At 31.8% G+C, this 72,089-nt stretch overlaps 1 protein-coding gene and 1 pseudogene across 3 annotated transcripts; one reads left to right on the top strand and one right to left on the bottom strand.

Moving 5' to 3' along the window:
• Nucleotides 1-32,958: 32,958 nt before the first annotated feature.
• RERGL (RERG like) lies at nucleotides 32,959-64,989 on the bottom strand. 3 transcript variants are annotated; one of them, XM_039882577.1, is made up of 6 exons: nucleotides 64,849-64,989; nucleotides 44,821-45,003; nucleotides 43,122-43,178; nucleotides 39,317-39,390; nucleotides 38,221-38,369; nucleotides 32,959-35,782 (listed from the first exon to the last, which is right to left on the bottom strand). In XM_039882577.1, the coding sequence occupies exons 2-6, from the start codon at nucleotides 44,855-44,857 to the stop codon at nucleotides 35,500-35,502; spliced, it is 600 nt and encodes a 199-aa protein (XP_039738511.1). In that variant the 5' UTR covers nucleotides 44,858-45,003; nucleotides 64,849-64,989; the 3' UTR covers nucleotides 32,959-35,499. The 3 variants fall into 3 exon arrangements, with proteins under 3 accessions (XP_039738511.1, XP_039738512.1, XP_039738510.1); XM_039882578.1 differs by lacking the exon at nucleotides 64,849-64,989 and having other exon boundaries at nucleotides 44,821-45,837; XM_039882576.1 differs by lacking the exons at nucleotides 44,821-45,003; nucleotides 64,849-64,989 and adding an exon at nucleotides 44,248-44,578.
• Nucleotides 47,535-47,653, top strand: LOC120618620 (uncharacterized; annotated as a pseudogene).
• Nucleotides 64,990-72,089: the final 7,100 nt, after the last annotated feature.

Raw genomic sequence — 72,089 nt, 5'->3', positions numbered from 1 at the left:
GTCACACAGGCCTTCTGGCACTTACTCAGATGTTTTCTGCTCCTATAGCCAAAGTATCTTTGCACATATTTTCTCTGCCTGGGATCTGCCCTACTTGTCTTCAAATTAATAAATTCTGCTCATTAATCAGACCAATTCAAATGGTGCTCCTTCACAGAGCCTACTCTGACAATATTTCTCTGTTTATGTTCTCAATGTTTCCATCACATAGGTTCATTTACGTATGTAATTTTGTGATTAATGTCTATCTCTCCATTATACTTTAAATGTAAGTGATCAGAGACAGTGTTCTTTATTGTTCACTACCACATTACCCTTAATCTGAAAATGTCTGGTCACAATAAGCATAAAATCACATTTTAACACTTAAAAGATAAGTAAAGGAATAAAGTCCATTTTAGAGTGACATAACTTAGAAGAATCAAACATTATTCAAAGGAAAAATTAGCAAAATATTAACTTTGTAAGACTATTAACAAAAAGAGTGAGGTCCTGGTCATTTAATTTATCCTCGAATTGATGTGTTTTTGACTATAAATACAAATTACTTTTCTCTATCTAACCAAAGTGAAAACCATTATATTATAATGAAAAGAGATCTAGACCAAAGAAGAAAAAAAAATTGTGTGTGTGTGTGTGTGTGTGTGTGTGTGTGTGTGTGTGTAGGAAAATGAGTTCTTGTCTTGACTTTTGCCAAAAGAATCACACATAGAGCTGTTCACAACTCTGATAATCTAAAAAGAGGCTCTTCTGGAACATAATTCTTGTCTCAGGAACAGTTTCTCATTAACCTACAACAAATTATTTCAAATAATTAAATATATTTTCTTTATTTGGGTTGGATTAGAAGCACTTTCAGAAATAAGAATTTGGTAGTAAGATTATTTGGGAAGTAAACCTAGGTAACACCTATAGGAAACTGTGGAAGCAAAATGGGAAATCTAGGAATCGATGTAGATTATGTACTGCAGAATTATGTCTCCCACAGATTAAGGGACCTGGAGTATTTGTTCATTAATATCCTTTAGTCGTTGGCTGACAATTACTCCTGGGGTGGATGTTAATTCCTAGTACTTCTGCCCTGCCCAGCAGTTGGACAAAGTGGAAGTGGAGTCTAATCACGAGGAAATTTCAATAGTTGAAAGATAGACCAGTGTATACTTGCCTGGGAAAGCCCAAAGAGATATGGGTGAAATATCAAAATTGTCTACTACAGTCTACTCCTTTTGCTGCAAAGATTCACTCATGTCTCATAAAAAGATATTCTTATAGCTCCCATACTGTTCATTCAACATGTACTTCATCTTTGGCCAGCACTTCCATTTTCTTGAGTTTATCCCTCAGTGGAGTAACTCAGACTTTAATTTCCAAGAGAATGACTATTGCTTATTATTCTCTTTTCAAGCCATTTTGCTGTAATTACCCATTACTGAGCATAGACTAAGAAACCATAGTGAATTCCCCCATTTCCAGATATACTCTTACTTGTCCCTGTTATGTAGCATCAACCCTATCTCTTATGATAATAAGAGTAATTTTTCCTGCCAGTATAGTATGCCAGGAGTGTATTTCTTTACTTGCCTCCCTGTCTCCTATAAAACACTTTCTGTATCTCTTAGTAGATGCATGTGTATGTGTCTCTATAAAGTTGCATGCCGGAAGCTGGGTTTTGAATGATAAATAGTTCTTTGCTACAGAAAATCTGGTCTTAAGCCAGCAACATAAGATCTCTGCTACTAGATTATTGGACTTTTCCTTGGAACTTGCCAGAAATGACACTTAGTGTTCTTATTTTATCACATATTTGTCCCAAAGAATGAGTCTGTGCAGAACTCTCTTTTGCTCTTTACCCTATTCTATACCAGTGATCTTCTGAGTCACTAAGTGTGTTATTAAATCATCAATATCCTAAGAAGCTCACCTAATATCTTTCTTAGAGATAAGGGTTACAAGAAGCAATAACTTGTTCTTTATCTTAGATGGAATATATTAGATCATGTACTTCTATGATATTCACTAATAATGTAGTCCCCTGTACCTCTGTTGGGTTTATTTTATACCCTATGGTGCTCATGTCTCTTACTTTGCCATAGTTCTTTCTATTATGTCTTTCCCAGATATGATTAAAATAATATAATCAATATAAGAGAACAAATTGAGGTTCAATAAAATATCCGATGATCAAGTTTTCTATGAACTATATTGTGACAAAGAGTAAGAAAATATAGTTATATCATAAAACAATGAAGATGTATTACTGTCCATTCCAAAGAAATACAAATTGTTCTGTTCCTCTTTCTCCATGGGGACAAGAAGAACACATTTTCACAGATCAATAGCTGCATATAAGTGCCAGAAGCTTTCCTGATTTGTTTTAGTACCAAATCCATATCCAGCATATCAGCAATGATTGGAGCTATCACTTGGTTACCCTAACAGAGCATTCTACCATTTGCTAATCCAGAGATTATTTTGATGAGTTAAACAGTGGTGTGATAAGATTACCACACCTAATTCCTTTAAGTCTTTGAGAATAGCACCAATTGCTGCCATTCGACTTAAGATTTATTGCTTCTGATTTTCTATTTGGACCAAAGATTTGTGTACAGTTTCAAAAGCTGTCACTTGGCCTTTCCTACAGTGAAATCTTAGTTCTTATTTCAGAGAAAGCCAATGTGAAGATTCTGCCAGCTACTGAGGGTTTATCCTTATTAAGAACCCATGACTAGAAAAATGGCCACCAATTGGTGTTCTTACACATTGGCAAACTTAGGGCAGAAATGCATTTACCATCTGACTGGTGTGTCATCTCTCTCTAACAAAGGTCTATACATTCTTTTAGGTTCTTGACATATCTAATAACCCTTGGAAGATCTATCGCAGGTCAAGAAACTGGATTATGATTCTCCTCAGTGGTGGCTAACATCAGCCTTCTGCTCACTAGCTGTTTATTGTTTCTAATGTTTAGTCAAATAATGACCTCATTGCTTGCCCATCTCTTGACCCCTAATAACATAATGGTTTATTTGCCTTCATTATATATGCCTATGTGTCACTGGCCCCCTGCTGGCCATTCCAATCTTACTCTTTCTTACAGTAATTGCATCCACCTTGCCATTGACAATTATATACTGCCGTTTTGCTTCTGCTATTCTTGAATCCAATTATCCCCACTGTCTCTATAGTTCATATTGCTATATCTGTCTGGAATGACCTCTTTTCAACTCCTGCCCTTTTCTCCCCTGAAAGCCATTCTAAGCACCTATCCTTCTAGGTCCACATTAAATTCACTTCTTTGTCATAAAGTACACACATTACACGATTATTTAATATGCCAATCAATTTGTAAATAAGAATATATGACTGTGCATTAATAAAATTCTCAGAATATATATAAAAACACATTTACATCATTTGAATCATTGGCATGGCCTATGGTAATTTATAGAACTAAAAACTAGATTTGAATCAAATTTCCCAGCCAAATTGGGTCACTTTTATGCTTTCCTCATTTTTAATTTGTACTAGATCTTTGCATCTCAGGGTCTGTATTATAGACAGGGTTGTATTTCACTATAATATAAGATCCCTAAGCACAGAAACTTTGTCCAGTTTACCAATTATCTCCTGAAGCTCTCTTTCTTCCTAAGAGTCTGTCCTTCTTTTTGGAATAAAGTCATATAAATAAAATTAAGTCATATAAATAAAATAATTTGAGAAAATAAAAGGTGTATAGTACAAAAATTATGGATGTTTATATATTTTAATAATTACTATTGGTTAATATGTAAATATTAGAAATTGATCAATAGAACAATAGGGTAGTGATTCTCTAGATCCACATAAGGCAGGTGCTCAGATATATTCTGTAAGAGTGTATCGTATATGAAAATCTTATCCTTAAAGAATTGCAGGTAAATGAAAGTTTATTCATTTTAATGGAGCAATTGATATATATTACATCAAAATCCTTCTACATACAGTATATTACATTTTCCAGTAATTAATTTAAATAAAGTAACATGGATGAAGTACTTGTAATGATATACATGAAGGATCAGAGGAAGAAATATAACAGTTGTGATTTCTTTATGTTAGCAATTCTGTGATAGTTTACTTTATCTAAAGATCTCCAAAGCTTTACACACATTAACATCTCCCTCTTATCCAGTGAGATAAGTATCATTATCCAAGTTTTATAGTGAAGTGATGGAGGCACAAAGAGATTAAGTGACTTTTTTTCAAGGTTACTGTCAGTTGTGACAAAGAAAAGGATAGCAGTTAGATTTATGAATCTCAGCCTTATACTTTAACTATCCTTGAGCTCTGTATATTTGTCACTCAAAATAGGTTTAAAATTGAAAATACAGTAAACAAAGACCATATAAGTAAAAAGCAAGTATTTGGATATTTGACACCATATTGATTAAGTAGGTAAAAGCATTAAACACAGATTATGAAAGCTAGTTTTATTGAAAATAAAGTGGTCCATAGTTTGTAATTAAATAAGGATGGAAACGATTATTTAATATGCCAATCAATTTGTAAATAAGAATATATGACTGTGCATTAATAAAATTCTCAGAATATATATAAAAACACATTTACATCATTTGAATCATTGGCATGGCCTATGGTAATTTATAGAACTAAAAACTAGATTTGAATAAAATATTTTCTTTGTTCTTTGTTTTAACAATTCATCTTGTCAGATTGTAAAGGATTAAAATCACTTTCCAAGTGACCTCTTCATAAAGCATGAATTCTACTGTGAAAGCAGAACAGAATTTATTCTTTATTCTGGTAAACAGACAAACAAAAATTATTGTTGTACAGATTGCCCAAGTAATCATTAATCTGCACCTGCAATATATATTTGTCTATCTAATAATTATTTATAAGAAATAAAATTGATCCTGGGGAACTACTACAAAGTTCTGGGCTTTCTTTTTAAACAATGTACTTCTGAGTCTTTTGAAGACAATCCAGTGTTGGCAGTAAATAAGAGTCATCTAAAGTTTCTTCACTATGAGCCAAGCTTCCACTTTTGCAAATGGAAGATGTCTACAGGCCCCTGATATCTGCAGTAAGAGTTCTTCTATATCCCCAAATTTGCTGTCTTCCAACTAATATACCAATGCCCTTATCGATTCATAGTCATATGTGAAAGGACAATAAAAAGGAGAAAGTCATTTGCACTATGGCTCATGGATTACCCAATCTCTGATGGGCTGCTGTTTTTCTTCAATCCTTTTGACCCATAGCCCTCTTCAGGTGACATAATACACTGCACATATTTAAGGTGTACATTTTGATAAGTTTTGACATGTATTTATACCCTTGAAACGATTAACACTGTCAAGATAATGTAAATGTCCATCATCGTGAAATTTGCCTTGTTATAATTCCCCCATCCCACTCCCTTATTTCCTCCTACCTCCAACTTCCATCCTCGAGCAACTACACATCTGTTTTCTGTCACCGTAGTCTAGTTTAAATTTTTTAGAATTTGCCATAAATAGAATATACAACACATACTCTTTCTCATGACTTATTTTACTCAACATTATTTTTCTATTCACTATATATCGTATATAAACAGACCATTTTTATTACTGTATAGTAGTCCATTGTGTGGGTATATCACATTTTAAAAAATTCATTCATCTGCTGATGATCATTTGTGTTGTTTTCAGTTTCTAACTATTAAAAATATAGCTTCTACAAACATTTGTATAAAAGTATTTGTACGTACACTCATTTTCATTTTTCTAGGTAAATACCTCATAGCGAAAAGTCCACACCTTATGGTAGTGTGTGTTCAATAGTTTTAAGAAACTATCAAACTATTTTCCAAAGTGGCTGTACAATTTTACATTTTATAACGATATACAAGAGCTCCAGTTTCTCTTCATGCCAACTCTTGGTATGAAGTTTATTTTTTAATTTTAGACATTAAGATAGATGTGTAGCAATATCTCATTGTAATTTTAATTTATAATCTCCTAATGACTAATCATACTCAGCATCTTTTCATGTGCCATCCATATAGTTCATACTGCCATCCATGTATTCTTTAGTTAAATTTCTGATCAAAATTTTGCTCATTTCCTTTTTGTTTGTTTGTTTTTGGTAAATTAACATCCATACTAAACAAATCTGAAAGATACTACAACTGAAATCTGCTTGAATGTTGTGAGTTCAGATTTTTGAAACATGATGTGCTTACAGTACATTTACACTATGTAATCATTTTGCAATCATGATGTACAAACCAATTGTTTGGTATAAACAAATAGATGATTCTCTACATTTTTATTGCACTTATTGTATTAGCTAGTTACCTTGGTCTTATAGAAAAAAATATACTATTATTTCTAATATACTATTAGTGCTCCTTCAATGCAGTAATCAACAGCCCTGTATATTTGTTCTTCCATCAACTGAGAGAAGAGTTGGCATATTTTTTAAATAAGAAAATATCTTATTTTTATGTAAATAAAAGATAATTGACTAAATAAAATTTAAAAAGACTTGTGATCACCAGCTATTTACAAAGTATTGCTTTTTGTTATGATAAAAATAGAAATAAATATATATTATATGGATGAGAATCCAGTTCACAAAAGCCATATTTCTAAATATTTATGTATCAATCAAAAGTATTTCTAGTAACTTTTTCTTAATGTTTTCAAAATGCCATCTTTGTTGCAATTCATGTCAAAAGTTTAGTGAATTATTTTTGGATAGACATTTTTGCGTGTATTTTTTATTTTAAGAGTTGTGCATGTCAAAAACATCAAAGGTTTTGTAAACGGTAGTGAATAATTTTCTTTTAACACATTTTAAATCATCTCTGTCTTTCTTGTTGAGTGATTCTGAAAATTCCTAATAAATTGATAAAACTTATTGCTATCTATTTGTTTATAGTATATAAATCCTGCAGTTTTAAAAGAAATAACAATTACCATCTGTATGTTAAAGTGCCAGTGATGTGTAATTTGTACTGGTTCAAAAAAAATTATAACACAGAGAAAAATAAAAACATGTTTTGTAACTCAGATATTTAAACATATAATATGCTTACTATTTTATAAGCACAATACAGTTTAAATTATCTTAAACATATGAATAATTAAGTGCAGATTGAACTTCCAACTGGTATATTGATAAGCCAACTTTGGTTTTAATATACAAGAATCCAAGTGTGTATGTTTTTCTCTGTGCATAAATGCCTCTGATGGATACAAAAAGACGTGGGGAAAAAACTGCATCCACTACCTGCAACTCTTCTCCTTCTTCTATCTCCTAAGAGAGGAAATGTAGTACATCTGAAATTCACAATTTCCAACAAGATTTTGGTGAAACAGGAATTCCTCACACTGAAATTTTTAAGTTGTTATTTTTAAAAAAACAAATTGCTCTTGAGGAGGAGAGGGCATTATTATTAAGTAATCTTCAGAAACTTGACGTAGAATAAAATCTGAATAGTGTAACCTCATTGAAGACTAGGGTTGATTCCAATGAAATGTAAGTCCTTTTCATCCTTTTAGTAAATAAAACACACATAGATTGATGTCACCCTCTGTTTACTCCACCTACCAAACTCCTACTCAACCTCAAGGTAAGGTCCAGATTCCACTTATTTTCTTAAACCTTCCTTGATTTCTTTAGAGTATGTTCTCTATTAATACATAATGAATTATTATTTATCCAATAGACTATAAATTTCCTGACTTCAAGTACTGCATCCTTTTAGATAATTATCACATATGTATCCATAAATACTACTAAGTTGTTATTCTAAGTTTGCAACAATGAAAAATAAAGTCACTTGAGGAGATGGGAAACTCAAAGATTAGCATAAAAGATAGAAAAAATAATTAAACAGCAATATAATATATATTCTGGCAGACATATATACATGATAATCTGGAGATCATCTGTTTTCAGAAATGACTATTTACAGATCTATGGTCAAGGAATATTACACATAATGAATTGACAGATGAAGGAGAAATAAAGACAATAAATAAGAATATAAGCTATAAAAGAGTTAATATAATTAGTATTCACAAAAGAGTAGTTATTTTAAAATTTTGTTAATAAGATTTAAGCAAATAGTTACTATATAATTCTGAGATTTTATAAGTAACATAATTAATATGTCATTAAGGCCCATTGTTAGTTTCACTGGGAAATTGCCTTTTCATTGCATCTGTCCAGGCTGGATACAATTCATTTTATTGTTGTCATAACTCACTTCTTATGGTTTTATGAAAGCGTATGTAGTAGTTTCACCTCTGGCTCTACCCTGTGTAATACTACATCACAAACTCATTTAAATAGTTATATTAATGATTTTAGAAATCACTACAAATGTTTGGCAACATCATTGTCGTTAATGTCTCAAGGGAGCCATACAAGAGAGTTTTATCAGCTTGAGGCTGAGGTATTTGATGAAGTAATAACAAACTAGCTCTGAATTGTCTTTCATTACCCTTTATCTCTCCTAGAGAGAATATAATCTTATTCAAATTATAATAGCCTCTGTTATCAATGAGCTTTACTATTTATTTACTTGCATCCAGACATGCAAATGAACACACATTCTGCTTTTTTCGACCTACCTGTAATGAAATTTCTTCACTATCAGAATCATGTACAATCACAAATTACAAACTAGTTACTAGTATAATTTGCTTAGGGTAAAAAAAAAAAATACCCTGCTTATTCTTTAATATACTATCTTGATTAAAGGAGTAAAATCCAATCATTCGGGTTGAAATACAGTTATACTAAACAACTTTTAAAACAAGATGACTTTTTCAATTTGAGAGTAGTTTTGTTTTGTTTTTCTCTTAAGCAAAATCTGAAGTTAAATTGTGCTAAGTCTAACCTAGGTTAAGTAGAAAATTGTTAGACTGTGATACTCCTGCTCAGCATAGAACACTCAATGTCTAAGTATTTACTTTTTTGTTTTAGCTTAATTATCTTTATTTATAATAATATTCTTTATTTTTGTATGAGCTAGTTAATTTCAAAGAACTTTAATTCTTTTTGTCATTTTTATCCCCTTAACCAATCTGGAAAGTGAGGCGAGCAGGTATAATTATGTATAGTTAACAGAGAAATTATAATTCAGAGATGTACTTTGATGTCATGTAAAGAGAATCATAGACGATGAAGATATTGTAATAATTAAAAATTTTGCTTACCTTGTTTCTGTCGTCGATTCATATGGAGACTATAGCCAAGAAGTTAAGAGAAAATTAGGATTTGGAAGGGCAGCAATGGAAGAATTAGTAAAGATTACGAAGAGCAAAGATATATCATTAGAGACCAAGGCTAAGATCATCAACACCCTTATGTCCCAATTACTAGGTACAGGTGTGAAAGTTGGATAGTTAAAAAGGCTGATAGGAAAAAAATTAATTCATTCAAAATATGGTGTTGGAGGACAGCTCTCTGGATACCCTGGACTGCTGGAAAAATGAACAAGTGGGACCTATAGCAAATTAAGCCTGAAATATCACTTGAGCAGGGTGGGAAGGGAAATGACAAAACTGAAGCCGTCCTATTTGGGGCACATTACGAGAAGACAGAGTTCTTTAGAAAACAGAATAATGCTGAAAAAAATAAAAGACAGGAAAAGAGGAAAACCAAATATGAGACGGATTGACTCAATAAAGAACCAAGTCATGAGTCTACAGGAGCTGAGCAGGGCTGTTGAAATCAGGACACATTCATCAATTTGTTGTGCTAATGAATGAATAATAGCTACTAAGTCATCTCACAACTCTAAATATATTCTAACCATCAGTAAGAGAAAGCATTTGGAATTAATAAAACTAATATTCATTATATCAGGTTCTTTTCTTGGTATTAAATGATTTAAATACCATACTATTATCATTTTTCAGAAAAAAATGAGGCACAGAGAAAGAGCATTTCTAAGAGTTAATAATTCTCAATACCAAGATTGAGTACATAGTCTTAAACACTTCACTCTATGAAATTTCTCTTGACACTATTTCAAGAGATTATGAATATTTTCTTTGGATTATTATAATTATGATTATTATAATCACGAGATTTCCTTTGAAAGAGTATAACTATTTCTAACACATGAACATAGAAAATAATATGGATAAATTCCCTTGGGTTGGGCGACATGAAGTTCATTATTTTACTTGGAATACCTTGAACAACTTATATTCTCCTCCTAATTCTACTATCTGCTGTTCTTTCTGACTGGTAAGTAGTTAAATACTTGTCCACATACTCTGTCATTTTTTTGTTTACCACGAGAAAACATACTAGTAAAGCATAAATACAGGAAAAAAATAAATATCTTAATTCTGCAATGTTTATATTTAGTATGCTTTGGAAAGCTTGTATTTATACTTAGAAGAAGGAGGAAGTCCCATCAAAATTATACGACGAACACCAGTGATAGTTGCTAATAAAATTAGAAAAGTTTCTAAGATATACATTTTCCTATGTTTTAAAATTAATAATTTGAAGCTAATATTTTGACATCATAAATATTAGTTATCAAAAAAGTTGGATATTGGGTAGGAAAAGAGGAAGACTTATACAAGACTTTTTCACATACTATAACGGTGAGCTCTTCTTTGCCTTTAGGTAAGAGGAAAGATATGAGATAGCAAAACCATGTCATTAACTTGCAAGCCTCATGAGGATAGGATGTATGAACGCCATGAAGTTCTGGACCCTGCATCCAGTATGCAATATTTGGGAAATAGTGGAAGTAATAATTCTTCTACTATTTGATCTATATCAGAATCATTTAAAGTACATTCTGCAGAGCACATAAGTAAACTCTTAAGAAATGTTATACAAAGCAAGATTTCTATGTCAGATACATTTAGGAAATGCTTAAATAAAGTTAATCAAGTGTTATTTTTGAAAAACTTCTCGGAACTTTTAGTATATTAATGAGAGTTGTAAGTATTCGAAAGTCAGTTATATGTTACTGTGTTTCCCAAGTTAACTTGAATTCAAAATTACATTTTCATGAAAAAGAATGATGTGCCTTGAACTTTACTTGGGATTACTGATTATTCTGGTAAATAATAATAGGAAAAGCAAATTGGTTTATCTCATTCACCAGTTAATAATGTAAAAGGAGTATTATTGTGGTTGTGATGGGTGGAAGATAGATGGAGAGAACTGATTTGGCAGGCTTTTGATATAAGAAACTAACAGTTTCTACAGGTAAGATTCTCTATATTCAAATATAGGTTATGTAAAATTACTATTACCTTAGAAAAAGAATTAGGGTAGATTAAGCTGTATTTGAGGATATCAAGACAGTTTCTAAAAATATATTTTAAAAGAGACTTTTTATACCTAGATTACATATTCCTTTTAATCCTGTTTTAAATTAATGATTGTTTTTGTGTATCATTAAAAAGATTTGTAAAAAATCATTTTTGATTGTGAAAAGGATGTGTATTCTTATAAGCTCTCTTTTTCACCTAAATGACAAATTTAGCTTTAGACCTGAGATAATTCTAAGAATAGATACCATTTTATCAAGTAGCAGTTTTTCTCAAATGTAGACACTGGTACTTAGGAAGAAGTAGCTTTGCAAATTCAATCTATAAAGTAGTAGAACAGACTAAAATTCACTAGGTAGGTCTCTTCCTGTCTCTGTGATATGTGACAAATAATATACAAAAGAGACAAGTACAAAACTTATTTTATAGAATTTTTTGTCTTGGAAATGAAGAAAATGATTCCAAATAAATGAAAGATCAAATCACAAATAAATAAAAGATCAAATAAATGAAAGATCAAATGAGAACACTGTTACCTCACACTTCTCACCTTGCCTACAAGCAAGCCCATAAGCTTCCTTAATCTAATGCCCAGAGCAAATATCTTAAGGGACACTTCCTTAGAATATTGGACATGACCTCAAAAGTGATTAAAGATGTATGGCAATGCCTGGCAGAATATTAGAGGAGTTAATATTCTGTATAGTATAATAAGGTAGGAAGAAAAATATATAAAGGAAAGAAAAGGGAATCCATAGAGTTTGACAAATTAGTTAATATAAATGTAGTGTTTGGTAAAATTTTTGGAGCATCTAAAGAAAAGAACTCTAAAAATATATGTATATTATTGAAGTATAACACAGAGTGTATAAATCATTCGTATGCAGTGAAATCAATCATCAAAAAGAAAATATAGCCATATCACATGAAAATAATTTCTCATGCATTTGGGAAGTATAACTATAATATAGAAAGTGATTTCCATGATTCCCATGTATGAAATAGCATGAAATAGCTAGAGCAGTGATAGTTATAGAATTTCTTTTGTTTCTTGGTCTTTGGATCATGGAATCTTTTGATAATCTGGAGATCAACTACATTAGAAGATCACTCACTTAAAAAATTTCCATATTTAAATACACAAGGTTTTGCATTTAATTTCTCCTTAGAGATCACTAAGGAAATTCACAAATCTATAAAAAACATTAAATTTAGAGTCATATTTTTACAAACATTTCTTTACAAAACAAAGAAAGACTGTTTAGAAAAAAATGTTCTCATTCTTTTGTAAAGAGGAAAGCATAGTCTTTTTGATATCTTTTAAAACATAAAGAGACAGTTTGCTTTTCTGGGTAACTGAAATTAAGCCGCCAAGGCTGAATTAGTCTTCCCTTTGAGCAGCCTCAGATTAATCTCCTAAATCATTTCAAATTCTTTTTTTTATTCTAGTCCCCAGATGCAGCATATTGGGCTCCTCTCTCTCTTCTCTCTTCTCTCTCTCTCTCTCTCTCTCTCTCTCTCTCTCTCTCTCTCTCTCTCTCTCTCTCTCTCTCTCTCTCTCTCTCTCTCTCTCTCTCTCTCCTTCTTTCTTCCTCTCTCATTCTTGGGTTTTTCTCATTTTATCACTGAATAATACTGTGATAAAACACCAATTTCAGTCGTCGGGATCCAGTTGAAGCTAAAAGAAACTGCTCTAGCTTAAAAGAAAAACTCTTTGGCTGACAGAAAATTTTAAGACATTTCCCTGTCAAATTGACTTTTATCCATTTAAGCCTTGTTAATAGGAGATAACACTAATTGATATATGACCTCACTTAACATTGTATTCTACCCAGAAAAACTAGGAAAAGATGCCATTTTAGACAATGTAAAACTACACGTGTATAGGCATTGTTAAAGCAAGATTATAGACAATAGTATAACAAAGATAAAAAACGGGGAGGTGTAATGGAAATTAAACATTTCTGGATCCTCAACAGTTAAAATATAATATCTCTGTGTTTCTCAAAATTGCTAAAAGAAAGGTTTATCTTCATCTCTACCCTTGCTCCTCTCCACTCTGAACTTCAGTAATTATTCAACTTCCAGCAAGTTATAAGATACCCACAGTAGCAGACATCACCCAGTAAGGCTTTCAGGTGAGTGCTCCTGATGCCACCTCTGGCAATTTCTAGTCTGCCCATTTCTGCTTGCCCATTTCTGGCCTGTCTCACACTGAGAATCTTTGACGTGTGTGTGTGTGTGTGTGTGTGTGTGTGTGTGTGTGTGTGTGTGTGTGATGTGCAATGTGCGATGCGTGGAAGAAAGAATGTCAGGGAGCAGTGGGAATAAGAAAATCTCTTTCATTCCAGTGTTCTCATTATCTTCCCACTATTATTATTAGAAAATAACAACAAGTCCTATTAGGGAGTAAGACCATAAGCCTGGGTTGAAATTTTGGTTCTAATGCTTTCTAATCTATCATCTGGAATTAAGCACAGCATTTCTGAGCATCGGAAAATCTGTTTATCCTGAAATATAAAAGTCCTACATTCAAAGCTATTGTAAGAATTAGATAATTGCATATACCATATCTAAAAATGCTAAGCCTCAAGGTCCACAGAAAGTAGACTCAATACGAGTTAGTTCCCTTCCTTCTTTCCCCAGCTCTCACAAAACTGTATTTACTCTCCCCCTAGTGCAGACCTCCCGCACTTATTTGCATAAATTCTCTCAAACTCTTTTTACTTCCAACAATCTGCCCAAAAGGTCAAAAAAATGAGACAATATTATATCTAAATTAAATACTATGGAGACAAACAAAATACAGACCTTATATAAATAAAAAGAATACAAATAAAAATGGAATACTTCAATTCGCCAGAAAAGAATATAAAAAAGAGAAAATAAACAGCATAATTACAGAGAAAGAACATGAGCTGCTTGCCCAGCCTAGATATAATTTGGGTTCTGGTTGTCACGTTAAGTAGCATTATGTTGTTCATGCTTAATTTACTTTTGAGTTGTTTAAAAGGACCGGCTTTCTGTGTGTTTGTTTTGTGTAGACACATCTGTTGACACTGTCTCCATCTCATAGTTGAACTGCAAAAGATGGTGATGATTACAGATTCGATCATCTGCTTAGAAATAAGACTGTTCTCGAAGAAAAATTAGATTTTATGTTGCAAAAATCTCTTCTGTAATTTCAAACATTATAAATCACGTTATTATAGGCAGATTTGTTTATTTTAATGTACTTTATTTTCGGTCAGGTTCTAAGGGATAGACACAGGGTGACTTTTTTGTTCTTATTATAAACAAGGTGAACAGTGTTGTCTAGCCATTCACCTATGCTTTTTATTTTTATTTGGCAAACACACCAAAAGCAAAACTTTCAGAATTACTAGTGAGTACAAATGGATTAAAATTTCCATGTACTTGTACTTAAAAGTTGAATTCTATTAAAGAGAGTAAATTTTTAGCTGAATATATTTTTGAGAGCTAGACTTTTATAGCACCTTTCATTTCTGCATTCAAATATCTCTTAAATACCCTGAAATTTTCATATTGATTAATTGAACTAATGTTTATGAAATAAAGCTTTCTTGAAAAAAATTCCTAGGAGATAATTAATGTTGGACTTACAGAATTAGCTATTTGGTAGTGACTTTATTCCCATTTTCCTCCTTTTAACTTTGGTTATCTTCATTTGTTGTCTTTTACAGATAAGAAGCATTCAGGTCAGCAACATCAATAGGTTTTATTACAAAAAAAAGCAGATGTTATCATCACCTAGTCTATCAGTTTAATTAGAAATATTGAAATGTGCTATATTCCTGTTAAGCTTAAGACTGTGGAAAAGAGCCTGTTTTCCAAGTTCTTCAAATCCTTATACAGCTACTATGTCAAAAAAAAAAATGAATCCTTTTTCACATATTAATGGGATCAGAGAAGAAGTGCAATTTTGGCATTTTCATTTTAAAACAAATAATCTACAGTGTTTTAGTAAGGTCTGATCACATTTAACATTGGTTTTAATTCTACAGATTACGGTACAATATTAGAGGCATAAACCACCCCCCCCTTTTTTTTTGCCAACAAAATAGGCCAATAAGCACACAGTATGTTACAATACCAAGTGGACTGCAAAATTACAGGTAGTTAAAAAACAAAGGGTTATTTTCTTTCTTAAGTAATACTTCAGGGCAGTGGTCTCCTCCATATGGTTGTTCAGGGACCATGTCTAATGCCTTGCTTTCATTTTTAATACTTGACTTCCAAGGTCCCCTGTCCATCACCATTAAAGACAACCAGAAAGGGGGAGAAAGCATTAGACCTGCTAGTGGTATAGCGTTTCCACTAGAAATGAGCCAAAACTCAGTCCCATGGCCACAGCTATCTGTATATGAGAAACAGGGAAATATAGGCTAGTTATAAGCTTGTGCAGAAAAAAAATATGGTGAACAGCTAATGTTTAATGCCATAGCCTGACCTCTAGTAATCAAATATCCATTCTTATATTTCTTTCCATACATGGAACATGCTGATTCTCCTTTCAAAGAGAAAATCTGCATTCCTGTCGAGACCAAGATGAGTTGCACCTTCTTCGACAGGCAATAGTTGAGCCTTCTATTCTTGGAGAAGGTTGCTTGATTAGACCTGAGTTGGCTCTCTGGTAGACTTTTCCAGAGGCCTGGCTCCTCTGGCTCAGAAGCTCTTTGTTGTCTTTTTACTTCTTAGCCACATCTGAAGAGGGTATTTAGAGGTATGCCTGCTTTTGTGGTTGCTCAGATTTTGCAGTCTGATTCTAAATTACAGAAATTTGGAAGCATGTGTTGGTTTTAAGTCTTAAAAATCTAAAGTTGTTTTAAAACACAACAGTGGTTTCCTTGGCTTGACTGGTGCCTTCCTCTAACATCAATTATACTTTCAATCTATTTGTATTCAGTAACTTTCACATATACAAATCATAGAAAAATATTCTTCCCAAACAATTTCCAACTGGGCTTGTTTTATTCTCTCTTCAATGACCCTATCCTTTAAATTAATGGCAGCTACTCAGCAACATTGAGTTATCTAGAGATAGGCTTAGATGGGAAAATACTTTTATACATAGATTTGTGACTTTTTTTGATATATTTGAAAGATTTTTTTCCTTGAAATTTTGATTGTCAGCTATGTTTTGAATTAGTGAAGCTGTTAAATAGAAAAAATTCGAATGATTTAAATGCCATGGAGAAAGTGCTGTTCAAATAGGCAAAGAATTGTGCATTTATATGTGTATACAGAATAATTATTTTATAGATATTTAGATATAAGTGCACATACACAATAATTCTAGGACATTCATTAATATTCTCTCTAATTAAAGTTCAATCTTGCTCAGAAGGAATATGTATTTCACCATATGTACTGATGCGCACTTATATGTGAGGCTAGATCCAAGGTGGAGGAGACCATCACATTTCTGTTTTAAATATTATCTAATTCTCTGTTTCTGTCTTAAATTGGAAAACAAGTAATTTAATAGAATGAGTCCACCGAAGCTACAGGAGTGATCGAGAACCAACTGGTAAATAAGAAAAGAGTATCAAATAAGGTATTTTTGTTATTATTGTTATTGTTATTATTGCTTTCCTTCTGGGATCATTTTTATGTTTCATATATGTATATCCTTTGAATGATGAATATTAATCAGAGCTAATTAATTCAGTCTTCTGCTGTGTGACTGCATAAGTTTCCAGGTGCTATTCTGTTTGATTTTGAAGTTTTACAATTAATGGATAACTGTAAAAAATATTAATGAATGCAAGCTCCCAAAGATAACTTTAGAATTTAAAAAGTCATGTTCAAAAGTATATACGGTAGTATTTGTTTATTTCTTCTGTCTGAGAGCTTTGGTGTTACTTTGCAACTCTGAGACTCCGTGAAATTAAAAATCTAATTTCTTCTCATCTTTTTGTGAAACCAAAGCTAATGATGCTGCTCTTTAAAGTGCTGCCTAATCCATGTTAATAGAGCACAAATTATTATTTAAGCTATAATAATCACAGAGAAATTCATAATGACTTTAATCAGTGTCTGCCTTGTTAATTGTAAAGGTTTTACTATAAAAAATTATTTAACAATTGGATTTAACTAGTTATAAAGTTTTACTAGAAATAGAGATTAATAGTTCCTATTGTATCTAATGCAGGATATTAAACATCATTATATTTATGTTAAAACTATGATATTCAGATGTTGATAACTATAGCCAGGTAAAGATTTGGAACTCATAATGTTTAATTTTTCTTCCACGTTTTATGTACTTAAATTATTGTATCGACAAAAATATAGTGAAAGAATCTTTGTGACTAATAGAACCAAATATTTAAATATTATCATCTCCAAACAATAAGACACTAAAAAACATTTATCTCAATTCTACCAGCTCATACATTTTAGAATCCTCTTTAATTAAATTAATTAAAATAATTAATCGAATTAAAATATTTGGTATTTTACAATGATATACGAAGCTTAAAACTTGAATGCCCTGAGAATAAGCAATTCACTGACAAAACTTCTCCCTTTTGTGTAAACTCCTGATATTAGACCCTTTTAGGAAAATTTATTCTAATAAAGAAAAGTAAGTGAGGAGATAGAAATATTTATTGACTGGTTTTTGTCTGCTATACAGTACATCAATTGCTTTAAGAATGCTATCTGACTTAATGCTTCCAAGTCTATGAAATCAACATTCTTATTTTCGTTTTCAAGTTGTGACAACTGAAACAAAGAAAGGTTAGTAACTTGCCACAAATCTTGCAGCTAGTAAGTGTGAAGCTTTAATTTGAAAAGCAAATATGCTCAAATTTTTCCAACCCAGTAGGCATTAAATATAGAAGTAACAGAGACAAACAGAAGGTTTTAAAGGACAAGAAGAGAATGAATGTCTAAGAACAGGTTCATTGTCTTCACAAATTTCTGGTAGGGTAGCTCTGTAGATCCCAGAAATCCAATGACCATTTGTTTATTTGTTCATGTCTTCTCCTTCTGTTTTTTGTATAACTCATTTTTCTGTTTAGAAGTATCCATTAGGAACTAAGAGGAAGTACATGTTTGTATGTGTGCATGCACACATGTGCACATGCTTTTGTCTTATTTGGTGGGGTTCATATAACTACAATATTTACCATCAGCCCAATTAATACTAAAAGTTAACTTCAGTCCTTCTTGATGACTTTGCATTCTGTAACTAGATAAGGTCCAAAGGGTTGACACATGCAGATAATATAGAGAGCATTTTGGGCTACAGTAAAGATTATTAACATTAAGAGTAAAGAGACTGCTGTAAGAATTGCCAAGGAACATTTCACTTCTGTGAAAACTTCCTTGATTTACACAAGGAAAAAAAAATAAAGAAAATAGAACTTAATGAAAAGAGAAAAGGAAAAGGGGAAAAAAAGAAATCAAAGGAAAACAAAGAAAAGGAAAGGAAAACAAATCAAAGCAAACTACTCTAGTCCCGAGGCACTTTTACACCACTAGTGTGACTGGACAAACAGCAATTTTTTCTCTTAATTCTGTTGTTTAAGGAGGTTTCTAGCTGAAACCCTCGCTTGTGATAATGGATGAAGAAGTTACTAAGTCAAGAAGCAGTTATATATATAAAATAACACAAAAGAAAGAGAAGATAATATTACCAAGTTGGAATTAGTGTTTTAAGAGAGAAATGACTTTATTTTGTATAGTATCAGAAAGATTGGTAGTGGGAGGACTTCTATGATAATTAGGACTTAGGGGAGATTTTCAAAAGTAAGTGGCTTTTAGGGTATTTGTCTCAGTGATATGTGATATAATTTCTTTTGCCACTTATTTGAGAAGTTTTAGTAAAGATACAAATTGCTTTTTTGGTGCTTCAAATTAGTGTCTCTTTTGAAAGTAACTTGATGCTGAAATGGGCCTCGAGACAGCCCAGCAGTTATAGCAGCAATAATAGATATTATATTACAATTAGTTGTACATGTTTCCACTAATAGTGACTTTCTCGATGTCAGATGCGGTGGTGCCTATTTTATTAATCCTTCCTCTTCGATCCTATAGGTGACACGATTCTCTCTTGCAGGCTCAGGTATAGCCATGCATAGGTCCCAACTATGACCTTATTCAACAGGAATTTAAAAGACCACCAAGAGTTTCTTATTACTATGTGAGGGAACTGCGTACAAGCATGCAATCTGTTCTTTATCTAGAATTTGCAGTTGCTTATGTAACTCGTTATGTCTTCCTCCTTGTGCAGCTAATGACCTTTATGTCAAGGTAGTATTCTTCTAAGGAACTAGTGAAACTCTTAGTTCCTAGTATATATGAAGCCATAAACTAGGAAATATACATACAATAGGTACCAAAAAGTAGCTATTTTATAAGTAGTATATAAGATTTTAATTAAAACTCATTGAATATACAGATTAAATGACTTCTAGAGTATCTGTTCTATTCTTTAATTCCAAGCTCTCAATTCTTAAAGAAATATATATTACATTAATAACAAAACCATTCTTATTTCAAGTCTGCAGTTAAATTGTTAGTTGATATAGTTTATTTTGTGGCAACCATACTAGTTGTTCATCTCTTTTATGGTTGTGTTCTCTGAGTAGTTTTATATAAGTATTCTACTTGATCTAAGAGTCTTGTAACTTTAATATTACTATATAAGAGTGAGGTCCCTCTTTCAGTTTGAGAGGTGAAAGAACAATATTCAGTGTCTAGAAAAAGTAAACAGTTCACTCTAAATACCTAGAGAATTAGTCTTTCCAAGATGAGACAGCCACATACTTGCCCATAGCTTGTCATCCTCACTTATCATAGTGGTGAGTACTTCTTTCTTACTTTTGTATAGCATATTATGCCATTCAAAATATGCTCTCATCACTTCTGTCCTTAAGGCCCCCAAAACCCTTGAGATAATAAAGAAAACTTATAAAAATGACTGGCTTTTCCAAGATAAACAAGTTGTAAAGATCTGCTGTACAACATTGTACTATAGTTAATAATACTGTACGGAACACTTAAAGTTTATTAAAAGATAGATCATATGTTATATATTTTTTTAACCACAATTTTTTAAATGAGGGACTTATTCAAAATCATGTATTAGTGATATAATTAGAATGTAGTACTCTGATTCATAGAAATACATTCCTTCCTTCTCTCCATTCTCCCCTTCCTCATTTCCTTCCTTGTTTCCTTCTTCATTCCTTTCCTCCAAATATATCATTATACTGACCATATTTCTCGCTACCACTATATTTTGTCTTTATTTTACTTTTTAGTTCTAAAATCTACATTAATGTTTATCAATGGAAGAGCCATTACACAGACACACTTCTTTGAAGAACATAACAAAACATAATTATATAACATTACATTTAATAAAATAATATTTAATATTTATTAGATATTCATCAAGTAGCAATCACTTTTTAGTTTTCTTAACTAAAAATTCTATGAGTCTAAGCACCTGTCTTCACAATTTACAGATGAGGACACCTAGGACATTGTATAACCAGTCCACCATTATAAAACTGTACAATAAGGGCAGTTAAGTCCAGGGTCTGAGTTTATAACTACTTTACATATTAAATCTATTATTCTTATCATTACTATAATAATACATGCAACACATAAGAAAACAAACAATAAACAAAAAGTATAAAATACTGATCTTTATTCCCATTATAGACCTCCATTTTATCACCATAGGTAAATACTATGAGCTTTCTTTTGTATTCTTCCAGAAATTTTTCAGGAAAAATACACACACAAATAAACAAACATATAAGATTTTATTAAAAGTATGTGCTGAGTAAACCTATATCTTCTTTTTCTACTTAGAGGCTTATGCTGTGCATGTTTTTATACCTTCTATTTTAAATTCTATATGTTTTTGAGACTTCAAAGTCAGTGTATTTTTTAAATCTCCTGATGGATATTTACATTGTTTAAAATGTTTTGTTCATTTGTGTACTTTTGCAAACTATCGCAGAATAATAACTAAAGTTGAATTACTGGGTGAAACAGCATTTGTGTAAATTTATACATTCTTTAGTATATTTGTATCTGTTTTTCTGCCCTCTGACCAACACTGTGTGTTATTAAAATTCTTCATACAAAGCACTTAAAGATTCTTAAAATGTATCACAAAGCTTTTAAATGTGTAGCTGCGAAAGTAAGAAAGTGTCATGTGGGAAATTATCTTCAAACAAAAGTAGCCTCCACGTTCGCCAGCAGACAAGCTATCCCACAGAGCAGAGAACAGAAAGGCTCACAGAGCAAATTGAATGACTTGAGTCCACTTAAAGTACACAGCACAAGAAAGTGTGTAAGAGATGGACAAATTAACAGACTTCAGATAGGATGCAATTAAATTAAAAGGACACTACTTGATTCTTGGAGTTTGCAATGTTCATATGTTGTCTCTGCCTTCGTCATGGATGCTACGAACCCGAAGACAAAAACTAAGGGTTTGAGTGTTTTTTGTAGAGGACTCATGGGGCCATGATGGGAGTCATCAAATGTTGACTGAATTTTGATTACAAGAATATTGACTGTCTCAAGTATATTTAGTGTGAGTGCATATTTAACACTCCAAGTACCTTATGTATATTTAGTGCCTTGTGAATATTAGGTAGATGTCTGCATTCTTCTAACCTTTCTTATATTCACACATATATGACCAACTTTATCTTTCTAACATGCATTACAGTTTACTAACTTACCTCTGCTTAACTCATGAGTTATCTCATTCATTCACTTTCTTTTCTTTCATAGCAGAATTGAATATTGTCAAATACAGAAAATTCACTTAATAGTAAAAAGAAAAAAAAAAGAAAAGAAAGAAAAATCTCCTGGGGACTACATGCAGAAGATGCTGTAAAACCAAAGAAGCAATGGATAAGCAAATGTACCCTTATATGTATAATAATAACACATGGAATGGCATTATTTATCACAACAAAATTGAAAAAACATAAATGTGTAACTACAGAACATAGATTAAATAAGCTTTACATCCATAAAATAAAATAACAAAACTTAAGATATATATATATTTTTAATACATATAATGTGTGAAAAATAATACTTTCTGGTCAGCTCCTGTGCAAAGGTAGACCTGCTTATTTTACTTCTTTTTTCAATATTTTAAGAATATAATAAACTTTAAATTAGAAGAATGTGTTACAGTTACATTGTAAGATATTTTGTTATTTGAAGTACAGTAAATTCCAATACACAAATACATTTGCTTTCATGAAGTCCATAATTTTAGTCATGATTTCAGTCCTCACAACAAGTTCACAAAGGTAGGAAAAAACACTTAAAGTGTGTTGTCTAGTCCAGCTTTCCCACATTCAAATTTATGTTCTGTATAAGGACAAAACTTCTAAATGTATTTAAATGGTCATTTCAACAGAAATATCATCTTTTTTCTTTAATATTCTTTATTTGTTATGAAAACATACAATAAGGAATTGTGATAAAGATTAGGCAGTCATATCATCTGCTATTTAAAAACTATTTAAATATACATTCACCTTTGGGAAGATTTGTACATATGTCTAACCTATTGCTATTTATTTTTGTGAACACTTATTTCAAAAAGTGGCATTTTTATGATCCTAATTTCAAATTGTAGGTTAAGCTTTATTTCAGTTCAGTAATCTGATATGAACTTGCTGATATGATTTTCTTAAAATTAATGGAGACTTAATATTCTCAAGATCAATAATATCTTTCATTAGAAAAGTAATCTCAGTGCCTGTTAACTCCATTCAATTTCCTATTCTTCCATAAACATTTCCAGCATACTCTAACCAGATGGGCTCCTTTTCCCTTTCTCATTCTCTGTAGTATTAGTGGTTTATTCTTTCCTACATAGCACCTGGACTATGTTATAACTGATTCTTAACACATGAAATATTTCTAGTTCATCATGCTGTTTTATACTTATTGTGGATATAAACATATAAATATTTTAATAAATATTTATATTTAAAAAATCAATCTTCGATACATGCATTTTTGCCCATAATAATATTGTGAAGTCCATAAGGGTGGAGAAAATTAACATGCATAGCCTAAGAACATAGTAAGTACTCAAAAAACATTCATTGAAATTTCAGAATTACTCAAGTAGAGAATAATGCCTTGTGTAAAGTAGATACAGAAATTTTAAGTTGGCCCTTATTACCTAGCCCTCTGGTAGGAAATGATCATCTTGTAGAACAGTGCTTGATATCAAGATGTCCCACTCTTTCCTCTGCATTTGTTGATGTTATTTAGGGGGATCTTCAACATGGACTATACCATCTTGGTAACTGAGTAAATCTTAATAAAGGGATTGATAAATTGACACTGTATTTATAGAAGCATTAGAAATTACCATGTAAAAATACTTCAATTATTAAAACATCTCACAGTGTAACTGTAAGGTATTCTAATTTAATGCCTATCTGCCTCTCATTTTTTTGATTCACCTTAGAAGTCATGGTTTTTTGAAGAAGTAAGATGTTGAGTCATTCTATTCTCATTCTTTCTTATAATTCTATGAAGACAAGCAAACTTCCGATGTTAGTTTGATGTCTTCTACAGATATTTCTATTCAGAAGATAATTCCTCGAGTAATTGAAAGTTACTATATTTTTTAGTCTGTATTTGTACATTGTCACCTTAGTGTATCCATGTCTCATGAGTTTGGTTAGTGTGAACATAACTATCTTAAAAGCCGAACACTACCAGGCAAAGCAATAAAATTGAGATAATGTTTACAAATGAAGAGTAGATCCTGAAATAGAATATACCTTGTAAAGTATTGCCTTAAAAAAAAAAGGCCACAGGTCTCTCTTAGATTTGGCTAATTTTCAACAACATCAGGGATGAAACATGCTCATTTTCTTCCAAATCCAGTGGCTTGGTTACTTTCACAACAATGGCATTTCTGTTTACTGAAATATTCAACCATGTAAGACATAAAACTTAAGAGAATTCATATTAGTTATTGTTATTCTTTTACAAGAGTAATCCCTTGCATATTTTAAATTTTATTTAAAATTTACCTTTTCATCTGTGTGTTTATTTTCTCTCATGTCATAATTAATTTGATAGCCAAGTGTGTGTGCGTGCATGTGTATGTGTGCGTGTGTGTGTGTGTGTGTGTTAGAGAAAGAGAGAATTTGTATGTGTGTAACTTATTTTTTTAAACCCTTCCCAGTAAAATCAGCAAGATTTTGCTTTTTTCTCCCCACGTTTGACAGATATAAACATGAAGATAAGAATCATGATAAGCTGTTGAATAGTTTATCTGTTTGTAGTTTAGCTTCAAATATATGACTCTAAAATTCCAAATAGATACATCACTCGGTGTAGTTCAGATAATTGATTCATAAGTCAGCTACATCAGGCAGGTTTTGATGGTATCTTTATAAATAGGCCGGAGCTTTCAAATGCCTGATGGTATCTCTCATGCTGACATGAAAGGCATTTAGAGGTTGGAATACGTTACCAGTACAACGTGTATTCTAAATACTGTTCATGAGGCCTATTAACTTCCTACAGTACAAGTAACAAAATATCACTGAATGTAATATATTGAATGATAATACAAGAAATGCTTTTATAATTGTGTTTTAAAGAAGCAATGTAAGATATTGGCTTTCGTATTAGATGTTTAGAAATAAAAACACAAGCAATTTTAATATATTTAAGACAAAAATAATAATAATAAGAGGATTAAAAAAATCCAGAGACATATCCACCAGTACATACTGCTAAGATGGGTTCTCATCTATTTGTGAGTCAAATTGAGCCCTGCCTTTACAACATGCACTCACTCAGTCTGTCTTCATAATTTCAGATGCATACACACACATCTTTTATCCTAAAATGAGGTGAAGAATTAGGAGTTTGCATAGTAAGATATTTATCAAACAACTATTAACAGACAAGCTTCTGGGCTAGAAGTAATATCTTAAAGAAATATATTTGGTAATTATAACCAGGTCCCCTATACATTTTGTGAATTTCTTTCTACTTTCTACAACTACTAAGGCCACACATTCTACACTACACATCATTATCCCCTGCATGCTGTTCTATCCTGAGTGCCAGGTCAGTCCTCACATAGAAAGAGGGTTTTTGCACTAATAGATTTGAAATACTTCTTTCCAGGTGCCCTCCTTTCACTCCACTCTGTACAACAAAAATATATACTCAACCTCTATAAACATAGAAGAAATCTATATCCATTAGAAGGAAATCAGAATATATCACCTCAAAATATACCACTTTGTCATATTGATTATTTTGAATTCAAGGCACTTCAGGTGGTGAAAGAAGGACACTCTGACCCTCCCTTTTCTTCCAAAAGTTTTCTCAGCAAACTATATCAAAAAGCTCATAAGAAACAAACTGGGGAGGAGCCCCCGGAGTATCTCAAATGTGGGAAGTGTTACTTTCAGAGGGAGAGCTTTTTGGAGCATGAAGTCAGAAATTGTAGAAACCACTGGGAACAGGTCTCCACGTGCTTCGAGTGTGCCAGCAGACCTTCTGCTAGAGGATTGTGCACATGGTACCTCATACCAGGAAGATGCCCTATAAGTGTTCTTCCTGCTCTCAGCAGTTCGTGAAGAAGAAAGGCTTGCCGAGCAATGGAATCAAGCTACATGGAGGCCCAGACCCCAGGCCTATCCCACCTGTGCCAAGAGAGTCCTTTCCAGATTGAACTTGCTGTGTCCGGCTTTTATGCATGCAGGGAAAAGCTGAAAAGCTGTCTGTGTGCGAGGATTGTGGGCACCAGGCCTTAAGCCAAAATGGCCTTGAAGTTGCAGGTTGAAGCTAAGCGCAGGAATGAGAGGCCCCTGTGAGTTCTGTAGCCACGGCTTTACCCAAAGGCCAATCTCAACATGCATATGAGCACACACATGGGAGAGAAACCCTTCCAGGGCCACCTCTGTAGCAAAACCTCTGCATTTAAGCCAGCCTGGACAGGCACAAGCAACACCCAAACTGGTAAGAAGCCCTTCTGCAGTGAGCTCTGCAAACAGCCCTTCATGGAGAAAGGCACTTGGCCAGCCACCACTAGAGGAGCCGGTCTCATTTCTGTTAGATCCGTGGGAAGACCTTCACAGCGATGGAGCAGCCACGTGTGCTCTTCAGACTGAGCAAGGGGTGAGGAAGTTCGAGTGAGGAAGAGCTGAGGGCGGCTATGAGCTCACCTGGCAGGCCCACCTGTGGAGGCACGCAGAGATCCATCACTGGGTGGAGCACCATCCTTCAGGCAATGTAGGCTCTGGAACCTGGTCACTGGGACCAGAAGATGGTGCTGGTGGTGATGGTGCTCCAACTACCTGCCGGGTATCAGGTGGGCTTGGCCAAGGTTATTGTAAAGTCCCTGGCCGGACACCATCTGCGTCAGAGAGCGTTGTGAGCCTCAGGGGTCATACAGCCTTGCTTATCATTACAGCTGTCATCCTTGAGGACTGTGACACTTAGCCACCTCTGCCCACTTGGCCCCACCTCCCAATAAACAATATGACTTTGGACTCAGAAGAAAAAAAAATGCTTTTCTCTCTTGAAAGCTTCACTCCTGACCTCAGTCAAGTCTTTGCTCAAAAGATTTTCTCAGGAAGTCCATACCTAACTCCATTGAAAATAGCAACCCCTCTTTCTCCCGCCCCTGCACCATGCCCATCCTTCTTGGCTTATTTATTTTTCTCTGTAGCTCTTATGTACTTAACCATTATCTAACATTCTGTATAATTTACGTATTTTGTTTATCATTGTCTCTTCCCATGAAAATGTAAACTTTATGAAGGTATGCAGTTTTATATTTTTTGTTTGCTGCTCTATCCCCAACATTTAGAACAAAGCCTGACACATAACAGATTATTCATAAACATTAATTGTTTTGTTTGTTTGTTAAAAAAATATGTGTTTTATGTTTGTAAGAGCAAAGATGAAAATGAAAGAAACACACCAAACTAATAATACTGAATAATCTGGGAGAGATAATTTGAGAATGGTATAAAAGAACTATCAGCATTTTTGTTCTTTATATTTTTATATTATTTATAAATGTTTTCTACTTATTAATAGCATGGGTTTCTATGATAAAAGAATATAATAAAACTATTAAAGAATAATAACACAGTGTACGCCATATAATACGCATTCAAATATTTCATTCAGTAAGTATTTTATGAGCTTTAACTACGTCCCAGACACTGTGGTAAGGCCCCGAGGAGCTGGTGGTGAACAAGAATCACAAGGACTCCTCTTTCTTGGAGCCTAAAGTAATGTTGTGTGGGTTTATTCATTGCATAAAGATTGCATGTTCTTTCTGTTTATAGTTACATTTATGTTTATGAAAAAAAGTCAAGCTGATTTCCAGATTGCTTGGAAAGGAGCACCAGGGAGGTTTCCAGGATGATGAAAATGTTTTGTATCATGATTTGACAGCAGCTACAAAGGTGAATACATTTGTTGAAATTCATTGAACTGTGCATTTAAAATATGTGCATTAATCAATTAATCAAAAATTCAAAGTACATACCTTTTTTTCTAAATTATAAATATAACACATGCTCTTGGAGAAAATTGGAAAAAATAAATCATCTATAAAATCAAAAATTAATAAATGTGATTAATAAGATTAGAGACTTGATTTAGTTTGAAAAATAAAAATCTATAAGATCTTAATAAAAATAAGCTGTGCATAGATTTTTATGTTTTATATAAAATTTTTTACTATGCAAATCAGCCTAATAGAGTCTTTCAATATTTGTAAATATAAAATATTCTTTAATTTTCATTTAATTTGAAAAGTAATTAATGTTCATTTACAGGAAATTTAGAAAGCACAGAGAAAAAATCATCCCAAAGCTAATAATAATCCTTTGCATATTACTTTGCAATTGTTTTTGTAGACACATTCATACATAAAAGAAGTCACATCTATCTATATTTTTATATTTTGCTTTTATATTTATTATCATAACATGGGCATCTCCCCATAAAATTAAGAACCATTCATAGAAGTGATTTTAAATGTGTATATTATTTTTCAGGAGTATTGAGGGAGTGCAATATGCTCGAGAGTAGTTTAGAGCCATCTTCATTTATTGGTGAATCCCAGCTCAGGCAATAACTGATCTTTGACCTAGCTTAATCTTTTTATCCCTGTTGAGGTGTGTAAATGATATAAGTATGCAAGCTATGTAAAATGAGAGAATATGTTCTTTGTAGGGCATTTTTATATACTTATATAAAATATATTTAAACCATTTATCACTGTACTACACACCTAACATGTATTCAATAAGTAATTACCTAGTATTACCTAAATTTTTCTCTGCTTTAATGAAGTATACTTGAAATAGTGTGTTTTCCTGAGAAGCTATAGCCTAGATTTCTAGAAGTTAATTTAGAGTCACCAGTGATAAATATTACATATATCATTCTATGCATATAATTAGACTTACCACAATTTCTTTTATATTATAGCCTTCTAGTTTCTAAATTCTTAATTTTGATTATTCTCTATTGGGATTGAAACTGATAATCATCTAGTAACACTAATTGAGTATATTTTTGAGAACACTCACGTATCTGAAAATATCTTTTGTCTTCATATCAAAAAGAATTTATCTTCAGTTTTGCAAAGGTTTTACTCAACTCCTTAGACTTTTCACTTTTCTTAACTAACTTGTTGCGAAGAAATTTAAGCCATGCTGAATTTTTTTCCATTGATTTTTATCTGCTTTTTCTTTCTCAAAGAACAGAATATGTTTTGTTTATTTACTTATTTATTTTCTGAAACAATGAATTATATTAGAGATGTAAAATTCTATCTCTTTGCACTACCAAGATAAGGATTGTTGCTTCTTCTATGGATTTCTGAGTTTATATTCCAGGACTATGTATCATTTTAGATTATATTTTAACCTTCATACTTACAATACTTATTTATGTTATGATATACTTTTTAATATTATTCATTTTTTTCTTCATGTTAAAAATCTTTTCTTGCTTTACATCAATGTCATTTACCTGATTTTATGTAATGCCAGTTCAACTCTTTATTGCCTAAAATGCAGATTTTAAAAGTCTGCTATACACTTTCTTCTTTATTTTTTATTTTAAAAATTATTTTTAGACATATACTTTTCCCTTTTAGAATAATACCACTATGTTCTTGTCTTGAGGAATATTTCTTAAATCTATTATTATTATTATTATTATTATTATTATTATTATTATTATTATTATTAATGCATATGTTTTTGGGCTAACTATATGTTTGTTTTGTTTTATATTTCTTCATCCCTATGAAAGGAAAATTGTCTTACAGTCTGGTTTCCCAACATAGGTGCACCTATTTTATCCTTTTCTTCATCACCCTCTTAATCATTATTTTTGAAAGGGGACAGTGTAGCTCCCTTAAGTCTCTGTTGTGAAATGGTGGATTCAGTCCTCCTAACTAGTCAATGTCTCAATTAACGCTCATGATTAAAAAATACATGTTAATATGTGTACAATATTAATAGATATCTTTAATAGTTATCACCTACTGGTCATATATAGAACTAGTGATGTATACCTGTATACACATATACACAAACACACCTATGAGTGTGCTGGTCTTAGTCTATAAACAAATACGCTCAGCTTCAAAAAGATGTCATTTAAAAAGTGAACAGTAATTTAGAATAATCAAACTATTTTTGAGCAGCTTCTGCTCAAGACCTCTGTTATGGAAAATAACAACGTGAGTAAAATATAGAGTTCTTTTACTTTAGGCCTCAAAACCTTCTGATAAAAATCATCCAACAGATTATATTTTATAATTGTTGTTTGAATAAATTAAACATTCTACCTCAAACTCAACCCAAGAATTTTAACCCCCAGATGTGTTTGTATGTAGAAATACCCCCAAATTTTGAAAACCTACTTTATTATCTTGAAAGTAACTTTATATCTGGAAAAAAAAATAGTCTAATTTAATGCATGGTTTGAAATGTCTCTGTGTATCTAGTTGTTAAATATTCATCTTTAGTCCTATAAAATCATCTAAAAATTACAGCAGTTACTCATGGTCATACTTTCATATAATGGGAACTAATTCTATCTCATACTCTTCTTCAATTTTTTGTTTTTCTTAATTCCTTATGCCTTAGTTGTTTTAGTATTACTAAAATGTTCAAATTTCACATTGCAACTGCCACTTTATAGTTTGATAATTCCTTCCCTAGAAGAACTTATATTTCCATTATTAAAAGTAAATTTAAATTATATCGCTATCCAAAAGAAAGCAAATAATCTTTTTGGTGATTTATACATTTAAAAATTGTGATGAACTTCTTTGCTTTGAAAATAATATGTTGTTGCTATAGAGTATATTTTCCATTTATAGTATGTCTTTTTTCCTCTGCGAATTTAAAATACTTTAAATAATTTGGGCTTTGCCTGATTCTCCCAGAATTATAGAGTATGACTGATAACTGCCTTTAGAATTCCTAATAGCTAAATTACAATTATTATGCAAAGTCCTACAATAGACAGTTATATGGATTGTTAAATGACTTTTCCCTTTTTGCAAACTATAATCATTTTCCTTTATTAGCTGAAGGATTTCATAATTTAAAGAAGATGAGAAACCTATAAGTCACGCTTTCAAATAAGGAACATGGATATTGCAAACATTAAATTCCCCCATAAAAATGTTAAGGCATCATTAAACTAGGTTCGGTTTAATACAATTCAGTCAACTCTAGACAGATATCTTCCATAATAAGCTGAAACAATACCTAGTGATCTAAGATGTAAAATATTTTACTACAGCCAATTTATAAACCTATAAAACATACAGGTATCATTCAACCTCTTTATTAATAGTGCATGCCTTGTATTAAATCAAAACCATTTCAAAGGCCCCTCCCTTTTGGCATTCCCTTCCTCAGCTGTTGCTCCTCATTATGTGTTATCTCATTGTAGCTCATCCAAAGTGAACGACAGCATCTTTTTACCAGAAGCAGCATAGGCAATTCTCAGCCGAGTGATACAGCTTAACTATCTCTGAGATTTATAGACACACTTACTATCTTCAACCTATAACATTCTGTGGCCTAATGTTGATGTATTTGTTTATCTGTAAGTAGATGTGGGTTTTATCACTTTGGAAAACTGCAATTTATTATTTTTAGTTATACAAGTTTCTTTATGTGTGAATTATATTTACAAGAAACTGATATTGGGACAACTTCATGTTGTAGACAATTTTGAATCTGTTTGGAAGAATTCTTTTTTTTACCCTGTTTTTGCCCAATAAGAAAACCAAGCATTTCATATTGGCAAAGTCACTGAAAGTTTTTATTTGTTATCTCCGGTTATTTATTGCCACATAACAACCCCAAAACATAATGGTTTACCAACCCCAAAACAACCACAATGTTTATTAGGCTCACAAATCTGCAAGTGGGGCAAAATTCTGTGGGGTAACTCATCTCTTGGCATGAGCTGGGGAGTCCAAGGTTAGAGGATAGAGTCACCTGAAGAAGATTGACACACGTATTTGGCAGTTGTGTGGTCACTAACTCCACGAGTTATCTCAAGCATTGTGCCTGCAGGGTAGCCGAATTCATACATTGACTCATGGCCCCAAAGCAGAGTCCCAAGGAGGCTCTTTCACCAGCCTGGTCTCATAAGTCCTACCCTTTATTTTTACCTTACCCCATTTGCTAAGAGTCAATAAAGATGATCTGTAATCAGGGGGAAGAGAATTAGATTCAATCTTTGATAGCAGAAATGTCAAAAAATATATGAACATATTTTATGACTGTCACATCATAAAAAAGGAAATTAACCCACTACTTTTAAATATCACTCTGAAAAATCAACGATTTCTAAAGTAGCCTCACAGAAACTACTTTTAAAACATAAATTCTGTTTTTAATGTAAAACAGCAGTATTTTTCCAGCTTTAATGAAATATAATTGACAAAATTGTAATATATTTAAAGTGTACAACATAATGTTTTAATATATGTATATACATTGTGAAATGATTACCACAGTTAAGTTAATTAAAATATCCATCACCTTACAGAGTTTTTAATTTTTTTGTTTTTGTTTTTCATCGTTGTTTTGTTTGTTCTGATGAGCACACCTGTTCTTATAACTATGTTCCATAGACTCCATATAATAAGATGTGTCATCTCAGGCCACCTTGTTAAAAAAATCAAAGTATAATAAAATTTTTAAATATATGTAACTATAAGTAGTATCTTTAACAGAAATTTTGAACTTTGACTAACCACAGATATAAATGCATAGATTAAGTAAGCTATGAAAGAATTTTCATACCATTTTTAACAGTAGAGTTCTTATATATAACATGAATAAATATGTTGCTTTTAATGCAAAATTATCCCAAAAAGAATCTTTCTTTAATTGGTAAAATAATTTTAAAGAATGAAGACCAAATCTCTAAAATTAAGATTATCCAGGAAAATAATAAGAGTAAAACAAAACAAAAAACATATTAAAATATAAGTGCTTAAACTGATCTATATGTATATATACATCTAAATATATAATCCATATTAAGTTTATAAATATTAATAAAATCCCAATAGTCAACCAACAAAATCATATCATTGATTTACCACAATAACATTATAGATATTTATTTATCATTTACATAGCTATCTAATCTGAATGTTTCTAGTTGACAAGAAGCTTTCCTCACTTGAGCTTGATGCATTAGTGCCAAAAGAGAGCTGTGCCTCACTTCGGTCCTACACAGAGATACCCATGAAGTTCATTTGCAGAAGGAATTATCCCATTTGCCAGAGCTTCAGGAAGTGCACTTTGTTGTCTACCTTGTATGACAAGAAAGGTGTAATGTGGTACAGATTTCTAGGCAGTGATCATAGTTTTGCCATTGGTCAAAGGTATCTATGAGAGATAACACTGAAAGAACAGTGACAAAGACTGGAGAAAAAGCATGCAAATGTACTTGCAGAGAGCACATAAAATAACAGATCTTTGTGTATCATGTTAATACCCACCAGACAGCATCTACCAATGAGCAGTCATTTTACAACCAGATGGACAGAATAACATGCTCTGCAGATAACCTGCCTCTTTTCTTGACCAGCTTTCTGGTAATATAATGGACCCATGATAACAATGGCCTTGGTGGCAGGGATGGAAGCAATGCATGAGCCCACAATATGGACTTCACCTTAAGACAGCCTATTAAACATGCCACTTCTAAGTTTCCAACCAGCCCTTATCAGAAATGGAGCCTTCAGTTTGGATATGGCACCATTTTTTTGAGGACTGAGTGAGTAAGTAATAGGCAACAAATTAAATGCTGGTATCCAAATTCTGCTGTTCCAAGATTCTATCATCTGCATTGATATTGAGGAGCACAGTTCAATGGCAGCATCCTTACAGTCAACTCTACCTGTACAGCACAGTCACTATCAAGCTTCTCAAAGTTGAAGATGCCCTCTCACCAGTGCATTCCTCACTTCCTTAGTAAGAAGTTCCCTCTGCATCATTCTAGAGAACAGCCAGGATTCTTGGGTCCAACCCACCATACCAATTCTAACCTCCTTATCTTTATAAACATTCTGAATGATTTTGTTTACCACTACACAAGGTTCTGTTATTTCTATTACTTTTACTCTCGCATATCAAGGTTAGACTTCTAAGGAACAGCAAGGCTATGGAAATGAGCTCTAGGTGTCACTCTTAAAATGTTAAATCATGACTCACAGTGAGTAACACCATGTTATAATGAATTCTCTCCTACTCAACCTAATAGTCTATGTCATCCCTCCCCCACTGCATTCTCCCACTCTCTACTCACTATCTTCCACAATATTCTCCAGTTTATCACCAGTACACATGAATCAAGTGTGCAGTAGTATTGCTTGTACTCTTAGTTTAACTTCTCTGTGACCTAACCTTATTTATCAGCGATTTGGCTAAAGTCAGGCCTAGGACCACAGCTTGAAATATAGCAGATGGCAAGCTCTGCAAAGGCAGCAGCTGTGGTACCAAAGTCTGGGAAACAGAAAGTTGACTTCTGAAGGAAATTCGAAGTAATCTGAGAAGGCCCAAAATGTTCGTATCTAGTATAATAATTTTTTCACAGAAATGAGGCCTTCAAGGGTATATATTTCCCAACCACTTTTTTACTTTTTTCTTTCCACATGATCTGTGGATTTATAAATGAATTATAAAAAACTAATCTTTTGAATCAAAAAGGATCTGATTTGTACAAGTTAATTTCTCTGTTATAATTGCCCTTGTTAACAAAATATACAAGGAAAGGCGGACTTTTTCATCATCAGACCAACTACAAATTGTGTACTTATGGGCAAGGAATTTAACTTCTCAAAGGCCTAAGTTATAAGCAAAATTTGTAAACTATCAGGTAACTCACTGGATTATTATAAAGACACTTTAAAAATTAAATTCATGAATTTTTATTAAATAGATCATGAACTTTCACAAGTAGATAAATTAAGCCCCGTAATATATTAAATATATGAATATAACCATATGTTTCATCAAAAGGAGTATAGAAAATAAGAGTAGGCTGAGGCCTGTAAAATTATAGTTTTATAAAATTATATAAGCAAAGTTTTTGGCAAGGCAAATTTTATAGTAATCCACCAGAAGGTTATACTGAGTGCTATTTTACTTAATAAAGAAAAAAATTAAGTGTGAAACAGTGTATAAGATACAAACAACAAAAAAGGCAAACTACATATTTGAAAACACAGCTGTGGGACGTGGTTCCATAGTATAGTGGTTAGCATGTCTGCTTTACACACAGAATGTCCTAAGTTTGCACCCCAGTGGAACCATGGCCCATGGTCTACGGCTATGCCACCCTGAACAAGCCTGATGTCTGATCTTGGAAGCTAAGTCTGGTTAGTATTTTGATAGGAGACCACCTAGGAAGATCAAGTGCTGTAAGCATAAATAATAATAAATAAAAGAAAAGAAAAAAGAAAACACAGCTGTGGTTCATGTTCAAACATTTCATGTCTCTAAGAGAATTATTTTTTTTAATTGCAAACAAAAGGGTTAATTTAATTATCATATGAATGTTTGAAACACTCTGATATAATAAATCCCCCAGGATCACTTTCCTACTAAACAGATTTCCTTCTCTTTCCAAATACATTATTGATTAATTTGACCATTGACTTAGATCCACTGGATCTTCTCTTTTCTTTGAGTTTGAAGTTTGTCAGGATGTCCTTGATGATTCTGATAAACATCATTTCTACCTCCAGAGACTGCTCTGCTGCAGACAGTTCACAGAATTGGCATCGGTTATCCAATGCCAGTTTTTGCCCTTCTTCCCAGCCAACCTCTCGCACATGACAGAGATCTTGTTTGTTACCAACCAAAAGCACTGCTGATTCCACAGCTCTGAAATATAGATATGCAATTATTTGGCAAAATCGTTTTAATGACTCTTTTTTTATTAAGTAGGTTTGTATCAAAAAGAATTATGGACCAAAACAGAATAATATATCGTGCGTGTATGTGTGTTAATAATCATGTATGTGTCTGTATGACACTTTCCCATTGACATACAAAAATTATTTTAAATAGAATGTAATAAGCGACACAGAAGCAACAAGACTCTTAATGCATAGCATTTGAAATGATACAACCTGTTCTCAAATTATGGCTCTTTTACAAACAAGACATGTTACTTTTCCTGCTTTCAATTTCCTTATATGTTAAAAAAAAAAAAAGGGTAAAATAGTCCTGGTCACACAGAATTCTCATGGAGATTAAATGAAATTATGTATATAAAAATAGCTGGCACAGTGCCAAACAATAAAAGCTGCTTACTAAACATTATTTTTTATTTTCTTATCCATTGAAAGAGAAGGACTAACTCTAAGCAGTTACTATAATTGAACAATTTAGATAAAATTGCCTGGAGTAAAAATATTACTTAATCTCATGGCTGTTTGTTCTTTGTTACTATCCATCATAACATACTCTAAAGAAAATTTTACAACCTCATGACCTTGTACAATTTTTCTGTTTATTTAAGAAATATATTTCTTCAATAAGAATGTCTTTGGCAAATATCAATGTGTTCTCATTGGTTACAACAAAACAATCCTAAAATAGTTTTATTTGAAGAAATAGTAATACTACTAGTCTGTAAGTGGCATGAAACTCTGCCAAGATATCTACTGTAGGTAAGAAATGTGTAAACAGAGTCTAACTCTATCAAAAGAGAATTGCCCCCAGATTCCACTAAAAGTTGGTTTTATGCACATAACAGTGTGAGCCATGTTGGGAAAAGCACTGTATGTGTTGGACTTGTGATGATATTAATAATATCTTTTTCTATATAGTTCAGAAGACTATTATAAAGAATTAGTGGGGGTGGTTGAATTATTTTGAAGGGTAAGTCACAAATATCAGAAGTAATTTTAATAAAACAATGTTTTTCTAGTCTATCTATAGATGAGATCTGAAAATACTCTAAAAATTATTTAGTCAGTACATTAAGAAGATTGTCAAATCTTCTTAATGTACTGACTAAATAATTAAGAAAAATGTCAAATATAGTTTTATAATTAATAAATAATAAATAAAATAATAATAAAACTATTTATTATAGTTTTATAATTAATTTCTAAATAATTAAGAAAAATGTCAAATATAGTTTTTTTATTTTTACATATTTTTTAGTATTCTTGAGTGATTCTTTTGATTTGGAGGAATATCAATGGAATGTTATAGCTGTTCCTTACCTAAATCATGAAGCTTAAATATAAGGCGTTTAATGTTTGAAACAATGAAATTTAAAAAATCAGTAATATTATAGGAAGTCAGAGCTAAGAGGTACCTTAGAAAAATCACATCCTTTTTTCCTACTATCAGTTTTCCATCTATCAGTTTTATAATCACAAAAATGAGGTCTTAGAGGTTAAAAGATTTACCTATGATCAATCAGTTATAAACAAGAATTTACATCAACTCACTCCAGGGAAATACCCTTTATCAATTATTATCTGCTGGTTTATATAGTGGGCATTTAAAATAGACGTAAAAAGCACCTATGCAAATTTTCAGTGATAATATTGTGCTTTTTTGCTCTCCAATTTAGAATGTTATTTTAGACTCAAGGAAAATCTGGTTAAAAGCACACAGAATCTCTTACATTATCATTTTAAGCAAAAATAAATATTTTAAATGGGAAAGGATATGAAACAAGAAAAAGAAAAATTAAAATGGGAAATTTATATGTTTAAATTATATCTACTAATATGAGAGTGGTTTCAGGCACAGTTATGTCTTTCTTCTTAGTTACTTGTGTCAAGATAATTAGCAATGGAGAATTGTTGATCAGCTCTTTATTTTAGGAGGTGAAACAGAGAAAAAATATTCTCATACTTAAGAATTTGTAACGGTTTGATTATTTAGTCTATTTCGCTTTGATAGATTGAACAACCAAATGACTAGGAATTGGATGCCAAATGTAATAAATCTGGATTTATTTAGTATCTAACATTTTCGTGAGAATGCAAGGAAAGGTTGGAAAGCGAACTACCTTGTACACTAAGGCCCATTATTTTGCGAGTGTCATGTTAACAATAGAAGCTGTCTTGTAAAATAGCCATTTACTCAGGGCAAGTAACTGTTTATGTCAGCCAGATATAAAGTATTCTCATCTTATTCCTTTTACTACATGTGTAACTCCTGTGGAATGGAAAGTGAATTGTTCAGGGCTGTTAAATTTTGTAATTGGAAGGCTGTATTAAACTCTTCTTAATGATGCTTACAGCTATATGATGATTTACTAAAAAGAAAAGAGAGAGGAATGAAAAATATCTTACCTTTTACAATGACTTGTTTGTGGCTCCCGAATTCTGTAGATCAGTGCTTTTGCCAAAGCAAACGAGGACCTGTCACTGATGTCATACACAACAATAAACCCATCTGCCCAATGCAGCTCACTTGTGAGGGAAAATTTTGCTTTCTGTGACTGAAAATAAACCAAGCACATTAAAAGTGTTGGAATCTGACACCTGTATTTTACACTTTAAACAGTTAATTAATAAGGACCTGTTTCACTTGTAAGAGAATTCAGTAAGCCAAATATTGATATGTTCTAAAATGTAGCTTCTTTGTTTTTTCTTTCTTATCACCCTTTTTCTTTAATTAAAAACCATTAAATTTTAAAATGTAAAGAGGAGCTATAATAAAGTTATATCTATCTATCTCATTTTATTTTTCTCTAAGAAAATATTTCTATTTTTTTATAAAAATTTGATAAGGTATAATAATTGCCTTTTGAATTAATATCCACATATTTGTTTTGACAAGAGATAATATTTTTATCTATATTAGTAAATGAAATATCTATTGATTTTTGGTATTAGATTTAAAGCAGTAAAACATATTAATTAATAAGGTTTAGCTAAAAATATTTAAGGGATATTTTCTATACCTAAAAGAGTTGTCCCATGGAGTTATTTTGAAATCTTAAACAGCTGACCATTACTGCTGTTATTTATATAATCTTATTTTAACATTTTTGTATTTAAATGGATAAAGGGTTTGTACTAAAATCTGTCTTACTTATATTTTATAAGTAAGTATAAGTAAGTGGTTACAAATTAAACAATGAAAATATAAACTGAATATGTCATTAACTATTAACTTCTGACAGCTACACTGTGATTTGATAAAAATATATTATGAATGCAACCTAATAGTGTGATTTTAAAGATATTTTTGCTATGATTTTTGTCATAACTTTACAGAGAAGCTAGATAATATAATTTATAAAACTAAAAATAATCTATTAAAATTTTAATACTTAAAATTGAGAAAAAAACTTCAGTTTTAAGACTGGCAACTTTATACAAACTCCTATCTAATCTTCCTCAATTCATGGTTGAAAAAGTAAGAGTATTTTGTTTTACTTACTTGAGAACAAGGGTCATATATTTCTAGATTCAGTTGCTTCCCTTCCAAACACAAATGCTTATTATAGATAGATTCTGCAAAATATGCATGTATTCATGGTCAGTATGGAAATAATACAGAATTAAATAAAGGACATATATTTGGATGTTAGTCTTTCAAATTCAAGCAATCATAATTTAGTGGAGTAGTACAGTGGTTTTCATTTATTACCAGAGTTCAAAAAACATACTTGTTATATTTCCTCACATATGTTTCTAACAATATATATTTCCACTATATCTATTCAGCTATATGCCTTTGTACTTACATACTTATCTTTCATCCTATTGTATGGATTAATTATCTGTGTTTCTAAGGCCAATCCATTCACTATGAATTTGTTACCATTTCCTCTGACCTAGTAAAAGACATGGCTCAACCAATTCTACTTCTCTCTTCTGTGTCATAAAATTTTCACCTTTATATATTATTACTAACATCTGAATTTCTTCTAACTTAAAAAATTCTTTAGATACCACAATCTCTTTCAATTACTGCCTTATTTCTCAGCTAGCATTTGGTAAGTATCTACACCTCCTGTGTCCCATTTCTCTCCTCCCATGCTCTTTAAATTATTCTAATCAGGTTTTAACTCCAATTACTTAACTCAAACTGTTCTGATTAAAGTTATGGTTTTAGACCCACTGGTCAGTTCTGTGTTTTGATCTTACTTGCCCTGTCCGTAGCATTCATTAGTTGATCACTCCTGCTTCCTTAAAATGCTTCCTTCACATGGCTTTCAATGCAATGCCCTCTCTTGTCTCTTTATTCTCTGTTTTTCCATATTAATCTTTTTTATTTGTCCTATGGTATCTTCCCACACTTCAAGCAGGGATCCAGTTTATGGCTCTCTTCATCTATACTCATTCTCTTGCTAATCTCATCCAGTCGAAGTCTTTATGCAACAATTATTTCCGATGCACCCACTTTATATCTATAGCCCAGACTTCTTTCCTGAACTCCAGACGCAAACAACTACTGCAATCTCCATTTAGATACTTGATACACTCTCAACCATACGTGCTTAAAATTGAATCCCTGATCTCCATGCCGAGACTGCATCTTCCACAGTTTTCTTTTCATTAAATGACATATCCATAACTTCAGTTTCTGAGGTTAAAAACCTTAATGTCATTCTTGACTACTTGACATCTCATAATTATGTTATTAAGAATTCCTTTCTACTCTATCTCAAAAGTATCTTTTGATTTTGTATGCCTCTCATCACCTCCATTGCAAACACTCTGGTCCAAGCCATCATTGTTGTGTGCCTATATTATTACTAAACCTCTCAGCTTATCTATCTGCTTTATCCTTCCCCATATCCCTTTCTTGTGCCTAGTCTATTTTCAACACAGCAGCAAACAGAACCTTGAAGACAGATCGTGTATCTGTCTTTCAAATTGCTCCAATGGCTCCTCATCTCACTTGGATAAACCAAAACCTTTAATATGCATGAGAATATCCCTCATTATCTAGTCTCCTATTACCTCTATGACCTCAATAGACTTCTCTGGCTTTTGCCTCTCAAATTCTCTCTACTCAAGCTATTCCATCCTCTATACTATTCCTCGCATTTTTCAGAAAGTTCTTGCTTCAGAACTTTGGTAATTGTTTCTTCTGTCTGGAATGTAATCCCCCAGATATCTTCATGGCTCAGTTTTCACCACCTTGATATTTCTTTTAAAATATCTCCTTCTCAGCAAGGTCTACCCTAACTACCCTATTTTAATTTACCACATACCATATTAGTGCCATTCCCCCATGCTTTCTTTTTCTTCATAGCCATTTGTCATCATATGATATAATTTATATTTAATGTTTTTTAATTGACTAACCCTTCCCTCCAGAATGTAAATCGTATGAGGTCTTGAATATTTATCTTTTTTGTTTACTACTATAACCTCTCTGCCTAGAAGAGTACCTGGGACATGGTAGGTGTTCAAAAAATATTTGTTGAATGAATGAAGGACTTTATTTCTGTAACTGTTCCTCCAGTGTTTTAATAAAATACCTACTTCTCTTCAAAATGTCATACTGACACAAATCAGGACTCATTCTGGCAAACACTCTGTAACTCAGAGCAGAAAGATGTAACAGAAATTTGGGGAGACAACTTCAGGGGTTAGGGGTAAATTTTAAAATATTTCTAGGTTACATTTAATGGATTTTTTAATAGTTTTAGTAAACCTTAAAAGATGTTTTCAGACAATTTCTTCTAAACTTAATAAGTTTACTACTGTGAACAAAAAAAATTTTTTCTAAACATTTTTAAATGTCCACTCTCAAAACTCAGAAATTGTCAGGAGGAGTCACCAAATCTTAACTTGTTAGAATTTTATTATTTCCCCTCTATCCTTCATTTACAAAATGAAACTATTTTTGCCAGTTCATCCTCATGCAATGGTGACCTTTTGCTCATTTGGTTGTCTTTACAAAATGTTTCTAGGTCTTATATTTTTAATAGAGATGTAACAACCAGAAATGTGTATGCTTCATTTGTTTATGTAACTATATCCTATAAAAGAGTAAGGTGATGGGTGTTGTTGTTGTTGTTGTTTGGGTATTGTTTTATTTATGTTTTGTTTTGTTTTATAGTTCTGGCACCCTTTCTCATGAATGACTCCTAGAGTATGTGTTATATTGACCTTTTTGACTGAGGTTGTTGACTCGAGAAATGAAACAATATAGGAACTTCTCTTTCTATATATTTTTCCTTCTGTAATTAGTTTTCAAGCATTTGCCCTAAAACGTTCACAATGTCATATGAACTGACTTACTGTATCAAAAACATGTAGGAAATAATATAGTACAATATTTTAAAGTTATTTTCTGAAATACTCTAAAAATGCTACCTAATAAATAAATATTAATTTTTTTTTTTGGTTTTGGTTTATTTACAATGGAAAAAAGACACCTGCAATCATAATTTCCTCTTACTCTAAAAAATATTATTGAACAAAGGATTATTTCCCTTCTCCTATTTCTCCTATTTCTTATAAACCTGTCCTTGTTTAAAAAAAAAAAAAAACTTTTCCCCATGCCTTTATTCAAGTGAGATATTAGTACTAATACATTAGTTCATTGCTGAGCCAAAAATATACTTAATTCTCTGGCAAAATTTCCCATTTTTATTAATTCCTCACAGTGGTATTTCTCATATGTCATACTAATTCTGATAAAAATAACAGAAATTTAAACTAGAGTTAGTGATATTATTCTAAAACAATATCAAAGTTCCCTGGCATCTGTTTTAGAATTTCTTTGAACCTTACATAAGCAAGCTATACAGTTATGATATGATCTTTAATCAAGACAATTTTACTGTTATTTTCACATAGTTTCACAATAAAAATAAGCTTTATTTTTTAATTACTTTGCTTTTATAATTAATTTGACCTTATCTTTCAACAGATGTTGATTTAATTTCAAAATTGTTTCATAGCTTAAAAATATGCATACTCACATGCTTTACAATATTTTTTGTTGGGGGGGGAGATCCCAGTTTTAATGTTTTCTAGTTTTAGAGTGAAACCAGGTGACTTCCTAATTCATCTCAGTTAACATCAAATTGGATGAATTTTATCACAAAAGAACATTAAATTCAAGTACTTATTTTGGCATTTCTAACCAGAATCTGTGAATAAGTAAGTTGCTTAAAAGTGCAAATGTGGAAGAATTTATTAAAATTATTTTCTGATCTTAATTATGGTTTAATTATGATCTGAAATTTTAAGGTGAAAAAAAGTTTAAACTAGTAACTTACCCAAATTAGAAGCATATTCTCCAATGAATCGCTTGGTAAGAAACCTTACTATAAGGGCTGCAATAGAAACAAGCTGGAATTAGGCTCCTTTCTGTTTTAGGATACAGATAATTTAGTTACGTATATAAGGTTTTATCTTTCAGCTCAAAAATTACCAACATTAAGAAAGACCTTAAAGCTTTACTGAATTCTGGTCTAAATAATAGTCAGCAAGATTTCCACTTTACAACCATAAAAGTTGGAAGGCTTAAAGAAAGTGATCTTAGAATGCTACCCACTAACATCAGTATGTAATTAATGAATGAATGCAAACAATGACAACTAACCTTTATAACGGAAACAGATTTCTCATTCAATTTGAGATGCAAGATCGATAACACCTCTTTATCTTCTTTATCAAATTAAATATTTTTCCAAAGCATTACATACTAATAGTGACAAGGACAGTATCAAGCAGTTGCAGTTACTTCAGGGTATAGGGACTTCAGAATCCAAGAAATAGAGAAAGGACCTCTAGTGTCAGTTTATCTTACTGCAGCTCCTAGGTCTGGCTAGTTATGCTTCACTAAGCTCAGGTGGTTTTTATGGTGGCATCCTCATCTCCATTATAATGTGACCAAAAACAAAACAAAATGAAAACATGGCTACAAAGGCAGGGCACCTAATCCTCAGTTCCCAGGCATCTACAAAGCCATGACTCTCCAAAGGTTGGTTTGTTTGTTTAACTTGGTAATGTGGCATTTAAAAAACAATTCACATGTCTCTGGACATCTCTCTCCACCCTTAGTCTCAGGGCAGAAGAATCGTTTTAAGGCCATTGTTTGGCCACTTGTGGGTGTGGGGACAGATGTGTTGGAGTGAGATGTAGGTGGGTTAGTGATGGTGAGATCTCCTGTTATTCCTATGAGTTTTAAACATCAATAGAAAAAGATACAAATTAATACTTCAAACAGTTATCTTCCTCGAGCTGTCTATAAATTCTACAAATACAATTAATTGCATTACTTGTTAATAAAATGAAAACTACTAATGAAAAATAATATATATAGTTAAATCAAGTTTTATATGTATACATGTATTTCTCACTCTTTTTGCACTCTTCACCATAGAAATCACCACCACTCACCAGATTTGCCTGTTCCTTCGCCACCCAAGACAGCAAGCTTCACATCATTCATCTTGCTTTTTTGCTTCTTCTTGGTCAGTTCTATGTTCTAGAGTGACACTGACTTGAGCCAAGCATGTGTTTTCTTTTTTTTTTAATCATTTTTAAAAAGTAAGGCTGCTCTTACTTCTCTAAGGCTAACTCCGCCCCATATTCCTATCATCCAATAATAACTTTAAAAATGTTTTTCCTAGAGTAGTTTTGAACATATGCCATTAGGAAAAAAAAAAAAAAACATTGGAGCTACTATTTAAACATAAAAGCTTATTTAGACAATAGTTAAGAATTTAACCAAAGCTTAGCTCTCAATCATCTATCTAGTGTACCCAGAATCTACCTTCTCCTAGAACTTAGAAAAACTATCACGCTTCATTAAGAAAATTTTTAGAGGATGAGTAAACATTCCTGTAAATTTAGATCAGGTTTTTTTTTTTATAAGTACATGAGCCTGTATCTTGTTTTTCTCCTGTGAAAGATGAGGGAATATGTTAATTCAGTCATGAAAAGAAACGAGAAAAGGAAGAGGGTAGCTACCTGAATGTATTAGTTTAGGGTTGACAGCAATGCACATGAGTATCCAGTTTGTTTTGTTGAGTCATATGAGGCTCTCAAGCAAAAATATGGGCACTGCAGAGTTTCATCTTTCCAATGTCTTTCTTAATATGAAAACTCTCTTTTTTTCTTTTAATTTTATTCCTATAGACAACAGTACAATTTCTGGAAAAAAAAATAAAGCAATCAGCTTCATGTTACTTAAAGAACCAAAATTAGAAAACTGTTATGTTTCCTTATGGTTAGTTCTTTATAATTATAATTAGGGAAAAGAAATTTTAAAAAGAAATAAAATTTGGAGCGGGTATTCTGACATAATTCACTTCTGCTATGAAATAAAGAGGTAAGTTTAATATGCAGTATAATGACTCTTTCATACTTCTTCTTGTCATTTTTCCCTACTACTCTAAGTCCTCACATTACTGTCTTTCCTTTTCTCCCCTCATTTGTATATGTATAAATTTGAGAGTTGAGAAAGAGTATAACAAGAATTCAACTTTTGTGTAAATTTTGAGGCACAGTTGAGAAAGTTTTATTTCTAGGCTGAGCTGATCACAGGAATAACATGCTTTTTAAAAATGCATTTATTTAACAAGCATTGATTAATTGTCACTCTTTATTAAAGCCATGTTGGGGTTATGAAGTCAACAATTTAAGAGTGAATCTTCTTCCCTGATAGAATTTACAGTCTAAGAGAAAAATGGAAACAGTTAGAATTATAATAAATATGGTCATTGCTAAAATAGGACTCTAAGAGCTGAGAAAAACAGAGCAGTGGAGAGAAAGCTCTTTAAAAAGTAAGTTAAGCTTGAGACATGTGCAGGACCCATAGAAAGAGAAATGAAAAGTGATTGATTAGGGAGATGTTTTTATTCCAAAAAAAGGAATATACTCTGTAAAGAAAAAAAGGCAGAGTACGACAATTTGTAGAATCAACAAGATAACAGCTAAAACAACTTAGATTATTTCTTTTATTACAGATTATTTTTTAAATTTTTGAATAAGTTCTGTCCTCTCTTTAATACATGCAACTAAATCAAAAGTAACAAAGTGATTTTTTAATGAAGTTTACCAGCTGATTTATTACACTATGGAATTGATTTTTTTTTTCCTTTATTTGGAGAAATTCTATTATCTTTTTAGGAAACTTCTGATTGATGTTTCTAGGAAGTATAGTGCATATACTGATAGGAAGGAAAGACTTAACTTCATAACATGCGTGATATTGAAAACAATATATGAATGGTTGTGAACAAGATACTTGCATTCTTTTACCATATCCTCTCCTCCCTACTTCCATTTTGATTCCATAAGTAAATCTAATAAGAAAGCAGCCCAGTGTTGGAATAGAATGAAGTTATAAACCTAAACAGAAAGAATATAACTATGCGCCTACTTTTCTAAGAAACAGAAGTGTCAATATTATTTTTCTGCCTCAGGTAAAGGGTACTAAATATTAATATTCTGATAAACACATTATTATACTACCTAGAATTTTCTCACATCTCCCTAAAGAGACATCTATTCACAACTAAAACAAAATCATTATTACTTCATTCATTTATTAAATGAACAAAAATTATTTGAGTGACTACTATGGTATTGGCACTATTCTCAGTGCTAGAAACATAACAGTGAACAGACAAAGTACTCATAGATTCTGGATATTAAAAAATTAGCAACTGATTACATATTAGGTTTTCATGAATAAGATTTTCATCTGCTTAGTTCTGTTTCTCTGAGGTCAGGTTAACCAGCCCTTTTCAGCTAATCTCATTTCCGTATAGTTTGTGTTAGAGTATATGCATAATTTCTCTACCAAAAGTTTCAGATTCAGAGATGTGGGGTGATTCAAACTAATCTGCAAGGAGAAAGAATATCTTTGTTTCACAATACTGTCCTAGAACTTCGAAAAGATAAATACTAAATACTTCCCAACCCAGTTTCTTAAATCTATCATAATCTAAACCAAATATAAATGGTGTACATAGACACACAGAAAACAAAGAAATGCATGTTTTTTTTTCTTTATTTGGTGAAATTCTATTCTTATCTTTTTTCTGTCCTTTATAAATATAGATCCTCAGGTCCTAAGTATATTAGCATATAAAATCCAGAAATATATTTTTAAAAACAAGCATCATAAGCTAGTAGACCTTATTATAAGACTGTCAAATTGGCTGAACGATAGGAAATTTGGTAGAATATTTCCATGTATTACCAAGTCAAAGGAGAAAAACTATATGAATAACATGATTCCAAAAGCATTTTAGGAAATTTAACAGCTACACAAACTTCGTAATCTAAAAATAGGGTTTTTTTTTTTATTTTGATTAAGGTTATATTTTTTAAAAATCCAAATATCAAAAAATAGCAAATGCCAATAGAATTATTACTCTTAATTTTCCCCTAAATAAAGGATGCTATCTGTTACTTTTTAACACAGAATTGGTAGTTCTATTCAACACAACGAGGGGGAGAAATAGCACATAAAAGAAAGAGAGAACAAGATGGTTACTATCTACAAATAATGCTTTCCCTTAGCTATATTATATACATTAGCATACATAAGACCATTTGGTAAGGTGGACAGATAATAGGTAATATAAAAAAAGCAATAATTCCAAATGATAAAAATAGCAGATATTACACATTTAACGTGGTATATAACAGGAAATTTTAAAAAATGTTTTCCAGTCTACGGCCATGCTACCCTGAACAAGCCTAATCCCGTATGATCTCGGAATCTCAGCAGGGTCAGGCCTGGTTAGTACTTGGATGGAAGACCACGTAGGAAGACCAGGTGCTGTAGGCATACAAAATAAAAAATAAATAAAATAAATAAAGGATTGTAAACTGACAAGGTCCTTGCAATCTGTGAGGTCAACCAACGGTTGCCTCGCCTAAAAAAAAAATGTTTCCAGCTATACATTTAATCCTCTGGGAAACTTCATGAGATAGGTACCATTATTAACTTCTAATATAATGGAAATTCAGTCCTTTTCAAAAAAGAAAAAAGAAAGAAAGAAAAAAAAGAAAACTGAAACGAATACATAATATTTATGTTATTAATTCTTTAATTCTTTACTGGAGATTATAAAATAAGATTTGAATATATGGACAAACATGAACAAAAAGACCCAGTGTTGTAATTATTACCAAATTAATCTAACAATAAAAATGTAATGATAATTAAATCCTGACGAAGATATTTTAATTTAATGTGGATATCCTGTACTGAAAAAGAAAATATAAAAGAATAATTGAGAAATTTCTAGGTAAAATAATGAGAAAATACTTATGAACCAAATAAACTAAAAAATGACTAAATACTATTTTATTAGAACTGGATTAATATGCTCACTAATTGAATAGATTTTTGAGTACAGGAATTGAGTATATAAAAATTTATTTTATCGTAAATATAAAGTTTTTAATATGTGCTATTTTTAAGTTGTGTTGATACTATTAGAAAAAGTTATAGAATAATGAGTTATGTCTGTATTTCATATCATGCAGAAAAACAAATTATGAATATTAAAAATCTTAGCACAAAAATTAAACTAGAAAAGGGTGAAGTTGGTTAAAAGGGTAGAAAAGAATCTTGGGAAGAGAAAGTCTTCCTAATCAAGAGGCAAATCCAAAGACATAAATATGTATATAACAATCCAATGACTTTTTATAATTGAATTTTAAGTGTTGGTTATGTTACTCTTGTGGGATCATTTAGAAGATGTATGCATTTGTAGATTTATTGATATTAAAATAAATATCTATATACAAATAGATTCATTCACAATCAAAATCGAGGTATTTGTTTCACTTCTAATTATCATCCAAATGATTAAATAAATCATTACTTCTGTGTTGCTTTATGGATTATTTACTTGATTCTACCTTGAATAAATATAAACAAACACTTATGCATATATCTATTATATATATATACAATTTTAAGAGTGTTTTTCATTTACTGCTATTGTACTCAAATACTGTATTCATTAATTTCAACTAGAGAAAAAGATAAGTTTTGATTCCTTCTGCAGTAGAATTGGTAACTATATAATTCCCATCATAATTAACTTCACCTTATAACTAATGTTGTTCTATGCTACAATGTAATATGTAATATATGATTTATGCTAATGTAATATGTAATATATGATTTTTGTAAGTTGCGATTGAACAAGGTCAAGATGTTTACATCTTTCCTAAGCAATTAAAAACCCAGTAGACATCATTAATAGAATTGACCTATGACAATTATGCCTTTATAATTCTAAACCACTTTTAGAGCAAGCTTTGAAAGATTATCTTTCATTTGGGTATCATATTATAAAGAAATGTTTTATTCAATATGTAATGTTAGTAATTAACTAAATTACATGGGACTATTATTATTATTTTTTTGCAAAAGAAAAATGACTACTTCACCAATTTTCAAAGGTTTTCAAAGCATGTGTGAGACTAAATAATTGAATGGTTTTGCTAATTTTTCTCAACACGTATATGTATAATTGCAATTATCTTTTCAAGATAATGATTCAGTATTTTTTTTGCTCTTAAATTATTCCTGAGGTGTTTATTGTTTCATAAGGTTTTAGTTTCCTGCTATGATTATAATAGTTGAAATATGATAGCTAATAGTAATTACAACTCAGATATTCACTCTTTTTGTACTTTTTAACAATTTATGTCAGTCTATGCATAGACACTAGTCATTTTCTTTGAAGCTACTTTAGTTTTTCTCAAAGGTTAGTAAGTAGGCTAAATTTTAGTTAGCCCTTTCTTAATCACTTGAGTTTGGTCAGTAGAACAAAAGTGACTATGGTCTTCAAAAACAGTGTTTCTTCTGTAATTCAGCTGCTGTAACAGGAAGTTTGAGTGGGCAACACATGATTTACTTGAGTAAGTGCATGTTGTGCAGAATTAATGAGTTTAAAAGACTGAGCAATGCAGATGTGAGAAGGATATGTTACTCATATTGTCTCAACTCCTTTCATTACCCATTAGAAATAAATATTCTAAAATTACATTTTCAGAATTAAAGCTGAACTCTGCAGTTACATGGAATTGAATGAGAATTGAATGAATAAAAAATATGATTCCTTGGAAAACCTCTTATAAATAGTCCTCGAAATATGTGATGGTTCAAACAGAAGTATATTTCTTGCTCACATAAAATACTATACTACGTAAGTGTTCCTGATCAGTGGAACAGCTCTCCTCCAACTTCAATGCCTGACTTCCAGATGCCATGCACCCGGGCTGCGGAAGGAAAAGGACATGACAAATAATGTGTTGGAGGTTTGGGTGGGCTAGTCTGGAAGAGGTGCCCTTCACTTCTGTTCTTGTAAGCCTGAATCATAAACTGAAACATCAACTTTAGCTTCAATGATGTTATTCTAGCAAGTTATGATACATGTTTATATTTATATCATATCTTTTTTTTTTCTTACCTTACCTTCTTGGCTATTTTTTCAAATGTTGCACCCATTAGAGTGTTGTTTCTTTATATTAATAAGCATAAAGCTATGGTTTTTTTTTTTTAAAGTATCCCTCTATTTCTTTCTCATTTGGAGTAAATTTAAGTGAGTTTTTTTCAATTTTTTTATATCAGGTATTTTATTCTATGGCTTTTACTACTCTAAGATTCTGCAGCAGTGCTCTAATATTTCTGCTAATTCTGTATTACAAAGAAAGCTACATCATGCATTAGTTTGTTATTGCTACAAATTGCCACAAATTTAATGACTTAAAATAACATATATTTATTATCTCACATTTTCTATAGGGAGGAAGTCCAGGAGGCACAGGTCAACTGGATTTTCTGATTCAAGATCTTGCCAGGCTGCAACCCAGGTATCAGCCAGAATTGTGATTTTCTCTGAAGCTCTTCTGGTAAAAGAGCCATTTCTTTTCTCCTTGTGGCTGTAAATCTCTGTTTTCTCTTTTTCTTTTTTCTTTTTTTTTTTGCTGGTTTTCAGCCAGCTGCCTCTCTCAGTTCTTAGAGGCTGCTTGCACTTCCTTGCCACATGGCCTTGTCCATGTGCCCTTGAACAATATGGCAGCTTACTTCTACAAAGCCAGCAATTGAGAGCTGTCTCTCTAGTGAATGCTAGTAAAACATAGATAGATGATAGATAGATAGATAGATAGATAGATAGATAGATAGATAGATAGATAGATAGATCGATCTTGTGTGTGTGCAAATATATATACCATATATTTATAATTCTCTATATGTAGTATATATTTATCTTGTAACATAATTACAGGAGTCATATTCCATCACCTTTGCTATATTCTATTGGTTAGAAACAAGTCACAGGTCTTGCCTGCACTCAAGGGGATAACCTTAGGTGATGTCCTAACTTTTCATTTGATACTGCTTCTGAATGAAGTATATCTAATTTTGTTTTATTCACAGATGCAAGTATTAATGGTGGTGATAAGATGAAATTTCACATTAAGGAATAAGAATGTGGGACATGACTATTATTTGATATGGTATTCTGAGTCAAGATGCTCCTTATAATCCAATTGGCCAGTTATGTCTTGGAATTTTTCATCCTAAGAAAAAAATGAATCAATAAACCAGCATTTGAAAAGCAAACTATTTTTATTTGTGATATTACATTAGTTAGGGTCAGGAAGCAAGTCACACTCCCTGTGAGGTGCTCTGGACAGTGAGATAAACATGTGCTATTTTTCTTGTTCTTTTCCATTGTGTAAATCATCTATTTTGAAAACAAAAACAAATAAAAAAATAGATTTTACTTAATTTCCAAAGTTTACTAAATACACATTAAGTGCCTACTATGTGCCTACTATGTGCCAAAAAACCATGCTAAGGAAAGTGAACAAAATCATTTATCCTTTCTCCTTGAAGGTTTTCTTCTAGTGAGGAAGAGTTTATATTTATATAACAAGTATAAATTGAGGTAAGCGCAGAATATTAAGGAAAAACCTAGCTAAATTCTAATGGGAAGGTATAGTAGTAGGCTGAATAATGGCCCCCGAAGATATCAGGTCCTGATTAATTACTGGAATAATTAATTATTAATTATTACTGATTAATAATATGGAAAAAGGGCATTTGTAGATGTGATTAAGTTAAGGATTGAGATGGGGAGGTTATCCTAGATTCTGGGGGTGGGCCCTAAATACAATCACAATGTCCTTATAAGAACACAGAAAAAGAGAAGAAAACAATTGATCATGAAGGTAGAAATTATAGTGATGTGGCCATAAGCCAAGGAATGCTGGCAGTCACCAGAAGCTGGAAGAAGCAAGAAACATAGTCTTCCCTAATGCCTTTAAAGAAACAGGGTTCTACTGACACCTCAATTTCAACCCATGAAACTCATTTTGGACCTCTGACATTCAGAATTGTAAAAGAATGCATGTGTGCGGTGTATTATATCTCAATATTTGTGGTAATTTTTTACAGAAGTCACTTGAAACTAATAGAGAAAGTATTACAAACAGAGACAAATTTAAGCAGAGCCACAAAGGTAGGAAGTGGATGATAGATTCTGGGCACTGAAATATCACTGCATTACTTGTGAACAGAGAAGGGGAAATGATGGGAATCGGGACTTATTCATAAGATGAAATCATAGTGGCCTTACATGGCATGCTAAGAACATTATCCTACAGGACATAAGAAGTTACTGAAAATTTTTAAGAGAGTAATGTTTTATTAGAAAATGCTCTATTCTGGAAAGTGTAGTAGTCTCCCACTATCTGTGGCTTTGAGTTCCGTGGATTAAGTTACCCATAGTTAACCATGGTCTGAAAACATTAACTGGAAAATTCCAGAAATAAACAATTCATAAATTTTCAATTGTGCACCATTTTGCGTAGTGTGATGAAATCTCTCACTGACCCACTTCATTCTACCCAAGACGTGAATCATTCCTTTGTCTCGTGTATCCATGATGCATATGCCCCCTGCTGTTTAGTCACTTAGTAGCCATCTTGCTTATTAGTTCAACTGTCAGGGGATCACAGTGCTTGTGTTCAACTCTTTTTTGCTTAGCAATGGCCCCAAAGTGCAAGGGTAGTAGTGCTGGCAAATATGCCAAAGGAAAGCCTTTAAACCATATTATAGGTATATATGCATAGGGAAAAAAAAACATATTAAATATAGAGTTTGATATGATCTATGGTTTCAGACATCCACTGGTGTCTTGGAATGTATACCACACAGATAAGAGGAGACTACTATAATAATAAAACACAGTTTGGATGTAGAACAACAGCAATGGTAAAGGAAACTGAAGAAGTAGAAGCAGGGATACCTCTTAGAAAGCTCTCTTAAACTCCCAAAGGGTCTGAAGCAGAGTGGCAATGAGATCAAGGGAAAATTGTTTTGAGAAATATTTAGCCAATAAAAATCAGAAAATCGGCAAGATTTGGTGGTTGTTTGGGGAGCTGGTATGAGAGAGAGAGAGAATAAACCTTAGATGAGTACTGTACCAAGTTCTGACCTACACAATTAGGTTGATAGTGATATAGTTAACTGAGTTTTTGCTGTTCTTTAATTTCACTATGAGAAGCAGTTTGAAGGAGCAAATGTTTCTATTTTAAGATGTTAAGTTTCAGATACCACTGGGGCTGTTCATGGAATCTGTCCAGTATTGAATTGGCTTTGTAAGTCTAACGCTAGTGAGAAAAGAGGCAGAGCTAATGGAATATAGAGTTCATCTTATCAATAAACTTTCAGTGCAGAGTTAAGTTTATGCTAGGTATTGCAAAGTGATATGTGAAAGATTTTCTGAAAAATATTCCACTTTGATCTCTGGAGAAGAGAGAAGCTGCTTACATAAAGTTTTCCACGTTTGGTTTGGTTTCTTAAGTTGAAGTGCCTTAGATATTTTGAAAATTCTATGAAGCATATTAAATAATATATTTCTGTTTATTTGAACAACCCCATAAATGGCATTATAGATCATACTTTTTCCAGTTTGTATGCATGCATACTGTCTGTGGCTCAGAGGGGATTTTAAGTATGCAGCACAGAGAAATATTGTCAATAAATAGAAGCTATAATTTAAGCTACAGTTTCTTTGATACATAACCCCAATGTTCTTTCTATTCCACCATGATGTCTCTTGGCTTTAAGATATCTCTTCTCTAAGCTAACTAATTCTTTTTCTTAGCATTTGTTGAAGCTGAATATTTTTATCAGTTTGCAGTGCTTTATAACTAAACTGAAAATGTAACAGAAATCAATTTTTAAAAAATTATAGTCCTATAATATATAGCATAGAATTTAACATATAGTAGGTATTCTAATTGTCATTTATTGATTGTTGGCTGGCAATTTTGAGTTCATACAATCAAACTAAAGTTAATCATGAGTTTTTATTTTAATAGGTGATGAGATATATAAACTACTTATTATTATAACTTTATTACAGAGATATCTTTTGTCTCTGATAAACTTGTTATTTATTTATCTAAGCAAAGGTTTGTTCTCTGCCATTCTAATAATTAAATTTTTCCCAAAGGAACTCCAGCTGAGAACAGAAACCTTCCCATGAGAATCTGAAGCAGAATTTCCTTTTGCAAATCTGTGTAATCTCTTGGTCCTTATTCTTGGACTTGTTTTCCTTATTCAGTGATGACAGTATTTAGTTATATTCTTCCATACAGGTTGCAAAAGGAACTGTATTTCATTATAGGAATCTTTACAAATACATTGACAAAAGTATGTTTTATCAGGGAATAATTGTGACAATTCTCTTCCCAAGAATGAATGGTTTTCAACATTATCAATGCCTTGGTTGGTTTTCTGCCCTATATGGACAGATTTTTAAAAACTATTTCCACCATTAGCTTGGTTCCTAAGAGCCTGGGTTTGTTCCCAGTATTCCCTGTCCACCAGATTTAAAATTGTAATAGTGACCATTTGGGGAATTAATGTCAAGCAGTAGTTCTCCACTGGACTTTAGGCCTGGACAGGTCAGCTGCCCCTCAGGGACTCATCTCGGTGGCTAGGTTCCACATACCCACCTCCAGCCCAACCAAGCTCATTCTTCAGTCTGGGGTGTTTTATTCCTTAGTTATCTTTGTTACCAAGTGAGCTATAATACTTTAATCAAGTCTTGCTCAATCTGGACAGAATTAATATAGAGAAATAAAAGAGGTTCAAAGATGTTCAACCATAGATGGTAATAACTCTGTGAATGATCAGTGACAATGAAAATAAATAAGCAATTCTAAGTAATATTCTTGAAAAGTTGCAGAAATAGAATGGATTGAGGATGATGAAAATTTTCAGGTCTGCAATATTAAGATAATACCTTATTAACAGAGTGAGAAAACTGAGAAGGAAAGATAATTTGGATCTCAAGATAGATTATATTTGAGAATAAGCATTTTATTTCAATATCTATTAAACTAATTAAAAATACATTACTTAGAATCTCAATGATATTACCCAGTTTTAGAAAAGGAAAAACAAGAGTGTCTGGATGTGAATACGAACTAGTTTCTCTGGAGAAATGGACTGTGTTTCATTTATTTAAAGATCTATTTATTTTTTTAAAGTTTCAATATAATAGTTTTACTTATAGCATCCCTATAACCTTTAGTTATTGTCTCTTTATGTTCCTTCTCAGCAGGTTAGGTTTTGGTAAAATATTTTCTAAGGGCAGGCCTTGGTAAGAAGAGCAGAGTGCTATAACATATTTCAAAATGGTTCCTTTTCCCTTCCCCTTGCAGGAAGCACAGGGAGATTTTTCTCTATATTCACTGTAAGTATCTAGTAGAGCTCCTGGAAGTAAAATTCACAAAAGTTAGAGGTTTCTCTCATCTGGGGCTCCTTGCAGATTTTAGCTCTCAGACTTGCACTGGGCCTCCAGCAATTTGTCATTACAGCTCAGGTTTTCCTACCTCAGAACTGGTTCCCACAGAGGTTTCTTCTCCAGTAAATTGTGATTCTCTGTGTTCACCTGGCTGTCTCTCCCACTTTGGTGCAGTGCTTTGTCCTGTGACCTCACTTTTCTGAAAGATCTAAGAAGAGTTGTTGATTTTAAAGTGTGTTCAGCTTGTTTGGGAAGGAGTGGTGACCACTAAGCTCCTTGTATACTAAACCTTTATGTTTCATTTTTAGGAGAGAAAAAAAAAATGGTAACAGAGATGTGTACAACAAGCTAGTCGAAATGAGCAGGGAAATTTATTATTATTATTATTATTATTATTATTATTATTATTAATTTTACAGATGAGAACAGAATCAGAGGAATTGAACATTAGTCTTTGATTATACATCAAAAATTGGCAAATCTGTACTTCACATAAGCCATAGAATTAACATTACACTTTAGACTTTCTTAGAAAAGTGAAAGCACACTTATGAAATTTCCAGCATTTTTTAAGCTGGAAATTTCAGATAGCTGCATTTTTGTAAGTCGCTAATCAAGAACATAAATGCATTTAAGTCTTAGGCAGGAAAATGCATGAAATGGTATGAAATGGACGGAGATGATACAAAAGGGGGTTCTGCACATGGTGGTTAACTGAAGAGTGAATGCTCACTCCATATAACAGTGTTCAAAGAGCAAAAAACAAGCTAAAGTTCCTTCATGGACTTTTGACCCAAATTAATTTTTTAAAGCTCTCTGGTAAGTGATTAAATTATAGATTTTGGGGGTGAATTTTTCAATTTTAACATGATATAAGACATACTTTAATTATGATTTTTTGTTTGAATGCACCCAAACATAAGAAATCCAGATTTATGTCCTCAAACTACTCTGGTTCAAATCCAGAACTAAAATATCACACGGAAAAAAAACAGAAAAGAAAATGAATACATTACCAAAAATAAAGTTGAAAATAAATTATAAGACAAACTAAAAATAAAACATATGGGAACAAAATAAACACAGTTATACTGAAAAAAATCTGATTATAGAACTATAGTCCTTTTTAAATTTTTGTTAGGTTAAAAATACAATATGAACTTTTGCAAACCCTACATCATTTAAATCTCATAGTGATTATATCGATAATATAGTTCTTTTTTCTAATTCTCAAAATTACATGTTATTTTCATTAGCTTTTACGGTTGAAGTGACTTTTTTTAGATATATCCTCTAAATAATAATAAAAATAATAATAAAAATATTCACCATTACCTCTTGCATTTCAAATAGTAAATAATAAATAATAAAATGAATAATAAAAATATTCACCATTACCTCTTGCATTTCAAATCTTCCTTATAGAATAATTTTCTTCTCCTGAAATTACATCCCATGTAAGCTTCTTTAGACAATATATTGGAAGTAAACTTTATGCTTATTTTGCATGAAATTGTTTTTATTTCTCACTTGTTCTTGAGAGATGATTTTTTTTGGATATATACTGGTTGGACTATATTTAATTTTTGCCTCCTGAAATTATTATACCATTTTATTCTGCCTTCCATTGTTGCTACAGCTACCCAGAAGCCAACTGTGAGTTTTGTAGGTAATATCCATTTTCTCTCTGGCTTTTTCCCCTCTAGGATCTTTATTTTTGTATTTGCCATTCTTCAGTTTTTACAATAATGTATATATGTGTGGATTTTAACTTATTTTGTTTGGTATTTCTGTGTTTTTCTTCAATTATGTAAAGTCCTCAGCTAATATCTATTTAATTACAGCCTCTCAACATTGTATTTCATTCTTCTGGAATTCAACAGGAGATATGTTAACATTCTCTTTAGATATACTGTGGCATTTAACCTGTTTCATATCATTTCTCTCCACATCTTTTCAAAATATGCAGCATTCTGTGTAGTTCCTTCAGAACTTTATTACAGTTCATCAATTTTTTTTCAGCTGTTATTTAACCACTCAAATGAAATAAAGGCAATATTAAAATTGGATAACTTATGAGATGTTAATAAAGATACTACCTATAGGCTTTAGGAGAAACAACAAGGAATGATGCAATATCTTAGGGAAAACAGCTGGGAATAGTTACTATATCCAAGCCTAAGGCATAAAGGGAGGGAACAATTATAAGAAGCTGAAGAGGAAGCTGCTTGGACAGCATCACCTAACAAAATTTCTGATCTTTGTAGAGAGATATAGCCAACCCAAAATGACCCAGAAGGAAAGAATATTGGAAAACAATAATTCAGCCTGATTTTCCTGCCCCTTTCCAATTTTCTGCAGTGGGTCCTATTGGAGTAACCCATCCAGAAGCCAGAGATCAAGGAAGCAAGCCAATCTAGTTCATCCTAGTCAACATCTCAGGGCACAGAGCAAAGTAGGAGAAACTAGAGGGGCAAAGAGAAAACATCTGGCACAATGAGACATTGTTATGATCACTAAGGTGATCATAACAGATATAATATTTTTGATTAAAGCTCTCTATATGATTACCTTTGAAATTGATCCTTGAAAGGAACAAAAAAAAAGGAGGAGGAGGAGAAGCAAGTGTTGACTTTGTATTGTATGTCAGGGTAATGTTCTTCAGAAATATTTTTCTTTTTTTTTCTTCTTTATTAAATTTATTGAGGTGACATTGGTTAATAAAATTATATAGGTTCCAAGTGTACAATTCAATAATACATGCATTGTGTGTTAACCAACAAAAGTCAAGTCGCCCTCTGTCACTATGTATTTGACCTACTCTTATCTACCTCCCCCTCTCCTCATTTTCCCTCTGGCACCACTAAACTGTTGTCCGTGTCTATGAGTTTTTGTTTGTTTGTCTTATTCATATGCTGCTTTCAGTTTTATACCCCACATATGAACAAAATCATATGGTTCTCAACTTTTTCTGTCTGACTTATTTTGCTTGGCATGATATCTCAAGATCCATCCATGTTGTCACAAATGGCAATATTTCATCTTTTCTTATGGCTCAGTAATACTCTATTGTATATATGTACCACATCTTCTTTATCCAATCTATCAAAGAACACTTTGCTTATTTCCATCTCTTGGCTACTGTCAATAATGCTGCAATGAACATCAGAGTCCATATGGTAAATGTTTTCAAAATTTGGTAATAGATACCCAGAAGATGGATTGCTGGGTTATATGGTAATTCTATTCTTAATTTTTTGAGGAAACTCCATACTGTTTTCCATAGTGGCTGTACCAATTTACATTCCCACAAGCAGTGTATGAATGTTCCTATTTCCCTGCAACCTCTCCAACACTTGTTATTACTTGTCTTGTTGATAACAGCCTCTTTAACAGGTGTGAGGTAATATCTCATTGTGGTTTTGATTTGCATTTCCCTGATAGCTAGTGAAGTTTAGCATATTTTCATATGTCTAGTAGCCATTTGTATGTCTTCTTGGGAGAAGTGTCTGTTCAGGTCCTCTGCTTAATTGGATTGTTTGGTTTTTTCTTGTTGAGTTATATAATTATTTCTATGTTTTGGATATTAATCCCTTATTGGAGGCCTCCCATGCAAATATCTTCTCCCATTAGGTTAATTGCCTCTTTGTCTTGATGGTTTGTTTTGTTGTGCAAAAGCTTTTTAGCTTGATATAGTCTCCATTTATTTTTGTTTTTACTTTCTTTGCCTTTGAGGTCAAATTCATAAAATCCTCTCTAAAACCAGGGTCCGTGAATTTAGTAACTATTTTCTTCTATGCAATTTATTGTTTTAGGTCTTATATTAGGGTCTTTGATCTATTTTGAATTAATTTTGGTGTATGATGACAGATAGCAGTCTAGTTTCATTCTTTTGAATGTAGCTTTTCAATTTTCCCAGCACCATTTATTGAAAAGGCTTTCTTTTCTCTGTTATATATTTTTGCTCTTTTGTCGAAAATTAATTGCTCTTATGTATGTGGGTTTATTTCTGAGCTCTCAATTCTGTTCCATTGGTCTGCATGTCTGTTTTTCATGGAATATCTTTCCATTTCTTTGTGTCTTCTTCGATTTCCTTTAATAATGTTTTATAGTGTTCAGTGTGTAGGTCCTTCACAACCTTTGTTAAGTTTGCTCCTAGGTATTTTATTATCTTTGTTGCAATTGCAAAAGGAATTATTTTTATTTCTTTTTCTAAAATTTCATGGTTAGTTATAGGAATACAACAGATTTTTGTGCATTAATTTTGTATCCTGCTACTTTACTGTATTTGCTTATTGTTTCTAATATTATTTCAGTGGAATCTTTAGGGTTTTCTATATAAAGCATCATGTCATCTGCTAAAAGTGACAGTTTGACTTCTTCATTCCCTAATTGGATGCCTTTTATTTCTTTTTCTTGCCTGATTGCTCTAGATAAGACTTGCAATGCTATATTGAATAAGAATGGTAACAACAGGCATCCTTGTCTTGTTCTTGATCTTAAAGGAAAAGCTTTCAATTTTTCAGTATGAAATGTGATATTAGCTGAGGGTTTGGCATATATGGCCTTTATTATGTTTAGGTACTTTTCTTCTATACCTCTTTAAGTGTTTTAATCATAAATGAGTGCTGTATCTTGTCAAATGCTTTTTCTGCATATATTGATATGATATTCTTTTGTTTATTTGATGTATCATTGATTGATTTGTGTATGTTGAATGACAGATACCACAGAAATACAAAGAAACATACAAAAGTACTGTGGAAGACTATATGGACAAGTTCTTAGAAATATACAACCTTCCTAGGCTGAATCAAGAAGAACTGGAAAATCTAAGACCAAACAACAGTAAGGAAATTGAAACAATCATCATAAATCTTCCAAAAAGTATAAGTTCAGGACCAGATGGCTTCACTAGTGACTTTTACCAAACATTCAAAGATGATTTAATACCTGTCCTCTCAAACTTTTCCAAAAAATTGAAAAAGAGGCAATACTTCTTAATTCATTTTATGAGGCCAACATTACTCTGATACCGAAACTTGGTAAAAAATAATACAAAAAACATGTAACTACAGACCAATATCTCTAATGAATGCGGATACAAAAAGTCCTAAACAAAATACTAGCAAATAAAATACAATACATTAAAAAGATTATATCACAATCAAGTGTGGTTCATTCCAGAGGCACAAGGATGATGGTTCAACATATGTGAATTGATCAGTGTGATACACCACATAAATAAATATTTTTAGTCATTCAACGCAGAGATCCTAAGTGTTTTCATTTACCACTGAAATCAAGAGGTTCATTAAAGGGCTGGAATAAAGTAGATATTAGATTTATCCACTAAGGCTTTCAATTTTGGAGTGAACTTGTCACTTTTTTAATACTCACCTTTTTTTATCTTTATTTTTATTCATCGCTTAAGTTGGAATCATCATCATGGATATATTCATCAAAACATTGCTCTCAAAATCTCTGTGTGACTGAATTTAGAGCTAAGGAAAATCATTTCAATACTTATTCATGTAAGACAATCTAGAATAATGTCAGATAAAAACAGGATAATTAATTTTACTCTCTGACTTATATTCCAATTTGTGGCAATATATCAGTTTAGAAGTATAATCCTTAAATAGTCTCAGTGCAGCTCCATAAAGCCTAAAATCTGAACTCATGAAATTAATTGTTCTTTCCTTCTTCCTTTGATCATTTTAAGCTCAGCTCCAAATAAACAATTTAAATCTATCTGTGAAAGGATAATTATGTCAATTAGATTCAGTTGATTGTGCTCTTAAAAAATTAGAGCCCGGAAAATTAGTCTTTGTATGTTGCAATCCAAATCTTTGTAATTCACAACTATATTAAATTTTTTATGTAAAGTGACCTTCAGAATAATTCAGTTTTATTTAAAATATTCTTATAGATATTAAAAGAACATTATGATTTTAGCATTAGATGTGTATTCTCTATTGCTTTATAATTTTTAAAGTTTAATTTATATTGTTATCTTGAGCATTTTAACTTGCTTCTTGTAGGAATAGTTAACTAAAAGCCTACAGTTTTAATAGGAAGTTACCTCTTTAATTTCCCACCCCACTTGGGAGAGCCAAAGAGCATAAGCTAATTCCAGAATCCATTGTTCCAAAGACTCATCATAAATATATCTTATTCTTATTTACACCTTATCCTTTCTTTGTCTGTTAGGCCTCATTCTCTTTTCAACATCCTGCTTACTTTTTTAAAACACTTCTGTACTGGCCTTGTCTCTGGTATATATAATTTTTAAACTTCTTTCTCATAGTTTGCCTCTATTCAAAGTTTGTTCTTATTTGGGCCAAATCTTCAGTTAATTCACCTATCAGGTTTAGCCTTTGGAAAGTCTCTTAAGTTCTCTCAGTGTGGCTTTGTAATTACAGGCCACCATGTTTAGGACCTCTTTCAGTTTAAGTCTAACAGATTTAGATTTTTAACATTTTCAAGACCTGTATTTCAAAGATCACTAAGACTTGTAAGATAAATTTAAAATGTTAATGTCATTTCAAATCAGCAATATACATTTCCTAGAGAAAGTACTTGCTCTGTAGGTAGAAAGTGTCTCATTAGGAAGTTACCAAAAAATATGCTGATAAAGTTGACTTTTTTATCGTGACCTACGTTTGATAAAATGACACCCGAGATAAGAGGAGATCTAACAAAAATTCATAATGGCTAACAGATTGAACTCTGAATGCTCAGCATTCACAATTAGTACTATATAAATTTAGGAATTTTTCTTAATCTTTTTGTGCATCAGTTTTTTCATCTATAAAATAGATGAATAGAATAAGCAGTCAATAAGTGCCACTTCATTATAGTTTCACAGTTCCTTTATAAATTAGGAACTTTATGATTCTCCAGACCTATAATTTCCAAGGACAGTATAAGAGATGATTCCTATTCTTCTATTCTTTTAGCAAAGGAGAAAAACATGTTGTATCAAAAGACATAATTATAAACAAAAAATATTCACTCTGGATTCTGGATTCTAGGAGTGTTTCTGTAGACTATACTTATATATTAAAAATCCCAGGTGATAAAGAGTATATATGTAATTTTGCTAGCTTTGTTGGGATGAAGGCCCTATCAATTTTGTGCAATAGATTTATAATCTTGAGCCAAGATTATATCTGGAAAGATTATTTCTTTTTAGGGGTTCTAACACTTTAGAATATTTAAACTCCCAGAAAAGTTGTTAAAATGCAGCTCTCACAAGCAAACCTACTAAAGAAGAATTTCTGTAGTCTGCCTCAAGAAAATGCATTGTACCCTAGGTAATCTTGAAGCAGATGGTGGTTGGCTACTACATAATTGGAAAACACTTCTCAAGGTGCTTATACCTAAAGGCCCAAGTAAATGAGATACCCACAGAAGCCTAATGAGCTTGTTTGTCCAATTAATCCAGTGCAATCAGAGATTGTTGCACCATTCATACACATGCTTGCCAATTTCCAAAGTAATGCCTGCCCAAATATTTTTTATAGCTATTTCCTAGAAGCTAATTTGTCTGGTTGGTGGAGTGGAATATTCCTAGGTTGTATTTTACACAGTAAGCGTGAGAGAGATGGAAGTTTAATCCAAGAACTACAGAATGGTGGGCCATTTTGTATATTTAACAAGCAATGGCTTGATGAAAATAAACAATGGAAATGAAGAGAAGAGTTTGGATTTAAGATGTATAGATATAGAATAAATAAAAATTGGAAATAAGTTGAAAGAAATAAAAAAAGATAAGAGAAGATATCAATATTCTTCTTCAAGGATTTGGAGTTAGAGAAATAGGATTTATGGTATCACTTACTAAGATTAAAAGAAAAAGATGGTGGAATCTGGGAATAACTTGGAAGATGTGAAGAATCAAGGACTTCACTTTGAACCTCTTAAAATTTAGGATATTAGATATGAGTCAGCTTTTCAGAGGAGATGTCTGAAGATACAGATGTATTTTTTAGAATCATCAGCATAAAAATGTAGAATCGATATAAAAGGAAATATTTCTGCCAATCCATAGGGATTTGAACTGTCTGAGAAAAAATTACTGCCATTCATCTAGTTTAGGTATTATAGTTTCTTGCAAAATTTCATTGAAAAGAGGAGTTTTCTCTCTAAAATTCTTCCTCCATTGAAGTAGCAGCATAAACATAACCTCAGAGCACGTCAAAAATACAGACTTGTAGGCCCCACTCCTGACTTACTGAATCAGTATGTACCTTTTAACAAACCCCTAGATAGTTCATATGCACATTAAAGTAGAAGATAGTACTATTTAGTTTATTAAATAGTGTGGAAGAAGAAAAAGAAAGATAATACCAGTGCTATACATAGGAAATAAGCTGCTGACCTGGCCTCCAGTCAAACTGGAGTCAATCTCTAGTCAAACTTTAATATGCATTTGTGTGCTGCTGCTGTTGCTAGGAGGATTGTGCAAAAGGATTCATCAACTCATACAATAAGAAAGGTGCATAGTTTTCATTCAGGTCAAGAATAATATTTTTTTTTCATCTGAATATCCTCAGTACCTATCTAAGATTTACATATGAATGTCAGTATGTAATACTCGAGGGAAAAGTAGAGTAAGTGAAGGCAAGTGACAAAATTCAGAGCAATTTTTCATATAGAACCATAGAATGTATAACTAAGGGGATCTCAGAGATTGTTTAATTCAGCTTTTAGCTAATGGGTATTTTGAAGGAGGCTCTTTGCAGAATTTTCTCAATTAATTGTTTGATCTTATATATTTATGTCACTTTAATTCATTTTTTCTGTTACTATTTTGAAATTTCATGTTTCATGAAGTCAATATGTTCCATGACTGTTCTATCATTAGTTTTATTATTATTCTTAATATTATAATGTACTTTGTACCTTATAATTTTGTGTCATTTTAATTAAAAACTCTTAACTAAAAGCTACTCTTTAAGACTAAATGATTATTGAATATGTATGAATAATTAATACAAATACACAAAATGAATTACAGACTAATTAAATTAAGAGTATTTATAGATTTATAAAAGCATTTATTCATAAATAAGTTGTAATCTCCCCCCATAGGCAGAGGATGTACCCCCAAGCAAAAATTTGGTTTGGATGTTGAGACAGATAGCACACATCAAGTGCTGAAGATGCTGAAAGGTTTGTTACTCACATAATGAGGCTTCCTGGGAAAAGCAATGCAGGCTCCCAAACAGATCCAAAATGGCTTAGGAGAGCAGGGAAAGGAAACTTCTTGGCTTTTATTGTGATGTGACCGTAGGGCTTGGGTGAGGAGGGTTCTACTGCACATGGCTTATGGTATTCAAACTTCCTGCTGGCACAAAAAGAGGAAAAGCACTGGCTTTCTTATCAACCTCCCCAGATAGGAGGTAGAAGGGAAAGGGGGTATGGTCTGACGTGAAAGCTATTAGCAGTCAAACATTAAAAATGAAGTCAGTCTTACTACAATAAGAAATATGCATTTTTATCTTAAATTTTTAGGTGCATTGGTAAAACTTAAAGAAAGAATAATTTTTAGAAATCTTAAAAATATACATCATGTATTTTGCAACAATCAGATTAACTGCAATCAATAGCTACTAAGGGATTTCAAGACATTATTAATATAGAGGCAGATATAAAAATTTCTTTGTTAATTTAAATTGTTCACCATTCTTTTTTACATCATGCAATCCTTATCACACTTCAAGATTTTACTCACGGTTAGAAGGTTTATAATTTAAAATATTCTAAAGTCTATGCAAATATATGTTCTATATTAAACAGTTTATATCTGATTATTTTAAATTACTTTAGCCTTTATCTTTTTGAAAACTCTATCCTTTGAACTAAACTTTTTATTTACAAATTTGCCATTTGTACTAAAGTAAAATGGTTACAAATCCACAAAAAAAAAAAGGGTATCCTAAAACTCATGAGGCTTTATTATAATTAAAATGTATGTTATGTGACTTGACTTTCTAATATTGACTCTTATCTCTGACCTGAAGAAGCCCTTACTGTATTTGCAGAAGTTTATCTGAAAACCTCAACATTTTGACCACGAGAGAACGGGGGTTGAAAAGTTCTGAGCCCGCTCATGACTTTACCGTTTCTACTTTTAGAGCAAGACTGACCTTTCTCAGGCTCAGATATTGAAGGGAATGTTCACATGACTTTTGGGGACTTTAAAAAATTAGGAACTTTCACCCTTGAATTTGATATGATTGATGTCCATACATTTCTTATTTTGTAGCCATGGTGAATGGCTATGATGAAAATCAATGTTATTTTGACAATTTGATGATAAAAACTCGAAATAATTTCATTTTTTAAAAATAGCAAAAAAAAAATCTATTATGAGAGTATGAGATTGGTTAATCAAATTCTGGCTAACTAGAAATGATCATTTCTATTATATATTGATTTTATGTATGTGGGTCCTCTCTTCCTACTAATGTTGAGACTTAAAAATGTATGTGAAAGAACAGTGATTTATGTATGTAAATTGACATATGTTGAAAGAACATTGTGAAGCTGGAATATGCACGTCTTTAAAAAAAAAACAAAATCAAGAATATTTCTGCTGCTGAAATTTTAGTACTCATCAGGCCCAGCTCAAAATTTACTTTGTCCTTCATATTTATCCTGGTCCATCCAGGTATATTTAATCTTTCTTCTACTTAAAGATTTCAACAACAGCAACAACAAAACAATCAAGGTTATAGATATGAAGATCAGATTGGTGGTTGCCAGAGGCATGGGGTAGAGACTGGGCAAAATGGATTAAATGTGTCAAGAGTACAGACTTCCACACAATGCAATATATAGATGATGCATTATCAAACTTTACGCTTGAAACCTATACAATTTTATGAAACAATATCACCGTAATTAATTTAATTTATAAAAAGTACAAACTTCCAATTATAAAATAAGTGGGAATAAAATGCATAGCATGGCAACATTAGTTAATAATACTGTATTGCATTTTTGAAAATCACTAAGACAGTAGATCTTAAAAGTCCTCATCACAAGAAAAAAAATTTTGTAATTATGTATGAGGACAAATGTTAACTAGACTTACCATGGTAATTATTTCTCATTGCATACAAATATCAAATCATTATGTTGCACACCTGAAAATAATATAATGTTATATGTCAATTATACTTCAACAAAAGAGTTTAGTGTTTATCCTTCAATTACAGCATTTAGTCACATTCTGCCTTGATTAGTGCTTTGAATTATTTAACTCTACTGATGCTTATACTTCAAAATTTCAGTCTTGAATTAATATGATTCAAAGAAATATATATTAAAATGAAATTACAATATTTACAAGATGAAAAGATAGCTGAGAAAGTGATCTTTGGGAGAAGTATATGCTAAATCTCTGGGACTGAACACAATGTTTGAGAATATTTGTGTCCCATAATATGCTGACAAGAAAACATCCATAAACAGGAGACTCAATAATTAAGTGAAATGACACATCCTATGAGATTCTGTCATGTGCCATCCTATGTGTTTACAAAGGGTTCATAGCAGCAAAGAATAAGGCATGTATGACCTCTAAATATAAAATATCCCTCACCATGGATAATCCTCCTACTACCACTGTTAAGGATCCGATTGACAATAACAAAAACAAACTCTAAGTTTCCGATGTGGCATAGTTTCCTGGAAGTATCAGCCATAGAGGCAGACTGTACCCACTATCTTCTTGCATCATAGAAGGAATAGCAATTTATTCTCAGAGGAATAGATTCATGTACAGATTTGCTTTTCCTGTCTGAAAACATTTCTGTCAGCACCACCATTCATTCTGACATTCCACACAGCATCAGGGAATTCATTTCATGGCAAAGGAATGGTGAAATAACCTACTGGAGGTTCAATTATAACATCACCTGGGATACACAAAGACACATTTGAGAAGCTGTCCTATAAGATGTGGTATATTCTTCTAAGCAGAGGTCATCTACTCTAGAGTCATCTACTCCAGTAACAAAGGAACAAAAAAGAAAATGACTCCTCTCACGAATGTCAAATAAACTACTTTCCCATATATATAACCTTGATAAGATGGTTGGGAGGTTTTAGCTCTTTAGAAAGAAATGTTTCTAGTAGGGCACAGTCATGGTCCTATTAAATTGGAAGCTGAAACAGCCCCCAGCCATATGCAGATTTGAGCAGGCAAAGTAAGAAATCATTGTATTGGTTGATATGAGCAATCCTAAATCCTCAAGGGAAACTAAGCCACTGATAAAGATAAGGAGAATATATTTGAAAACCAGAAGGTACCACTGACCTATTGCTTAGTATTCCTTTTATAAGCCTGTTAGTACATGGGAACTTTTAAAATGCCCACTTGATAGAAACACAACCACTAAGAAGTCAATCTATGTAAATGTGCACAGTTTGGTCACCTCATCTAGCTGAGCTATTGCTAGGTATCCTCAATCACAAGCACTAACTCTAATTACTTTGTTTTTACTCATTATAAACTTGACTGGCCCCCAAAATGATAATACATTGTCAATCCTTTTAATTCAGTTGTTTTCATGTGTTTTAGTGGCAGTGAAATATTTTGCTACCAGAAGATTAGATAGTATAGTACAATGGACTTATATAGTACATTTTTCTAATTACTTATATAGCCACCCAATTATTTGAGTTTTTTACCTTTGTTCAATCCTTTTGAAATTTCATACATAGTTTGAAGTATTTATATAAGTTCCTGCCTTAATAATTAATTAATAGTCCTACCAACTGTTATTGAATGATTTTAAATTCATTTTAGTTATATATAATGACTTCTCAAATAGTCTGAAATATAACTTTATTATTTACCAATTTATTTTGTGTGATGCAAAACAACTGCATATTATTTTAACAGCTGGTGACGATTTCTTTTAGTATCAAAATCTCTTCAAGGAGGAACATTTTGATCATTGCTTAGAGGTAGAAAATAATTCCTTGAAAGCATGGAGCAGGATGTATATGCTCTGAAGATAGAACCAAAAAAAAAAAAAAAAAAGGAAGAGAGAATTCCTCAGGAAGAAGATAGTAGAAAAAAGAGAGAGGAGAATATGAAGGAATAGAGCAAGTCCCAGATGAAATAGTAGAAAAGTTTGCCTGGTGCCTGAACAGCTTTTAAGAATGGAGATTTCTTTCTTTCTTTTTCTTTTTATTCAACAAATATTTATTGAATTCTTATAACAAAGACATTTTTCTGAGTACTGTTGATACAGGTGACAAAGTCCTCACAAAGTTTACATTTTAGTAGGAAAGAAAGCCAATAAATACAAAGTCAAAGGAATAAATAAAATTTTGAGACCAATATTTAGAAAATAAAACACTAAACAAGACAATGACAGAATGTAGTTGATATAGAAAGTGGGGTGGGGTGGTTAGTTAAGAAAGGCATTCTAAAACCTTATTGCTGCCACGTGAAAGCCCTCTGTCATCCTCAAACTTATATATTCTGCTACAAATTCTAATATTTTAAGTAATTGGGAAGAGTTCCTTCAATAGGCCAATATAGAGTATGCCTAAGAGAAGCAAGGACAGGAAGTCTGAGTGGGATGTGATTTTGAGACATAAGCCCTGGAAATAAGAGAACAGCAATGGACTCACAACTAGATAGTGGTCAAAAGAAGAATGGTCAGTTGGCATATAACTCACATTTATATATATACTTTGTATTCTATCTCATTAATCTTTTACTTAGTCTTATACTAAAATTGTACTTTATTCATTAAGCAGCATTAAATTTGTTGGTAATAGGTCTCCAATTATTTGATTTCTTTTGAACCACTTTCTTGCTTATTTTTAATATTAAATTTAAATAAATTGTCATATTTTAAAAAACTGATTTGATTATGATTTGCATATCTTTTTCACATAATGATGTGTGTACTGAAAAGCTAACAACGAGGGTTGTATTGTATACAATTACAGGTAATATAAAATGGTAAATGAAATTTGAATTCTGGAAGAATTTGGTATTATTTAACTAAACTGAAGTAACTGAAATTATTACATATCAGAACCACGCAAAGCTGGCCTGTAAATGTGTATGTGTCTGTTTGTGTCTATGTGTGTATATATTTGGAGAGATTTATCATATTATCATATTGAGTCATTCTTTACAGCAAATATGTAAAATACTCCACTTTGAGTGTTCAAAAGCATCTCACAAGGAAGTTGAATAGGTCTTCTATGTTATTCCTAGATAGTTTGTAATGTGTTGTTTTTTTCTAAATGATATATTTTACTTTCAGCTTTTCAAATTGGTAATTTCTGATGTATGTGAAGGGCAATATTTTTGTCAGTGTATTGATCAGAGAATTTTTTTCATTTTGTTTCTTAAATTTCCCAAAGATACAATTATAACATCTAGAAATAATTTTGTTTCTTTTACTTTTAAAATAATAACATAAATTATACAATTCTTAAAAATTTACAAATGTGCAATTTTTCCTATCTTACTGCATTGACTAGTATTTCCAGAACTATCTTTTTATGATTCTAAATTGAATGTAAAATCTACTATTATATAATTGATTAAGTTGTTGAATATTAGTTTCTCATCCTGGTAAGGAAAACTTATTATAGTATTTTTAAATGATTCTATACAGTTAGATAATAAGCTATATCAAATACAGATAGTTTTATCCTTTAATTCATTGATGTAATATAATTATTTTTATAGATTTCCTGATATTACTTTCTGAGAAAATTGTCTCATCACTCAGGAGAAAGAAAGAGATGTTCCTGTCTCATATTTGATAGTCCTGTCCCGTATTTATCAGAAATGTTTCAACGTGGAGTTGATATGCTTCCTTAATTTATAACCTTGATTTAGAATTCTCTTTGCACATTCCTTTGGTCATCAGAGTGGAGAAATAGACGTAAAAAAATTCTATATCTTTACTCAAGTCAATTTTCAGCCAGAATCTGAACTTCAATATTTTTGTCCATAAGATAATCACATTATAACAGATGAGAAGAAAAATAATATTATAAAAATTAAAATTAAAAATGATCAATATAATTACTACCATAATGTATGGAAAAAAACAAAATGGCTAGAAATAGAGAAGACTAGAATCTAGAAAATTTTTGTCATTTGTCTTCCTTTCAGTGCCTCAAAGTCACAATCATGGACATGTCCACACTGTTTCTAGCAATAAGGTATCCTTTACCTTTTATTCCAGCAACTAAAATACTTTTATAATTATTAGAAGAAGTATATTATATGATTTTAGACATTTTTTACACTTTTACAATTTATGTCACTTCATCTTCAACTATTTCACACGCACAGTAGAATGAAACTATTCAGTGAATATTAAAAAGAATAAATGCATGTGTGGCTGTATGTTTTCTAAGAACAATTTTATTTTAAGAAGAATAAACATTATTATGCATATTTGTTTTCTATATACTTCCTTCAGTTCTTCATCTACAGGTTATACTGAGCTTGTTATATGAGACTTTGGCTCCTTTTAAGAAGTTCCATAATGATAATTGCACTATTCTAATAAGAATTACACTTCAACTATAGACAAGGCTAAATTAATATAGATTTGGTTAAAAGGAGAATTTATTAATTTTTGCCATCTGTCCTACTTAATCATCCTTAGCTTCTTAGGCATTGACCTCATAATTATTATTATTATTAATATCTGCTCAAATTTATATATATTTTGAAGAAACTTTGAAACAATAAGGATAGTATATAATTCAGAGTCACATGACAGCATTAAAATGTAATGTTTCAAATGTTGCCATTAAAAGTCTATTTAAATCTTAAAAGAATTGCTTGCATTAATAAAATGACTTAAACATGATATGGTTACCAGATGGCTTGGTATGTAGTAAATGCTCAATAAATGTAGCAATTATAAATAATTTAGAATGAAAAATAATACTCTATTATCCCTGGATATGTGATTGTTTACAATCAGCTGCAGTCTTCAGTTATGTTCTTGAATTTTAACAGTTTGGAACTATTTAAATGTAAAATATCTTATTAGTAAGATAGAGATTCAATAGATGTTAAAATCACATTAGAAATTTAATAAATAAGTTATGTTGTCCTAAATAATATTGAGAAAATTTTGTGGTGTTATTGATTCTTCTTTTCTCTTCATTGGCTTTAAACTTATTTCTTCAACTCGAGTAAGATTATTCACATATTCATTCATCCAGCATTTATCCAATGATCCCAGTATGACAGTGTTCAGTCTGATGTGAGACTATCTGCCTGAAGTTGCATTTTCTCAATTATAAGTGTCCATCGTAATATTTGATTTTCTTTTACTCTTCGTCTATGCCTCCCTCTTCATTCCTCCTTTATTGCTTTCTCACATCTTTTCCTCTAAACTGTCCAGAGTAAAGAAT

The sequence above is a fragment of the Pteropus medius genome, unplaced genomic scaffold (genome assembly GCF_902729225.1).
Source record: "Pteropus medius unplaced genomic scaffold, Ma_sr-lr_union100, whole genome shotgun sequence".
NCBI classification, from domain to species: domain Eukaryota; kingdom Metazoa; phylum Chordata; class Mammalia; order Chiroptera; family Pteropodidae; genus Pteropus; species Pteropus medius.
This window is presented reverse-complemented; position numbering and strand designations above follow the sequence as displayed.

Excerpts from the sequence above, each read along its gene's own strand:
- RERGL (XM_039882576.1), bottom strand. The coding sequence starts at position 44,299 with ATGAATGATGTGAAGCTTGCTGTCTTGGGTGGCGAAGGAACAGGCAAA. Across the intron at positions 43,179-44,247 it reads CGAAGGAACAGGCAAATCTG|CCCTTATAGTAAGGTTTCTT; the intron begins GTGAGTGGTGGT and ends TTTCTATTGCAG. Across the intron at positions 38,370-39,316 it reads TATATGACCCTTGTTCTCAA|TCACAGAAAGCAAAATTTTC; the intron begins GTAAGTAAAACA and ends GTTTATTTTCAG.